This window comes from Anabrus simplex, chromosome 1 (assembly GCF_040414725.1).
Source record: "Anabrus simplex isolate iqAnaSimp1 chromosome 1, ASM4041472v1, whole genome shotgun sequence".
NCBI lineage: Eukaryota > Metazoa > Arthropoda > Insecta > Orthoptera > Tettigoniidae > Anabrus > Anabrus simplex.
Genome location: NC_090265.1, coordinates 19578287 through 19650375, shown reverse-complemented (window position 1 = coordinate 19650375; position 72089 = coordinate 19578287).

Sequence of the window (72089 nt, the reverse complement as noted above, 5' to 3'; positions counted from 1 at the left end):
CCAATTGACATTTGGCAAATTCAGATCTGCCATAACAATCGCATTCCTTTTAATGGCGTTTCCCATATAGCTGATTATCTTATCAAATAAATCTGAATCCCTGTCAGCGCTACCCTTTTCCGGTCTGTACACTCCAAATATATCAAGTTGCTTATTATCTCTAGAAATGAGCCTTACACCTAGAATTTCATGTTTCTCCTCTTTAACTTTTTCATAGATTACAAATGCTTCTTTCACCAGAATGAATACTACCCCTTCCACCATTCCTATCCTATCTCTGCGATATAAACTCCAGTTCCGTGAGAAAATTTCTGCATCCATTATATCATTTCTCACCCATGATTAAACTCCTATTACAATATCTTGTTAATATGTATCTATTAAATTACTTAATTCTATTCCTTTCTTTACAACACTTCTACAGATCAACACTAACATTTTTATGTCATCCGTACTTGATTTCCAGTTCCCTGTTCCCTTATGGCGACTCTCTAGGCCACCACGTTTCCCTTAATGTGCCTCTCTATTACCATTCCTAACAAATTTCCTAACTTATACGTACCACTGCGTTTTAAGTGAATGCCATCTGAGTGCAGATCCCCTATCTCCTATCCACCCATTAGGATCTAGAAATTTCACTCTGAGTTTCCCACATACCCACTCAATAGTCTCATTTAAATCCCCAGTCACCCTCCAGCCAGTATCCCTCCACACAGTATTCCACTGATAACAATCTCCGCTTTCTTAAACTTCACCCGTGCTGCATTTACAAGATCCCACATATGTAGGTACATATATTAGCTTGCCTTACGTTGTTGCTACCAACGTGAAAAACTAGCACCTACTCCGTCCCCTCCTCCTTCTCTTCTACTTTCCTCATCATGTGCCTCAACCTAATTCCTCGATAACACTCTATCCTGGTTCCCTTTCCTCCGCATGCTTTCCCCACATGTCTAACGATGGAATCCACCCCACCCACCTCATTTCATCCCCTGCCCTCCTTGTCAGGGCTATCTTCCCTGACAGCAACAGGAGATACTTCCTCTTGCATTTTCTCCTTCACATGACCCTGTTCCACCTGTCTTTTCCTATCCACTACTCCACATTTCCCTTTCCTACCTTTTCCCTTCCTCCTACTTCAACACATCTCATGTCCCTCGTCTTCCCTCTCTTGTTCTACCTGCAGTGACTTGTACCGATTTCTCACAGACACCTGTCCTGATTTCTGAGTCTGAATAGGGCCCTTAGCCTGCAATCTCTACATGCTATCAATATAAATACGGCTTATGATAGAAAGAACAGGTGCGTCAGCAAGGAGGATACATCTGAACTTGATACGAGTTAATGATATTCAGGTAAGGGGAGACAAGAAGGAAGGGACAGGAAATTATTCAGTGTCCTTAACTGGTGCTAAAAACGGAGGGGCAGAGTGTGGGGTAGGACCGTTCATCAGGAATACTACTGTATGTAACATAGTTTATGTTATGTGTGTTAATAAGCAAATGATTTGGATATATTTAGCAGTTGGAGGAATTAGGATGAGAACTGCTGATGCAAGTGTGTAAGGGACTAATATAACTTGGAAACAATTTTATGAACCCATAGGTGAATAGTGAAATATCGATTAGCAGGTCTTCTTTTTATTTTTATTACTATTAATTGATGGCCGGTATAACTAATAGCTGGTTGCCAGCTATTAAGTATTTACGTAGGTAGCTTCCTTCCCTGCCCCTTCACTATCGTTTTTTGCTTCGGTGTTTTTCAAATTCGTACGTTCTTCATTGCCAGGTGTTTCATTCCAGACTTGCGTCACATGTGCGTTCGCCTGCTATGTTATGTGACCCTCTCAGAAAAATTCTGATTGTTCCGTCAACCTCCGCTTCGAACGCTACCGATGTAACGTGTCTGAGGAGCCATTTGATGACGAATGAACATACCATTTCCACTTCTAGTGGGTAACGTCTAAATAAATCTAGTTCATTGTTTTAGAAGCCTTTCTCGACTTTCATCCGATGACGCAGAGCGTAGTCTCTGGGAAACGTAAATAATTTCATTTTATTTTAATTGACACAGCATAAACCCAAAAGCCTGAATCATGTCTATAAGTACGGGCCGTGAAAGCATCAATGGTGGACAGTGGGAACGGGGCATACAGAGAGGCTATCGCGAGGCAGCGCTGACGGGTAACTGCTCACTGAAATCTAAACTGATGTCTTTGCAATCAGTCATAGCGGTGGCCCTTGAGGTCACATGACAGAAGAGTTAGCGTGGCCCATCTGTACAAACAGAGGATTGTGACGGCAGGTAGTTAATTCACAGAGGCTTCCAAAGTGAATGCTGAAAGGCATAACATTCTATGATTAAGACGTATGATAGTATGTTATTATAATTAGGGGTTTAGGAACCCAAGTAAAACATTTATATCTAAGTAGAAAGGTAACGCTTTTCAAATAATGTTTAACATCGAATCTGATCTGAAAATACCACTGTTATGAAATTAAGACGAATCAATCAATCAATCATCATTGATCTATATTTAGAGCTGTCGCACAGGTGGAAAATTCCCTTTCACTTGCTTACCAAGCCTTTTCAAATAACTTTGAAAGTTATTGAACATTTTCGTTGTTAAATGATTCCATTCCCTAATTCCTCTTCACTTCCAACCTTTAAAAGCTTCGACTGATACTGTGATGAACATGACCCCTGCGTTTTGTGACTTTCGAACAGACACATCCAGTCACTATTAGTAGTTTTGTCAAACACAAATTCTAACCATCATTATCAGCAATTTTGACACTCACTGTATGTCCTTGCCAAACTCTAACCCAGGGCCTCTCATGGCGCAAGGTAAGATGACCAGAGTGCAGACGCGCAATCCTCTTTCCCTAAACCTGCCTCACCCGTTCAGCCTGTGCCCGCCTTCTTCAACTTTCCCGCTAAACTCCCCTCACTGCGAAATGTTTATTTGCGGTGAGCGGAGACACTCTCTTGTATGGAACAATGTTACCGGTGTTATAACTCTTTTTTCAAATTGGTTTGAGTAGACCATTTGTCTTCTCTAGCACTTCTTTTCCGTTTTCTTAGCAACTATATCACTAATATCTGGAACAAGGGATCGGCTGACAGCAATTCTGAGAGCGTTGTTTAAATTACAAACAGAAATACTCGCACGCAACTTTTTTCGTACGATTCAAAACAGCAAAAGAAGCTTTCACCTATGCATGTAAAACCAGACATATGAATAAACTTAGCTGCTTCTCGATGAAGTTTAGGAACATCTTCCTTCAACAAATTCTGGTAGAATTCGAGCAAAGCCTTTGTATTCAAGAATACGTAGATCTTTTTGATGATCACATAATTACTGTCCCGCAGCTTAAGGATCTGGCTTTATCGTCATAATAGAGAAAAATACGGAAGTTCAGTGTTCGATTGAAATGGACTTCCGGAAGTCTTTGCTTTCTCTGAAACAGGTTGCTCCATTATTATATTGTTGTCCTGCGTCTGTTCGATAGCGGCGATTATGGGGGTGAGCGGGGCAGTCGTCACCCCCACTTTTGGAGAACACATTGTATTTATATTCGCATTTTTGCCGACTGAAAACCGGGATTATTAAAAAAAAGCCATGTATAAAAGCCCTGTTGTCTTATCAGCTAATTCTTCCCTTGATTTTCTTAGGTTATTTACAAAATTGGTTGCGGAAATATGCATAAAATATCGTTCGTCCCGTCTAACCAATATGTATATCGCCACAGCAAGTAGCGTGCTATGAGCAAGGGTAGCAGGGGTGTATGTATTTATTTTTTGCCAAGGTCATGGGCTTTGAGGCCGCGCGCATTCGTCAGTCTGGCATTCTCTCCAGTGTTTGTTAGCTTCTTAGTGTGTACTCAAATACTGCATGATCTTAATTGTATAATCTCGCCGTACAGCTACTTAAATGTAATAAGTACGTAGCATTGTTTGTTTTTTGGTGTAGTTTTGTTTTGTAGTGTTGGATCAAACTCTTTTAAAAATACTATTATCACTGCACTTAAATTGGTAAACTCTCAACCTTTACCTCTCTGTCGAAATTCGCTCGGAGAGCATATGTAGTATATGTATATAACCCCCGTCCGCTATATCCCACAAACTCTGGAACTCTTTGTTGTCTGTATGTCTTTGCACCCGCACTTCCAACCCCCAAACTCCTCCACTGCGCCTATCTATTTCATTGATAAACAAGCCGTCTATCACCGAACTCCTTGTTGCTCTGAGCACACTACACCATCCGAGTCAAGCCCAGTTGAGCCGAGTCAGATCGATGCAAAGTACACGGAGCCTCTGCGCCTCGTTTGCACGCGCGAGATTATTGGTGTTTGAGAGGCTTTTCTCTAACCTAACCCTGTCACTAATTGTAATCATCAATGGCAATTAAGAAGTCTTAATTAATAGTAATGTTCGTCCACAAGGAGATTAGTGCACTGTGCATTAATTATGTTGGCAGCGATGTAAGACTCTTTGCCTTCAGCAATCTAAGTGCAGAACGACAATGTGAAGAGGGGTGAGAAAGGAGATAGTGAAATGTTAATGTTGTTACAACAACTACAGTAGTACAGCAATGCATGTATAAGCCACCTCATCAGGATGTTTCGTGCTGAATCAGTACCTGAGGTTCTTCACCACCGCCAAGGTCATTGACCCCATGACATCATGACCATCACGTCACGGCCACGTGCTATTGTTTATCAAAGGAGCACCTGTTCTTGACAGCTGTCGAGATAACAGCTGCCACCTTAACAGACCCTAACCTCACTTTTTTGGACAAGAGAACGTCACTAACCTCACTGCTGCCATCCTGACAAGTCCTAACCTCACTGCTGCTACCTTAACCACATGGGCGCGGAATTTGAGTAAGTGACAGCTGTCAAGATGTCAGCTGCCATCTTGACAGGTCCTAACTTTCCTTCGGTCACCTTGGCGCGGAATTTGAACAAGTGAAAGTGGCTAACCTCACGGCTGCCATCTTCAGAGGTCTTATATTTTGATCACGTGGGCTCTGAATTTGAAAAAGTAAACGTGGCTAACCCGACAGCCGTCATCTTGACAGGTCCTGAACTCGTGCACTTGTTTTGGCGCAGATTTGGATTTAGTGTGCATTGCTAACCTCACTGCTGTCATCTTGACAAGTCCTAAACACGTTCACTTGTTTGGTGCGGAATTTGAACAAGTGAACATGGCTAACCTCACTGTTTTACAAGTCCTATTTTATGGTTACGGGGCTCGGAATTTGACAAGTGAACGTGGCTAACCACACTGCTGCCTTCTTTACAAGTCCTATATTATGGTTACGGGCTCGGAATTTGAAAGAGTGAACGTCATCCTGACAGGTACTATCCTCGTGCACGTGTTTTGGCGCCGATTTTTAAAAGAAGAACCTCAGGTGATGATTCAGCACGAAACATCCTGATGAGGTGGCTTATACATGCATTGCTGTCACCTTGTCAGGTCCTTACAACGAACACTTGTTTGGTGCGGAATTTGAACAAGTGAATGTGGCTAACTTGACAACTGCCATCGTGACAGGTCCTAAACCCGTGCGGTGCGGAATTTTGAATTAGTGTGCATTGCTAACCCTACTGCTGTCATCTAGATAGGTCCTAACCACGTGCTCGTCATGGGCGCGAAATTTTGAACGATCCCTAACATGACAGCTGTTATCTTAACTGTGAGGCGCAGAATTTTGAACGACCCTACCCTCACAGCTGTCATCTTGAAAGGACTTAGCCATATCGACTAACGGCCCAAATACACAGAACCTAGTTTTTTGGTTAGATGCTCTTCCCAACGCCATATTCTCTTGGAAGGTGCGTAACCTTTCAGTATCCTAGTTTTAAGGCTAGATGCCCTTCTTGAGGAGGAGCCTAACCTCAGAGGACCCTGGTTTTACAGCTAGTTGCCCTTCTCGACATACCGTTTCCGACACCATCTTGGAGGATTCTAACATTACAGTTCCATAGCTTTAAGGCAAGGTACCCTTCTCTACATACCCATTCCGACAACATCTTGGAGCGGTCTAAAGACCCTACTTTTAAGCCTAGCTGCCCTTCCCGACATACGCTTAACTGACACTATCTTAGAGTGGGCCTAAGATCTGTAGTTTTAAGACTATCTGTTCTTCTCGACGGCGAAACCTCCCGGAGGTCTTCCCGTCACCATCTTGGAGGGGCCTAAGGGCCATAGTTTAAGGCTAGCTGCCCTCCTCGACATGCCCTTTCCAAAAACCATCTGAGAGTGGGACTAAGGACTTTAGTATTAAGGCCAGCTGCCTTTTTCGACAGCGTAACGTTACGGAGGTCAGCTCATTTCCTCCTCCTCCTCCTCCTCCTCACAGTTTTACGGACAGATTCACTATCCTTCTACTATTTTTGGAGTATGCCTAACTACACTGTCGCAAGGCTTTTTCTCTCCATCCGATATATAGCCTTAGCGACGGTGTGGTTAGGCATACTCCAAAAAGAGTAGAAGTGGTGGGCATCTGCTCGTAAAACTGTGAGGAGGATGAGGAGGGTTTGAGCTGACCTCCGTAACGTTACGCTGTCGAGAAGGGTAGCTAGCCTTAGTACTACGCTCATGCTCATAAATTAAGGATAATTGCATATTGTGGTGCCACACAACGTGGCACTAAACAAAACTGGCGCTAAGAGCATAGGCACAAAGCTAACACAAAAGAAACATAGCCGTAAGTCCACCGTATTGGTGATAAGTTGAGAAAACCGTCCCAAAACACATGTGCTACAAAACGCCACTGCTTCCTGCGCATGTACCCCGACAACAGTATGGGATATGATCACCATGCACACGTAAACAGGCCGCACAAAAGGTTGGCATACTCTGGATCAGGTGGTCGAGCACCTGCTGGGGTATAGCCTCCCATTCTTGCACCAGTGCCTGTCGGATCTCCTGAAGTGTCCTAGGGGTTTGAAGACATGCAGCGATACGTCGACGAAGAGCATCCCAGACGTGCTCGATTGATTTTAGGTCTGGAGAACAAGCAGGCTACTCCATTCGCCGGATATCTTCTGTTTCACGATTGCAGCTCGGTGGGGCCGTGCGTTATCATCCATCAGGTGGAAGGTGGGACCCCACTGCACCCATGAAAAGGCGGACATACTGGTGAAAAATGACGTCCCGATACACCTGACCTGTTACAGTTCCTCTGTCAAAGACTTGCAGAGATGTACGTGCATCAATCATAATCCCACCCCACACCGTACAGGTCCCTTTGAAGGACATTACGGGGTTGGTATCTGGTTCCTGGTTCACGCCAGATGAGAACCCGGCGAGAATCACTGTTCAGGACTCGTCCGTGAACATAACCTGGGACTACTGTTCAAATGACCATGTACTGTGTTCTTGACACCAGGCTTTACGGGCTCTCCTGTAAACAGGGTTCAGTCGAATGCAACTTGCAGGTCTCTGGGCGAATAAACCATGTCTGTTCAATCGTCTGTAGACTATGTATCTGGAGACAAGCGTTCCAGTGGCTGTGGCAAGGTCCCGAGCAAGGCTACCCACAGTACTCCGTGGCCGTCTGCGGGCACTGATGGTGAGATATCGGACTTCTTGTAGCGTTGTACACTGCGGACGTCCCGTACTGTAGCGCCTGGACACGTTTCCTGTCTGCTGGAATCGTTGCCATAATCTTAAGATCACACTTTGTGGAACACGGAGGGCCCGTGCTACGAACTGCTGTGTTTGACCAGCCTCCAGTCGCCCTATTATTGTTCCCCTCATAACGTCATCAATATGTGCCCGTTCAGCCATTTTCACACCACACAGTCACCATTAGCACGTCTGAAAACATCTGTACACTTACTCGCTGCATCGTACTCTGACATGCACCAACACACCTCTGCGTATTTGGACTACTGCCAGCGCTACCGTGCGACGACCGCAGGTCAAATGCACCACATGGTCATACTCCGAGGTGATTTAAAACCGAAAACCGCCCACCATAGCGTTGTTTCACCTTGTATCAGCATTATATTTAATTTCTGAGCATGAGTGTAGATTCCTTAGGCATTGGAAAAGGGCATGTCCAGAAAGGCAGCTAGCCTTAACCTATGGTCCTCAGGCGTCTCCAGGATGGTGACGGGCTGACCTCCACGACGTTACGCTGTCGAGAAGGCAGGTAGGCTTAAAAGTAGAGTCCTTTAGGAAAGGACATGTGGTGAGGGGCAGCTAGCCTTAAAACGAGTACTTTGCTCGCCACTAAGATGGTGTCGGGAAGGTTGATGTCGAGAAGGGCAGCTAGCCTTAAAACTAGAGTCCTTAGCTCACCTCCAAGATGGTGTCGAGAAAGGGACGTGTCGAGAAGGACAGCTAATCTTAAAACTAGGGTCCTTAATCCGCTTCAACATGGTCTCGCGAAGGGGCATATCGAATAGGGCATCTTGACTTAAAACTATGGCCCAGAAAGGTCAGACTAATCCTAGATTTTGTCAGAAAGGAGCATGTCGAGATGGGCAGCTAGCTTTAAAACTAGTATCCTCTGAGTTTAGTCCCCCGTCGAGAAGGGCATCTAGCCTTAAAACGTGGAACCGGTAATGTTACGCCCCCTCCAAGAGAAGATGTTGTTGGGAAGGGCATCTTACCGTAAAACTAGGTTCTGTGTACTTAGGCCCCGAGCCGACATGGCTCAATCCCAATCAAGATAACAGCTGTCAGGTTGGGGATCTTCAAAATTCCACACCAAACAAGTGCACGTGGTTAGGACCTGCCAAGATTACAGCAGTGAGGTTAGCCATGCACACTAATTCAAAATTCCGCGCCGCACGAGGTTAGGACCTGTCAACATGACGGCTGTCAGGTCAACCACGTTCACTTGTTAAAATTGCGAGCCCACGTGGTGGAAAAGTAGGACCTGTCAAGATGGCTACAGTGAGGTTAGCCCATGTTCACTTATTCGAAAATCCGCACCAAACAGGTGTCAACATGGCAGGAGTGAGGTTAGCCATGCATACTAATTCAAAAATTCGCGCCAAAACAAGTGCATGATGTTAGGACCTGTCAAGACGACAGTTATTCAAATTCCGCGCCCACGTTGTTAAGATTGCAGCAGTGAGATTAGCCACGTTCACTTGTTCGAAAAATGAGATTAGGGTCTGTTAGGAGCACATGGCTTTGTCTACAAACAATGGCACGTGGTCGTGACGTCACGTTCACGTCGTCATGACGCAATGGGTTCATTGACCTTGACCGAGGTCAATGACCTCGCGTGCAGACTCAGCACAAAAATGCTGACGAGGTTGCTTAGAACATACATTGCTGCACTACTAGCTACCATTTCTATTATTTTCATGGCGTTACATAAGTCAATCGAGTTTTCTGACCCACTCAGGGACAACTGCCAGTTTTCCACAACCTCCTCCAAGCGTGTAGCTGAATCTTTCAGAGTATGGCAGTGATTTCTTACCTGCTATTGATTACTGCGCGCTCTTGAATGACGTTGTTCGAGCCAATTTGCACAGGCCCCGCATGAGCATGGATGGTTGCCTTCGCATGAATTATATTATTGTCGCCAATGAAAACAACACCACTGTCAAGCCTGAAACTAGTAACAAAACAAAATTCCATAAAGTAGCGGATATAATTATAAAAGAATGTTGCTTTCATATATTGCTAAAACACAGAAAACATATACAGTCACTTTAAGAAAATGAGCACTTGTTTCCAAGACATATTCTCGTATATGGGGTGTTTTATATAAAACGGTCTTATCATTCTGTATACCAATCATTAAGGTTGATTTTTTACGTCGCACCGACACCCATAGGTCTTACGGCAAAGTGGAATAGGAAAGGCGAGGAAGCGGCCGTGGCCCTAATTAAGCTACAGCCCAAGCATTTGCCTGGGGTGGAAATGGGAAATCACAAAAAAAGATCTTTATTGCTGCCGACAGTGGAGTTCGAACCCTCTATCTCCCAGATGCAAGCTTACAGCTGCTCGCACCTAATCCCACAGCCAACTCTCCCGGTCGTCAAGTTGCAACGCTATACTGCTGGTGCCAAGACGGTTGTTTTATATATTACCACGATGTGCAGATAAAAAACATGACAGTTCGTGGAGGACAAGTGTGACACCAGATGGCATCATACCACATGAAATACAAACTATCAATATTAATACGGCTTAGCAAGGAGGATGCATCTGAACGTGAGACAGGAAATTATACAGTGTCTTTAACTGGTGCTTAAAAAGGAAGGGCAGAGTGTGGGGTAAGACCGTTCATCAGGAATACTAATGCATGCAACATTGTTTCAGTTATGCGTGTAAAGAAGGAAATGGTTTGGTTATATTTAATAGTTGGAGGAATTAGGATGAGAACTGCTTATGAAAGTGTGTAAGGGACTATTATAACTTGGAAACAATTCTATAAATCCAGGGGTGTATAGTGAAATATCGAGCTCGATTAGCAGGACTTATTATTATTATTATTATTATTATTATTATTATTATTATTATTATTATTATTATTATTATTATCTATTTAGGGAAGAATGGAGAGATTCCGCGCATGCATGGAACAGATGAGCACCTCCGCTATTATGTTTTCTACTTTAGTGCGTCTCTGAGTAATCAGTCTGCCAACTTTCGTCATCGTTGTATTTACAAAACAGAACTCTTATCCCAGAATGAGCCCGCCCGTGCTAACAAGCGAACGATATCATCGCGCCTGGTTATTGTTGCTTAGATGAAGCGATTATTTCCCGAGGAGATGAGGAAGTGAAATTCATTCATCTTGTCTTACTGATAACATTAATAAAGGATTAATTTGTAGCCGGAAAAGGTAGGTAGGCTGTATTTAGTATTTGCGGAACATCGTTAAATACACCCATGTATAGCTAACCTGGGCAAACTATAAGTTCTTCTCTTATGTTACGATATTTAATAGTGTGACAAGATGGGTGATTCTTTCAAAAATGGCGCCTGAAACCTAGTCCACTAAAGACGTTCCATCTAAATAACAGGCTGGGAAACTATCAACCAACTATCAGGTACGGAAACCACACGCTGCAGTGTAATACCAACCAAAAATATCTTGGTGTAACTTTAGACAGGTCCTTAACCTCCCGACGCCATCTTGAGAAACTGGCTGCTAAACTTAAAAGCCGTAACACACTTGCTGGGTAGACTAGCTGGTACATAATGGGGCGCAGATGCATGCACACTACGAACAACTGCTCTAGCTATAGTATATTCACCAGCTGAATATTGCTCCTCTGTATGGCTCAATAGCTCCCACATTAGTTTGGCTGATGTCAAACTGCACCACACCATGAGAATTATATCTGGTACATTGCGCTCTACTCCTATTCAATGGTTACCATTACTGAGCAACATTCAGTCTCCTCCCATCAGGCGGCAAAGCGCCCTTGTTAGACTGTGGATCAGGATAGCGAAGAACAGTTACTCCCAATACATCCGGTTACAGATGAAAATGCCATAATGAGACTCAAGTCACAGAAACCTTCCTGGAAGACGGCAAAGGAATTAGTTTAATTCGCATGTCAAGCCGGATGAAGTATGGAGACACGAATGGTCTCAATTACACCCTCATGGCATTGTCAACACCAGGGATCCAACTACAAAGTTGCCTGGGTTCAACCTTCCTCGCTTCACCTGGACCACACTCAACAGGATACGCTGCGGAGTAGGAAGAAGTGCTTCTGCTCAGCATCAGTGGGGCTGGAAAGACTCTCCAGCTTTTGACTGTGGTGCTGAAGTGCAAACCATCCTGCACATTCTGAAGGACTGCCCTCTGCGAGCTTTTGCTGGTTCCATCGAGGACATTCATCGAATGACACCTGAGGCACTCTCTTGGCTGGTAGAGCTGGACATTCGTCTCTAAGAGACTGAAATCCCCCACGTTAATCTTTCTAATGTGGAGTTTGTATTGTATATAATTTATGTACTTAGTGTCTTTTTTTTTTTTGTTTTGTTTTGGTGCCTGTTAAGAACTTTACTTAGTCGATTGTCAACTGCAGCATCAATTGCTAAATAAATAGATAGTAAAGTGTGAGTAGTGTGGTCAATTAGTGTAGGTCCGGTAAATAGACTTAGTGACTGCGATATTAGTTATAAATAAGAGTGTGTTCACCTGTAAAATCATGAAAGTCAAATTCAAGAAGCTGCATGCACAACGGAGGTAGATAATGTATCCAGTGACTTAGTTCATGGGAAAGGAAGCAAATGCTGTCAGGCTGTAGCGAGAATTTCATAACATTAAAACTGGCAGACTCCTTGTTTCTCAGTTTATGTATATACTTTAAAACATTCGTTACGCTCGCAGTTTCGAATAAGTTGCACACAGTTTTTCTCTTGTGGGCGGTTATTCACATTTCGTGCTAGATTTTCTCTTCCACACTATGAGCAATGCGCTAATGTAAGGCTGATAGAACGAGGTCAGTTCTTAACCAATTTGAATCTTACGTTTGATGGCGTCGATATTTCATACAGCATTAAATTGTGCGTGTCAGGGGCTGTTTTGGTACGATTATTTCTTGTTTATTCATTCATTATTAAAATGTCCCAAATCACGTCCGACAATTAACTCGCCTTCCGGGATAACATAAATATAAATGAAATGGCGTATGGCTTTTAGTGCCGGGAGTGTCCGAGGACATGTTCGGCTCGCCAGATGCAGGTCTTTTGATCTGACACACGTAGGCGACCTGCGCGTCGTGATGAGGATGAAATGATGATGAAGACGACACATACACCCAGCCCCCGTGCCAGAGAAATTAACCAATTAAGTTTAAAATTCCCGACCCTGCCGGGAATCGAACCCGGGACCCCTGTGACCAAAGGCCAGCGCGCTAACCATTTAGCCATGGAGCCGGACAACATAAATATAGACAGCCGTCTGTGGTGGACAGTGAGAACGGAACATACAGAGAGGCTATCGCGAGGCAAGATGGCAGCCGGCCGTGATTGCTGACGGGTACCTGCTCGCTGAAATCTAAACTGATATTTTTGCAATCAGTCATAACGGTGGCCTATGGTGTCGCACGATTGAAGAGGTACCGTGGCCCCTTTCTACAAACAGAGGATTGTGACGGCAGTTAGTAAATCCACATAGGCTTCCAAAGTGAATGCTGAAGGGCATAACAGTGTATGATGAAGATGTATGATTGTATGTTATTGTTATTATTATTACTATTATTACTAATACATTAGGGGTTAGGAACCCAAGTAAAACAATTATATCTAAGGAGAAAGGTAAGGTTTTTCAAAATAATGTTTAACCTCCAAGCTGATCTGAAAATATCACTGTTATGAAATTAAGATGAATCAATCATCACTGATCTACATTTAGAGCTGTCGCACAGGTGGCAAATTCCCTTTCGCTTACCAAGCCTTTTCAAATAACTTTGAAAGTTATTGAACATTTTCGTTGTTAAATGATTCCATTCCCTAATTCCTCTTCACTTCCTACCTTTAAAAGCTTCGACTGATACTGCGATGAACATGACCCCTGCGTTTTGTGATTTTCGAACATACATATCCAGTCACTATTAGTAATTTTGTAAAACACCAATTCTAACCATCATTATCAGCAATTTTGACACAGCCAGTAATAATTATAACACTCACTGTATGTCCTTGCCAAACTCTAACCCAGGGCCTCTCAGGATGCACGCGCCAGTGCACTGCACGGCGCAAGGTGCAGGAGACGACTTCTCTAAGTTGACCAGAGTGCAGACGCGCAATCCTCTTTCCCTAAACCTGTCTCACCCGTTCAGCCTTTCTCCGCCTTCTTCAACTTCCCCGCTAAACTCCCCTCACTGCGACATGTTTATTTGTGGTGAGCGGAGACACTCTCTTGTATGGGACAATGTTACCGGTGCTAAAACTCTTCTTTCAATTTGGTTTGAGTAGACCATTTATCTTCTCTAGCTCTTCTTTTCCGTTTTCTTTGCAACTATACCAGTAATATCTGGAGCAAGGGATCGGCTGACAGCAATTCTGAGAGCGTTGTTTAAATTACAAACAGAAATACTCGCACGCAATTTAATTTTCGTACCATTCAAAACAAGAAAAGGAGCCTTAACCTATGCATGTGGAACCAGACATAGAAATAAACTTAGCTGCTTCTCGATGCAGCTTAGGAAAATCTTCCTTCAACAAATTCTGGTAGAATTCGAGCAAAGCCTTTGTATTGAAGAATACGTAGATCATTTTGATGATCACGTAATTACTGTCCCATAGCTTAAGGATTTGGCTTTATCGTCATAACAGAAAAAAAAAATACGGAAGTTCAAAGTTCGATTGAAATGGACTTCCGGTCGTCTTTGCTTTCTCTGAAACAGGTTGCTCCATAATTATGTTGTTGTCTTGCGCCTGTTCATTGGCGGCGATTATGGGGGTGAGCGGGGCAGTCGTCACCCCCACTTTTGGAGATGATATGATATTTATATTCGCATTTTTGCCGACTGAAACTCGGAATTATTTTTTAAAAATTGACATGTATACAAGCCTGTTGTCTTTTCAGCTAATTCTTTCCTTGATTGTCTTAGGTTATTAACAAACTTAGTAGCGGAAATATGCATAAAATATCGTTCGTCCCGCCTAACCAATTTGTATAGCGCCACAGCAAGTAGTGGAGACCAAGCGCGTGCTATGAGCAAGGGTAGCCGTGGTGTATGTACTGTTTTTTTGCCGAGGTCATGGGCTTTGAGGCATGATCACCGGCTTGCCGCGCGCATTCGTCAGTCTGGCAGTCTCTTCAGTGTGTGTTAGCTTCATAGTGTGTAGTCAAATACTGCATGATTTTAATTGTATAATCTCGCCGTACTTCCGTTCAATTCTAATAAATACGTAATATTGTGTTTGTTGAAGTTTTATTTTGTAGTGTTATCACTTAAGTTGGTAAACCCTCAACCTTTATCTCTCTGTCGAAATTCGCTCAGAGAGCATATGTAGCTTGTTTCTTCACCACATACTCGGGTACTCTTTGTCGTCTGTATGTCTTTGCGCCCGCACTTTCATTCTCCAAACTTCGCCACTGCACCTATCTATTTCACTGATAAACAAGCCGTCTATCAACGAACTCCTTGTTGCTCTGAGCACACTACACCATCCGAGTCAAGCCCAGTTGAGCCGAGTCAAAACGATGCACAGTGCACGGAGCCTCTGCGCCTCGTTTGGACGCGAGAGATTTTGGGTGTTTGAGAAGCTCTGCTCTAATCTAACCTTGTCACTAATAGTAATCATCAATGACAATTAAGAAGTAGTAATTAATAGTAGTGTTCGTCCACAAGGAGATTAGTGCACCATGAACCAATTACACTGGCAGCGATATAAAACTCTTTGCCTTCAGCAGAACGTCAATGTGAAGAGGGGTGAGAAAGGAGATAGTGAAATTTTAATGTTGTTAAAACAACAACTGCCATTCGTATATTTTCGTGGCATTACTTAAATCAATCGAGTCTTCTGACCCAGCACTCAGGGACAACTGCCACTTTTCCATAACGTTCTCTAAGCGTGTAGCTGAATCTTTCATATTATGGCCCTAGTTTCTTACCTGCTCATTATAACTGCTCCCTCTTTAATGATGTTGTCACTGCCAATTACGATTCGCGCGGTCTCAGCAATGATGGTTGCCTCCGGGTGAATCATATTATTCTCGCCAATGGTAACATTACCTTGGATATCAGCAGCACCAGGGGCAATCTTCACACTAGTAACAAAATAAAATCCATAAGTAAGACATATTATTAGAACATAATGTTGCTTTCATATAATGCTGAAATACGGAAAGCACGTACAGTCACTTTAAAAAATGAGCACATGTAGCCAAGACAGGTTCTCATATATGGGGTGTTAACATTCTGTATACCGATCTACCCAGTGTATTATGATTGCATCAATCATGAAGGGTTTTCTTACGTCGCAGCTACTCCGATAGATCTTACGGCAATCATGGGATAGGAGAGGCCTAGGAATGGGAAGGAAGCGGCCGTGGCCTTAATTAAGGTACAGCCCCAACATTATCCTGGTGTGAAAATGGGAAAGCACGAAAAACCATCTGCAGAACTGCCGACAGTGGGGTTCAAACCCTCTATCTCCCAGATGCAAGCTTACAGCTGCACGCACCTAACCGCACAGCCGACTCGCCAGGTCGTCAAGTAGCAACACTACTGTATACTGCTGATGCCAAAACAGTTGTTTTTTGGTACTACCATGGTTTACAGGTAAAAAACATGACCGCTCATGGAGGACGAGTGCGGCACCATATAGGGTCACACCATATGAAATACATACCTACTATAAATATGAATACGATTTATTGCACCCATCATGCTGAGCCTGTCGGCAAATTACATTAATTTTATTCAAAACCAGATGTGAGGTACTCATAATTGGATTTAAATTGTATAATTATAGTATATTCATAAGACCTCTTAAAGAGAACAAAAAATTACATGAGTTTTTGTTGAAGCCACGTTTGTTTTCATGACAAAAGTTTTCTTTTCAAAGTAAGCGAGGAAAACCCGGTGATGACGTCAGAATAGGAGTAGGGGTATTACGCAGTAACAGGGGAAAGTTCCACTGGGTTAAACAAGGATATTTTGGTGCAAGAGCGACAGAAAACCGTGAAGAAGATACCCGAAACCCCTTGATTTGTGATGGACCCGTCTGAGAAAGTGACGAGCCTAAACCACTCAACCAATCAAAATTCGCCCTTCCTGTATTTTGAAAGAAGCTTACAGAAGATTCAAGTCATCTGCGATCTCTAAAAGATTCTGTAAGAGCAGAATATTGCAGTTTATTAGAAATATTTAGATCGAGTAATTGCATTAAATAAATAACAATTAATTACGCACTAAGCTGTGAGACGATACCAGGTGTGAGTAGTTCCCGCCATAACGTAGCTAGGAGTAACAGTGCGTGAGAATAAGTAGTGCAGCCCACGCCGTCAGTGCTGTATAAAAGATTACAAACGCTTCTGTAATCACACCACAGAAATGGTATGGCAGGGACTTTCTGTAATTAATCAAGAGGGACTATTAATTAACAGAACACTTATTGTGATTGAGAGACGTTCCTCTAATCAGGATTCCCCGCCTACTAAGTTCGTATCACTCCGCCAAATTGTGAGAAGTCAACAGATAGCCCGCTTTGGACAAGACAGACAGGTTCAGAATTTTCTCCGGTACGGACGTGTATTAAAATCGCTCCGCGATGTGAACAAGTACACTACAAGCCAGTACATTTTCTAAGTGTAAATGTGGAACTCAGTCGGAGTATGATCCAGTTAAGACAGTATCGTATGTGAAATAAGATCAACTAAACAGTATATATTTAATTTCGTTGAAAAAGTAAATGATTATATTAAATGGAATTACTATTTTGAAGTCATACTACGGTCTTTGTTATATTAAACAGTAGTGCCAGATATTCCCACAGGCAAGAGCAGTTGATGAACAATTTTTTCTTAGTGGTTGGAGATAACTTGGAGTCCAATAAATATTCACTTCTAGCATTCTTTGAAAGATAGTCGGGAGTTCTATTCTGAAGGGCAACGGCCGAATAGCGGACAACAAGGGGTGAGTTTGTCGAGAGGCTGAGAGCAAATATAAACTATACGTGAGGGGTTAAAGTCGACTGCAGGTACCAGTAACTATCACCAGTCACAATTCGCGACGATAGATAGGGTTTTCAACGTGGATAAAGGTATGAATATTCTAGCGTGTGTTCGTAAAATTACGATGTCTCTGCGTATGAAAAATTTAAGATGTCAAACTCGAAAGCGTGTGTTTAGGTCATGTATAAGCAAAAATGGACACCTCAAGATATATGGTAACATGTAATCTTCCTGGTATAATGTTCTAAATTCATCCATCACGGAAGCCCTTTGGCTGGGGCTGTAGAGAGTTGCGACAATGTAAGCATATTATATAATCTTGTTAGAATCTAAGATATGTCTTTCTTGTTTGTACATATTATCTACGCTAGTCGGTAGTGTTGATGTTTAGATATTGGTGTAAATTGTAAGAGAGTGCAGTCAAATTATTTATGGTAGTTTTTATGTTGTTGTCTACGCATCATGAAGATTATTATTAATATGATTGCAATTCAGGTAGCTAGTGCATTTTTCTACGTTCTTGTAGGATGTTGTTTTGATTTCGGGTGGTGCCGTGAGCACATATTTTACAAATTATTTTAGTGGAGAACTGTTAAATTCATTTTGTCATTATAGTTTTTTGACATTTTATAGTAAACGGCAAGTCGAGCCTGGATTGCGAGATGTGTAATTCCTTTTGTATGAAACAATTATGTTATGAAGAGACTTTTAATTTTTGCAAATGTATTTCGTTAATTGAAGTTGGCACTTTCCAAGCCTATTACCGATTGGTCGGATGATTTTGTATTGTTAATAATTGCTACGCATGCAACAGTCGTGTCCGTCATCAAATTGTGATATCGCATCATTAGGACATATTAAATGCAATAAAGTATAGAAGGCACCAATTTCCTTTACTTCAAAATCAAAAACAAACATTGGCACCCAACAGCACGGCTCTCAATAACCTGAGATGTTCAATACAAACAAGATCGAAATGTAAAATGCAGAAGTGAAAACAATGTGTCGCAATTGAGGATAAGCACCGGAGTAAAAACACAACACATCTCGAATTCGTGGAATCTTTCACGGATATTGCATTCTCGTTCATAACGAAAATCAGACCGCTGAGGCCAACAACTTCAACGGAGTGCAGCATAAATCAGTAATCAGGCAAATACGATTCGATGTTACGTACATACAAAGAAGTAAAGACAAGATTTCAAGATTTACATTCTTCTCACTTCTCACTGCTAGAATCTCCGTGAGACCGTGAGTCTCTTTGACATATACACCATCCTTGCTATATATACGCTACTCTTAGATTCTAACCTCGTTCTCTCAGCGCATGTTTTCGTAACATAAACATGCAGTGATCAACATAATAATAATAATAATAATAATTGAAGTCCTTTGATCCTTCTGTTGTCATAAATAAAAAAGATCCAAATTCCTTTGTCATATAACCTCTATTCAGCAACACGATTCCTTTGAAATTATACATAACCTTCACGCAATCCATTCGACCTTTCACAACAAAACCTCAATTTCAATATGTCGCAACTAACGAAATTGAAACAATCGCGTTGTCGAGTAAAAGGTACGTTAATAAGAATAATAAAGTCGATTACAGCTGACACGTCAGAATCAGAGGCGAAGGTTAGAATTAAAAAATATGAAGTGCTATGGAATTCTTTTGAAGAAGTACAAATTAAAATTGTGGAAACAGACATCACTGATGAAACAGCTGCACTACAGTTTCAAGAGGAATGTGAGGGAGAGCGAGAGCTTTTTGAATCTATTTATTTCCCCGCAGTTACGCAACTGCAAACGATAATAGATGAAGCAGAGGATGTTCAAAATATTTTACTAGCTCAAATGAACACGACAGTAAACAACGCCGTTCATCAACAGGAAGTTCCACATCATAACAGAAGAATACATAAATTACCAGAAATTAAATTACCGGAATTCAACGGCGAATTCACAAAATGGTTGTTTTTTAAGAACAGTTTCGAGTCGACGATTCATAATGATATTCAACTAACAAATATCAAAAAATATCAGTATCTGATCGGTCTTCTGCAGGGCGAGGCACGCAAAGTCATTCAAGGTTTTACCATTTCAGAAGAAAACTACACAAGTGCGTGGAACTTGCTTGTACATACATATGATAATCAAATGATGATAATCGAGAAACATCTAGACGAACTTTTCAAGTTTCCTACAGTTTTTAAAGAGAACAAATCTGATTCACTCAGGCAATTACAATTTCATATTCAAACTCACATGGCTTCATTAAAAGCAATGAAGAAACCGGTACAATATTGGGACACGTTGGTTATTCATCTAGCAAAGAAGCAGCTGGATTTCGTTGAGCAAAGTGACTGGCAGGAAAAGGTGAAAGGCAACACTCCAGAGAAGATGCCAACATTGGATGATTTCTTGAAATTTTTAACTGAGCGTTCCCAATCATATATGCTTTTAAATAACAAAACCAAGGCATTGAACACGAAGGCAAATCCGAAGGACAAACAACCTACCAAGAAAGTTGTTATGACGACGACTCAGGCAAGCTGTAATCTGTGTGGTGGAGGTCACCCGATTTTTACACGTGAAGAATTAATTAAACGATCAGTTGAAGACAGAAGAAAACTGCTTCGAGAAAAAGGACAGTGTCATAACTGTTTGAAACCAGGACATATTGCAAGAAATTGCAGTGGATCAAAATATAAGAAATGTGGACTTCTTCACAACACACTTTTACATGCTGAGGAAGATGACAAACAGAAACAAAATGTTAAAGAAAATCAAGTGCCCATAAACCTGTGTGTCGAATCTCAGCATTCACCAGCTTCACTCAATGTGAGCTTCGGAAAGGAATAACATCACAAAGACTTTTGTCAACAGCTTTAATTGATGTGAAAGATGTTCACGGAAGAAGAATGACATGCCGAGCCTTACTGGATCCGGGATCTCAGTCGAATCTAATAAAGGAAGGTCTGTATAAGAAACTTGGTTTACCGAATGTCAAGACAAACACACAGATCATTGGAGTAGATTGTTCCAAAGTGGAAACAAAAAGGATTACGAGAGTACACCTCGCTTCAAGGAAAGACGGACTTGAGGTGGAAGCAGAATTTCTAGTTTTGTCAACTGTAACAGGACGACTGCCACAGTTGGAGATCAAGAAGGACAAGATTATTATTCCAAAGGACATTCGCTTGGCAGGTCCCTTATTGAACAAGCCTGGAGACATAGACATGTTAATTGGTGCAGGACTTTATTGGAAGATAGTCATAGGTCCACCCAAGAATGAAGCTGAAAGACAACCAGCTCTGCAAAAACACCCGATTAGGCTGGATTATAGGCGGTGAAGGTTTTGAGAACAAACAAGGATCAACAACAACATGCATGGAGAATAGCAATCAACAATTATCAGATCAGATGGAGAAATTTTGGAAACAAGAAGCATCCGGAGATTCAACATTACACATCAGAAGAGAGAAGATGTGAAAGACAGTTCACGGACACCGTTTCGAGGGATGCAAAAGGTATATTCATCGTAAGGGTCCCTATTAAGCCAGATGTCATCCTCGGAGAATCAAGGTAAAAGGCGCCCCAGGGGCTCTGAACTTTGGAGCGTGGGTTGGCGACCACGGGGCCCTTAGCCGAGTCCTGGCATTGCTTCCACTTACTTGTGCCAGGCTTCTCACTTTCACCTATCCTCTCCGACCTCTCTTGGTCAACACTTGTTCTTTTCCGACCCCGACGCTATTAGGTTTGCGAGGGCTACGGAGTCTTTCATCTTCACGCCCTTCGTGGCCCTTGTCTTCCTTTGGCCGATACCTTCATTTTTCGAAGTGTTGGACCCCTTCCATTTTTCTCTCTGATTAGTGTTATATAGAGGATGGTTGCCCAGTTGTACTTCCTCTTAAAACAATAATCACCACCACCACCACCACCTCGGAGAATCAAGAATACACGCACTAAACAGACAAGAATCATTAGTCAAGAGATTAAGCAGACACCCCGAACTCAAGAGAGCTTATGCAGATTTCATGGATGAATATGAAAAACTAGGACATATGAGCTTGATTGAAACAAACCAAAATCAAGATGTACCCAATTCATTCTTCATACCCCATCAACCAGTGGTACGTCCAGATAGTGACACCCCAAAAGTCAGAGTGGTATTTGATGCCCCGGCAAAAAAAGACACTCGGGACATCACTCAATGACAAGCTCATGACAGGACCTAATTTACAGCGAGATCTTTTTCACATTGTACTAAGATTTCGCAGCCATAAGTACGTCATGACGGCAGATGTGGAAAATATGTTTCGGCAAAACCTCATCCATCCTGAAGATCGAGCATTACAGCAGATTTTGTGAAAAGAGGAATCTTCAGCCCCTGTGAGGATTTATCAGCTGAATACTGTAACATACGGAACAGCATCGGCAACTTACCATGCCATGAGATGCCTAAATGCATTGGCTACTCTTCATGAAAATGAATTTCCAGCAGCAGCAAAGGCTATTCGTGATGATTTTTATATGGATGACTGCTTAAGTGGAGGAGACATTCTAGAAGACGTGATCGGGCTACGGCGGCAAATACAAAATATACTCAAGAGTGGTGGAATGCATTTGAGGAAATGGAGGTCCAACAACAAAGATTCTTGCAGGATTTGGAGAGCAAAAGCAACGAAGGGACTTTACAGGTTTTAGACAAAGGTGAAGCTAGTAAGACTCTTGGACTCCTCTGGGACTCAGCACAAGATTGCCTTCAGTTTCGAGTTGAGCTGGCAAAGCAGTCACCAAGATCCAAAAGAGAAGTCGCCTCCAAAATCGCACAGATTTTTGATCCACTAAGACTCGTGGGTCCAGTACTCATCAAAGGGAAGTTGTTGATGCAGCACTTACGGGTAGATGGATTTGAATTGGATCAGCCATTGTCTCGAGAGCATCTTCAGATTTGGAACGAGTACTATACGTCATTAGAAAGACTGAACAACATCAGAACTATGAGAAACGTAAATCCTGGGAATTGCTCTGGCTCCTTTGATTTGTTTGGATTTAGTGTTGCTTCAGAGAAGGCTTTTGGAGCATGCATTTATGCAATTTTTCAAACGCAAAGTGGTCTCTACATTTCCAATTTACTTTGTGTGAAGACGAAAGTAGCTCCTTTAAAAACCATTTCGTTGCCAAGACTCGAATTAGAGGCAGCCCTTCTTCTTGCACAACTTGTCAAAACAACAGTGAGTGCTTTGAAAGAAAAAATTGGTCAGATCAGATTATGGAGTGACAGTACAATTGTTTTTGGATGGATCAACACTGAGCCAAGGCTGCTGAAGACATTTGTGGCAAACAGGATTGCAAAGATTCAAGAAGCCACTGATGCAACCACCTGGAAGCATGTCCCTTCGACTGAAAATCCAGCTGATCTTCTCTCAAGAGGAATTACTTCAGCAGAACTCGAAGATAAAAAGCTGTGGTGGAGTGGACCACCTTGGCTTCGCACACAACGTCAACAACCAGAGCATTCAGAAGAATTCGAAACAGAACTACCAGAGCTGAAGGTCACAACAGTTACGTTGACAGCAACATCAACCAGCATTCTACTGAATAAATTCTCGTCATTTCCGAAATTATGCCGTATATTGTCAAAGATTCATTTATAACTGCCAACTCAAACCATCAGAAAGGAAAAAAAGGTTCACTAGAAATACAAGAAACTTGTAAAGGAGAGAAACAGGTAGTCAAATGGACACAATTAGAAGCATTCCCTCAAGTACTACATTGCTTAATTAATAATCAAGACCTCCCAAAGAAGAGTTCTCTTAAGTCACTCAGTCCGTTTCTGGATAGTGACGGATTGATTAAGGTTGGAGGAAGGCTTCGTTTTTCGGAGCTAACATCAGAACAGAGACATCCTGTGCTTCTACCAGCAAATCATCACATCACCAGAATGATCATGGAAAATGAACATCGTCGTCTGAAGCATTGTCCCTCAGAGCAACTGCCACATGCAACTCGACAACGATATTGGCCTATCAGTGGCAGAAGAGAATCGAAAAGTATTGTCAAGAGGTGTCTGAAGTGCTTTTGTTGCCATCCTACAGTTCCACAGGTACGCATGGCAGATTTACCAAAAGAAAGGGTTACATTAGTTGTTCGACCCTTTGTTACCACAGGAGTGGACTATGCAGGTCCAATATCTGTAAGAGAAAGCCACAGAAGAGGCCGCATTCATACTTACAAGAGTTACGTAGCTGTAATTACATGCTTCAGTACCAAGGCAGAGCATTTGTAGTTGGTGCCGGAGCTAACGACCGAAGCGTTCTTAGCTGCACTGCAACGCTTTACGGCGAGAAGAGGTTTGTGCAAGCAGCTTTTCTCTGATAATGGGAAGAATTTCATTGGAGCAGCCAACGCATTACAAGATATCCAGTCCTTTTTGGAAAAGAGGTCAATGACCATTACCTCCTCACTCGCTCAGCAGCAGATATGAGTGGAGTTTCATTCCTCCCCGGTCACCCCACTTTGGGGGATTGTGGGAAGCAGCTGTAAAGATGACGGAAAGACATTTGCTGACTGAAACACAGGGACGCGTGCTAAGTTTCGAAGAAACCTACACTATTCTTTGCGATATAGAGGCTGTATTAAATTCACGTCCCCTTACTCCCTTGCCAAATGATCCAAATGATTTAGAAGTATTAACACCAGCACATTTTCTTCTAAGTGACTCGATCGTGCAACCCGTGCAAGGGGATTTGTTGAGAGAACCCGATAACTGCTTGTCACGTTGGCAGCACTTGCAGAAAATTCGGCAGCGGTTGTGGCAGAGATGACAGCGAGAATACTTGCAGGAATTGCAAAAACGCGTCAAGTGGCATGATACCAGTCGACGTATTGATGTTGATTCTTTGCTGCTATTAACTGAGGACAACATTCCTCCTCTAGAGTGGCCCAGAGGTAGGATAGTTCAAGTTCACCAAGGACGAGATGGTGAGGTGAGGGTTGCCACCGTTCGGACGGCTGGTGGAACTTTCACCCGAAGCATCAAGAAAATATGTCCTCTTCCTATTGAAGGGGATGACAAGGGAAACTGAATTCATGATTTCCTGTGATATATTTAACTTTGTGTTATTTTTCTTCAAAGATATATTTTCAATATTATTTTCTTTTAATGATAAAAATATGTATGTATAGAGTTTTGTATTAATGCATATGCAGAATAAGTGTTTTTACAATAGGTATAAGATTACTATGTTACAATGTTACAATAGTTTAGTTGAAAGAACTCCTTTTCGGGCAAGATGTTATGAAGAGACTTTTAATTTTTGCAAATGTATTTCATTAATTGAAGTTGGCACTTTCCAAGCCTATTACCGATTGGTCAGATGATTTTGTATTGTTAACAATTGTTACGCATGCAACAGTCATGTCCGTCATCAAATTGTGATATCGCATCATTAAGACATATTAAATGCAATAAAGTATAGAAGGCACAAAATTCCTTTACTTCAAAATAAAAAACAAATTAGCAATTTCACTTATCTCAAGTGAGGATGGCAAATATGTTATTATTTACTCTTACAGGTAACAATTTATAAGAAACAATTGGGATCTTATTCAAAAACTTGTCGGGATTATTTTAGGTTGCAAATACGATGTTGAGTGACGTTAGAGTGCCACGCATTTCAAATAAGGTCCAGATTATGGAAAATATATGATGTTATATTAAAGTATTCCAAATAAATAGAAGAGGAATTTCGTAGACCAGCCTAGGAGTTGATGAAATTGAGGCCAACAGAAAAAAGCTGACAAAGAGATAGAGATTATGGTAAGAGAGGACATGGTGTTAATAAATCAGCCGATTGAGCGGAGGAATACATGTGGAAAATATATGGTGCCAATGAATATTTAGGACCTAATGAAGGACTATGAGTGAGGTAATAGGTGTATGATTAAATTAGTTTGGACTGTAACGATAATGAATAGTGAAGCTAGGGACTACCCAATTGACTTATTTTGAAATATTATGGATAATATTATTAATTTTATTACAATTTCTAGGTAGTGTTTAACTTGTTTAAATGGTTCTCAGGCGCTTATTTCATTTCATTCAGTATATAATTAAAACTTTTATAGTCAAAGTGAATAACCACGAGATTAATATCATTTATAGTCGTGGTGAGGTCAGCCAGCATCATAAATACTCAGATTACGTAGCCTGAGATTGATTTCTTTCGTACAGCTCCTTGTGTGGAGTATTTAGTAAAATATAGTTGTATATAGGCTAGTGCTAGGCTGTTATTTATTTTTCAGTAGTGTGATTTTATTTGATTTTATAATAGGCTATTTCATTTGACTGAGACCCGGTCTGTAAATACAGTAGAAGTTTAAGTCTTCCGGAACTTTATTAAATGGAGAGTTATTATCCCTTGTTTGGTTTAATTTAAATTAGGAAGGGACTCGCGTAGAACATAGAAAGAAATATCTTTGATTCAATTTATGTCCGTAACAACAACAACAACGAGAAATTATATAAGTTACTGGACTATGGCTGTAAAATTCATTTTGTTAAAATTGTGAAACTTTCCAGTAATTAATCAAATTGTATTCTGGCAGTTCAGTAATCTCTAGATACGAATTAATTGAACTTCCAACGTTTATAGAATGGTTTTCATTTATATATTTTACACACTAATAATAGGATGGTTGATATTAGAAATTATTCTATTACTATTATTACATAATAATTTTCTTGTATATTATTATAATTATTAGTCCTATTATCATTATTATTATTATTATTATTATTATTATTATTATTATTATTATTATTATTATTATTACTATTACGGAGTTCTCCGTGGTAGTTAGAGTTGAAAGAAGGTGCGGGCGGGAATATGTCTCAACTTACGAAATTAAAGTTAATTTAAAACTTTAACAAAGGTTATATTTTCTTTTCAAAATCAACAAATGACAACAAATAACAAAGATGTAACAGGTACCAAGTAGCAGGTTAACAATTTAAGAATTTACAGAGCCCCAAGAATAATTTCTGAGCTCTCAGATCACCACCACAATGGTTACAGGGCAGAAAACCCCTAAGTACAAGGAGCACTTGCTCCTAATTACAATGTTAAGATGAAAAGAGCAGACCCGCTTTCAATTTTACCAGCCTATCAAAGGCTACAACAACCTTCATTTCTAACTGCCCTTAAGGCACACATACAGTGAAACGGGGGTATCTTGTATCCAACCTACAGGGCCTGCACATGAAGAAAACAAACACTGGGTTAATTAAATGGCCCAACAATCCAACTTGACTGGAGGCGTAGCTTGCACTCCTACATGAAACTTCTTAAAACCTAGGTGGCACTCGACCAGATATACAGGGGCTAATCCCATACTATGGAGGTGACACGAGAAGAAAACTTTATTACATTACGAAGAGAAGAAAAACGGTTATGAAAACGTAGTCAAAACAATATGAGTGGGAGCTCGAGAGGTTTAGGCACTCTCTATCCCAATTTGTAGTCAAAGAGACGATATTTTACCAAATGTCTATTACATTTTAAAGATAGGTTACATGAGAAAAGTTTCGAACCTGCCCCGAGGGTTAAACTGCTGAGCTAGCAAGAAAGAAAGTTATTAAACGGCCATTACCTTGTGGATGAACTGCTGCTTGGAGAAAGAGGCGCTTGCCGCCCCCTGCTATATATGTTCACACACTACGAAAGATGTTACTGAAGTGGCCCAGAGACCAGAAAATCAGCAGTTTTTATACCCTCGTGGAAAATTCGAGACCTTTCAAGAATGAAAAAGACACACCCCTTCAACTTTATTGGTAGACAAGGAATTACACATGAAAACCTGAGGAAGAAAGCTATGATTGGAGGAAAATTAATTACAGAAAATACCGATTGGTTAAATTCAAAACTGGCGGAAAGAGAAGGGTTATACTGCCAACCCAACAAATGACTGAAAGAAATTTAACAAAGAACAAACTTATGAATACCAAATTTCTTCAAAAAACAGTTCCTTCACTTCGCACTAGGGTGCACAATTATCGTTCTTAAGTAGTGCCATCTAGAGGAGAATGTCTACACTTCTTGCTACAGAGCAAACAAATACAAATCGAAATAGACATAGTTCAAAACACTTCAAAATTTACAGTAGACACATCTTCAGTGAAACCTTTGATTTAATACAGATTTTAAAGTTCAGAGTTTCTCCTGTAGAGAGGTTTCAACTGGTGCAATATTTGAATTAGCGGCGTGGAGGTGTACCGCCCGGTACAGACCTCCCCCCCCAAAAGTCCTTCCAAGGGGGTGACACAAGAGAAAACAAAAAATTTGTTTAAAAAAGGTCCAAGTTTTTGTTGAGGAGTTGAAGAATTTAGAAGAGAAAATCAGAAGTTAGTATGATATGAGTGGGATTAAATAAAATCTAGTTGTTAAACTTTGTCGTAGATTTGATGAAAAGGTCTCTATGGTTGTAATAGTTGAATTCCAAAGGAAAACTTTAATTCTTGGAAGAAGAGAAGAATTTTTTTCTAAGTCCACCAGATGTTGATGTTTAATCCAAAAACGTAGTAATTGTGGATATGGCATGTCCCCGTAGCTGCATAAGTACATTAGTTGCAGATTACTTTGACGGCCAGACCAGCCGCCGCTGCTTGTGACCAGAGGAGGCCGCTCGGGCCCCTCAAGTACCCTGAGATACATCTCTCCCGCTACTATGAGAGGGGTAGTAATGGTGAAGCACGCCGCACACGCGACGATTGTTTACAGTCCGCGGGCAGTTTGCATGTGGTGCGGCGCACATCAGCCTTGGCCGGGAGGAGGGCTCCGGCTCGCCGTACACTGGTTGACCTCACTGGAGTAGAGCGGGCCCGTACTCCACCACAGTGGCGGTACGGCGCCGCACGGCTGCGGGGGCACTGAAACATTAAGGTCTCGGCGGCAGAATTTTGTTGGACCATAATGATTTTAGGCTACAGTCTTTGAGGTGAAGCTGAGGGGCCAGCGGCGTGGAAGTTTTTATTTCATTTTAATTAGCCACTGGTGTGTTTGAGCAGGAGACGGGAGATTGGTAATGGCCTAGGTGGACAGAACAGCAGTTCAACTGACGGGGGAGGTTGTGCAATGAATAATTAAATACAAAGAACATGATTCAAAGGGCAGAAGCCTCAACATGAAACCCAAAATATAATCTTCAGATTTCTTTCAAAAGGTAAAAAAACCAGCTAAGTTGGCGCGCAAATTACACAGGTTTCACCTGCGACAGGTGAACACTAAAGATCCTCTCGGTGGCTGGATTGCTTAATAATAAAGTAACGGGTGTGAGGAAATCGAGAATAATACACGGCCCATGAAATCTGGGGGCAAGCTTGCCCGCGGGAACAAAATTCTTGACCAAAACCTGGTCGCCTACATTCAAATGGGTGGGTCTCCGTCCACGATCATATCTTTCCCTAACCTTTTCATGAGACACTTTAAGATTGGCCTTAGCCTTCTTCCAAAGATCTTTAATGTTATCAGGGTCTATTGTCTCGGGTACAATATCACTAAGAGACCAAAGGTTAGAGAGCGGCGTGTTGGGAACAAACTTGAACATCAAGGAAGCTGGAGTAAACTTATGAGACTCATGAACCACCGAATTTAAAGCAAAAGCTAACCAATGCAGGGACGTGTTCCACCTAGAATGATCTTCATGATGATAGGCAATAAGGGCCGACCTGAGATTACGATTAACCCGTTCAGCCAGAGATGGTTGAGGATAGTAAGCAGAAGTTGTTGCATGAGAGATAGATAGATAGAAACAAAATTTACGAAAAAGATTGGAAGTGAAAGCTTTAGCATTGTCGGACACAATATATTGACAAGGACCAAAAGAAGTAAAGATAGAATTTTAACAGGAAATGGTGGACTGAGCGAGAGCCAGCTTAGTCGGAAATAACCATGAAAATCTAGTGAAGCCATCTACACACACAAGGATGAACTTGTTGGCATTCCCCTTTGACTGGGGGAAGGGTCCGACGTAGTCGATATACAGACGTTCCATTGGGCGCGATGCTTGATGAGAAGACAATAGGCCTACCTTGGTGGACATGGTGGGTTTACTAAGCAAGCAAGATTTACAAGCTTTTACTAGTTCATGAATTTCACCGTCCATACCTTTCCAAGTAAACATCTCCCTGATCTTTTCACGGGTTTTGAAGATACCTAAATGCCCCCCTAATGGGGTTTCATGATAGTATTTGAAGATCTTAGGTACAAGAACAGCTGGAACTACAACTTTAATCTTTTGATCATGCCTCGACGGGCAACATAAAACACCATTCCTCAGCACATACGCGACAACATGTTCCCCAGAAGAAAGGGTTTCCATAATAGGGGCCAGCGTCGGATCTTCACGTTGATATTTCTCAAGATCCCTAAACAACATGGGAGCATCTGTGAGAATAGCATAAACCTCAGGTAGTATGGACTCGGGAGGTGAAGAACTATCAACCAGTTCATGGGTCTCTACATCATTGGAAAACATGCGGCTTAGTCCGTCGGCAACCACGTTTTCAGTACCACGAATATGCCTCACGTCAAACTGGAATGCAGAAATTCTAATGGCCCAGCGGGCTATACGACCCGTACGACGAGGCCTAGCTAAGGCCCAGCTTAAGGCTTGGTTATCTGTCTCCAAGTCGAATTTGACATGTTCCAGATAGAGACGGAACTTTTCTAAAGCAATAAGAATGCCAAACCTTCGAGCTCATAGAGGGAATACTTGGCTTCTTGAGCCGATAGAGTCCTAGAGGCATAGGCGATGGGACGCCTCCCTAGTTCAGTCTTTTGAAGAAGGACTGCCGCTACTTCGGAGGACGACGCGTCCGTTTGGACGATGAATTTCTTCGAAAAATCAGGCATAGCAAGAACAGGGCCATTACAGAGAGCTAATTTGACGTCTTCGAAAGCGGCTTGTTGAGAAGGTCCCCACTCAAATTTGACGCCTTTCCTACGAAGAAGTTCAAGGGCGCCGCTCTGTTAGCGAAGTTAGGAATAAATTTCCTGAAGAAATTCACCATGCCAATGAACCTAGCAATACCTTTGATGTCCTTGGGAGGCTTGAAATCACGGATGGCCTGTGTTCTAGAGTGATCGACTGCAACACCGTCGGGCGACACAATATGCCCTAGAAATGACATGGAAGGCTTAGCGAAGGCGACCTTGGACAACTTCACAGTTAACCCAGCTTTACGAAGGCCATTAAGAACTTCTCTCAGATGATCTAGGTGTTCTTCGAAGGTCTCCGAAAATACGATGACATCATCAAGATAATGGTACAAGTACACAAACTTGATGTCGGAGAAGACCCTATCTAGCAGTCTTGTAAGCACAGCTGCTCCCGTGGGGAGCCCGAAAGGCACGCGGTTGTATTCATACAAATTCCAATGAGTGGCGAAAGCAGTCAGGTGTTTAGATTCCTCTGCTAACTGTATCTGATTATAAGCCTGGTTAAGATCTAAGATGGTAAAGAATTTAGCCTTACGAAACCATGAAAAACAAGAGTGAAGGTCTGGAAGGGGCACAGATTGTAACACCACCTTCCGATTGAGAGCCCTATAATCAATCACAGGCCTGAAGCCACCTTGAGGTTTCGGAACAAGGAAAATAGGCGATGAATACGCCGACTTAGGGGGCCGAATAATGCCATCCTTCAACATCTGATCAATGATCTCCGTCAAAGCCTTCATTTTAGGTGGAGATAGCCTATTGTATTCAATAAGGTCAGTAACACCAAGAGTATCCGAGAAAACCTCTGGAAACGACTGACACAGCTTACGAATACTATCAGCCTGCTCCTCAGGTAGAAGTCTAAGATCTAACAATATCTCATCCTGGGTAGGTGAAACAGATGAGCATGACACAGAACTACATTTAAGTAAAGGGATTTTACAATTAGAAGTAAATTTGAATGTGCACGACTTGCTCTGAAGATCGAGCACTAGACCAGTACGGGACATGAAGTCGGCTCCCAATATAATGGGGCAAGACAAGTGATTAGCCAAAACAATTTTATTTTCCAAGTGAATTTCAAAATGCGGATCCCAGCATACAGAGAACCTAAAATTTCTAATGGAGATGAGTTGGCTGAAACATATTGAACCGAAGACGAACAAAAATCAGGGAGTTTACAAATAGAATTTAATTTGGAATACCACTCAGCCGAAATAATTGAACAAACACTGCCTGAATCTAAAAGAGCAGTTACGGGCTCATTATTCAATTCAATTTTGAGAAAAGGAACAGGTGCGGGGGTATCCGCCGCAATCCTAAGACATTCTTTGGGACCTTCAAAAGATAAATTTGAAGACTGAGCTTTCCCTGAAATTTCGACCTATTTACTTGGGGCTGAGCCTCGGGAAGATGGGTTCGCCGACTCAGCCGAAGCCACTAGTCACCTATTATTATTGGCATTGGTGGAAGTTGCACCGGAAGTTGAGCAGGAGGGGGTGCTATTCGAATTTGGGCAGTTCTTGGCGATATGGGAAAACGCGCCGCATTTAAAACTGCCCTGAGATGACCCTGCTCCATTCCTTGTCCCACTAGATTTAATCAATGGACATTTATGCGAAGATGTTCAGGTGACCCGCAAGCGTAACATTTACGGGGTGTGATGGGTCGGCGAGTTGGAGGCCGAAAACTACTAGAGGATGGAGGGGGCTCTTTCGCAACACGCAAGGTATAGGCGTATCTAACTTCTTCGGCTGAGACAGCCAATCAATCAATCAATCAATCAATCAATCAATCAATACCGATCTGCATTTAGGGCAGTCGCCCAGGTGGCAGATTCCCTATCTGTTGCTTTCCTAGCCTTTTCCTAAATGATTTCAAAGAAATTGGAAATTTATTGAACATCTCCCTTGGTAAATTTTTACAATCCCTAATTCCCCTTCTTATAAATGAATATTTGCCCCAGTTGAATTCCAACTTTATCTTCATATTGTGATCTTTCCTACTTTTATAAACGCAATTCAAACTTATTCGCCTACTAATGTCATTCCACGCCATCTCTCCGCTGACAGCTCGGAACATACCACTTAGTCGAGCAGCTCTTCTTCTTTCTCTCAATTCTTCCCAACCCAAACATTGCAACATTTTTGTAACGCTACTCTTTTGTCGGAAATCACCCAGAATAAATCGAGCTGCTTTTCTTTGGATTTTTCCAGTTCTTGAATCAGGTAATCCTGGTGAGGGTCCCACACACTGGAACCATACTCTAGTTGGGGTCTTACCAGAGACTTACATGCCCTCTCCTTTACATCCTTACTATATCCCCTAAACACCCTCATAACCATGTGCAGAGATCTGTACCCTTTATTTACAATCCAATTTATGTGATTACCCCAATGAAGATGCTTCCTTATATTAACACCTAGATACTTACAATGATCCCCAAAAGGAACTTTCACCCCATCAACGCAGTAATTAAAACTGAGAGGACTTTTCCTATTTGTGAAACTCACAACCTGACTTTTAACCCCGTTTATCAACATACCGTTGACTGCTGTCAATCTCACAACCTCTTCAGGTCACGTTGCAGTTGCTCACAATCTTGTAATTTATTCATCACTCTATAGAGAATAACATCATCCGCAAAAAGCCTTACCTCCGATTCCACTCATTTACTCATATTATTTATATATACAAGAAAACATAAAGGTCCCATAATACTGCCTTGAGGAATTACCCTCTTAATTATTACAGGGTCAGATAAAGCCTCACCTACTCTAATTCTCTGAGATCTATTTTCTAGAAATATAGCAACCCATTCAGTCACTCTTTTGTCTAGTCCAATTGCACTCATTTTTGCCAGTAGTCTCGCACGATCCACCCTATCAAATGCTTTAGACAGGTCAATCGCGATACAGTCCATTTGAACTCCAGAATCCAAGATATCTGCAATATCTTGCTGGAATCCTACAAGTTGAGCTTCAGTGGAATAACCTTTCCTAAAACCGAATTGCCTTCTATCGATCCAGTTATTAATTTCACAAACATGTCTAATATAATCAGAAAGAATGCCTTCCCAAAGCTTACATACAATGCATGTCAAACTTACTGGCCTGTAATTTTCAGCTTTGTGTCTATCACCCTTTCCTTTATACACAGGGGCTACTATAGCAACTCTCCATTCATCTGGTATAGCTCCTCCGAACAAACAATAAACAAATAAGTACTTCAGATATGGTACTATAAACCAACCCATTGTCTTTAGTATATCCCCAGAAATCTGATCTATTCCAGCCGCTTTTCTAGTTTTCAACTTTTGTATCTTATTGTAAATGTCGTTGTTATCATATGTAAGTTTTATTACATCTTTGGCCTTAGTCTCCTCCTCTATCTCGACATTATCCTTGTAACCAACAATCTTTACATACTGCTGACTGAATACTTCTGCTTTTTGAAGATCCTCACGTACACACTCCCCTTGTCCATTAATTATTCCTGGAGTGTCCTTCTTGGAACCTGTTTCTGCCTTAAAATACCTATACATACCATTCCATTCTTCACTAAAATTCGTATGACTGCCAATTATGCTTGCCATCATGTTATCCTTAGCTGCCTTCTTTGCTAGATTCAATTTTCTAGTAAGTTCCTTCAATTTCTCCTTACTTCCACAGCCATTTCTAACTCTATTTCCTTCCAGTCTGCACCTCCTTTTTAGTCTCTTTACTTCTCTATCGATCTCTTCTATCGATCCAGTTATTAATTTCACAAACATGTCTAATATAATCCGAAAGAATGCCTTCCCAAAGCTTACATACAATGCATGTCAAGGTGGGTCTTTATCATTCCTTACCATCCTTAATGGTACAAACCTGTTCTCGCATTCCTCAACAATTTCTTTAAACCCATCCCAGAGTCTGTTTACATTTTTATTTCCGTTTTCCACCGATCATAGTTACTTTTTAGAAACTGCCTCATGCCTGTTTTATCAGCCATATGGTACTGCCTAACAGTCCTACTTTTAAGACCTTCCTTTCTATCACATTTATTTTTCACTACCAAAAAACAGCTTCATGATCACTAATACCATCTATAACTTCAGTTTCCCTATAGAGCTCACCTGGTTTTATCAGCACGACATCCAGGATATTTTTCCCTCTGGTTGGTTCCATCACTTTCTGAATCAGCTGTCCTTTCCATATTAACTTATTTGCCATTTGTTGGTCATGCTTCCTGTCGTTCGCATTTCTTTCACAATTGACGTCTGGAAAATTCAGATCTCCCGCTACAATCACATTTCTTTCCATGTCGCTTCCCACATAGCTGCCTATCCTATCAAATAATTCCGAATCCGCTTCAGTGCTACCCTTTCCCGATCTGTACACTCCAAATATATCAAGTTGCCTATTATCTTTAGAAATGAGCCTTACACCTAGAATTTCATGTGTCTCATCTTTAACTTTATCGTAGCTTACAAATTCTTCTTTCACCAGAATGAACACTCCCCCTCCCACCCTTCCTATACCATCGCTACGATACACAATCCAGTGCCGTGAGAAAATTTCTGCATCCATTATATCATTTCTTAGCCATGATTCAACTCCTATTACAATATCTGGTATTTATATATCTATTAAATTACTTAATTCTATTCCTTTCCTTACAATACTTCTACAGTTCAACACCAACAATTTTATGTCATCCCTACTTGATTTCCAGTTCCCTGTTCCTTATCACCGCTAACTAGGCCATCCCGTTTCCCTGAATGTACCTTCCTATTACCCTTCCAAACAAATTTCCTAACTTATACGTACCACTGCGGTTTAAATGAAGGCCATCTGAGCGCAGATCCCTATCTCCTACCCACCCATTAGGATCTAGAAATTTCACTCCCAGTTTCCCACATACACACTCCATAGTCTCATTTAAATCCCCAATCACCCTCCAGTCAGTATCCCTTCTACACAGTTTTCCACTAATAACAATCTCCGCTTTCTTAAACTTCACCCGTGCTGCATTTACCAGATCCCACACATCTCCAACCCTGTTGGTACTTATATCAGCTTGCCTTACGTTGTTGGTACCAACGTGAAACACTACCACCTTCTCCTTCCGCTCCTCCCTCTCTTCTACTTTCCTCAACATCTGCCTCAACCTAATTCCTGGATAACACTCTACCCTGGTACCCTTCCCTCCACACACTTTCCCCACGTGTCTAACGATGGAATCCCCCATGACCAGAGCCTCAACCCTACCCACCTCATTTGATCCCCTCGCCTCCTGGTCAGCCCAATCTTTCCTGATAGCTGCAGAAGCTACTTCCTCCTCCCTTTTCTCCTACCCATGACCCTGTTCCACCTGTCTTTTCTTATCCTCTAAACTACTTTTCCCTTTCCTACCTTTCCCCTTCCTCCTACTTCCACACATCTCAGCAACAGTTCCCTGTCCCTCATCTTCCCTCTGTTGTTCTACCTGAAGTGACTCGTACCGATTTCACACAGACACCTGTCCTGAATTCTGATCCTGAATAGAGCCCTTAGCCTGCAATCTCCTTCCCCTTAGAACATTAGACCACCTGTCTTCTACAACTCCTCCCTTTCCTTCCCCTCCCTCTTGTACACCTACTGTAACCTGTACATTGTTTGAGGGAATCCTATCTTCCTTCCTGTCTTCTGTGAGAATCCTAATTATCTCCCTCAAACTTTCCAACTCCTCCCTCATACCCCTCAATGCTTCGCCACACCGACAGTAAGTACACTCGCACTCCTTAGCCATTCTTTACGGGGGAAAAAATGAAATTAAAAATAAAACTTATTTGCAAAAAATAAATGAACGGAGGGATATATTGTCTGCGATAGTATTCAACAATAAGGTAATTAATATACGACTACACTACAATACTACTTAGTCGTGCTCTATTATTTTTTATCCTACAACCCCTAACAGGATAAAAGCTGCTGTTAATTACTGAATGTCGAAAGTAATATACAAGAACTACACAATTCCAAACTGTAATTAAGCCTACCCTAATTTCAACAATATTTTAGTAAGAGTTTCTACGGATACCTCTACCACACCAGTACTACACAAATATTTTACAATAATAAAATAAGCACACTAAATTCTAATAGGATATTACTCGTATACTACTGTACAGTACACTACAGTAATTCTTAAACTACTTTCAGACGTATCCTAATTACGATACCGGTACCGTACCGTATGTCACTACTAAGCACAACAGAAATGGAATTTGCAAGAACTACTGTACTCAAAGATTACCAACGAAGCTAAATGCTTAGACAAATTATTATTAGTATTACGGTCTAATAGATATACACGAAAGATAACACACGAATATAGCACGCAAGATACGGCACTATCTAAATGTACTGTATCTTTACTACAATGTATCTACACTACACTACACTGCGTTTGGTTAAATGCTTAAGTATCAAAAGGATTGCCGTACACGAAGAAAAACACGAATATGACTGGCAAGATACTATCTAATATATTATACCTTATCTTCACTACAATTCTACTGAAATGTGGTTATGTGATTATTACAGCTGGTGGATTACTATTATTTTCCCTCCTCCACGGGACGGAGAAAAAAAAGTGTCCTTAATTAGGCCTACTGAAAAATACGAGATTGTCTACAATAATTTCTCAAATATTTCCATCAAAACTACTACTACTACTACTCCAGGGACTTGAACTGCAATTACTGGGATATATGAACTTTATTATTATTAGCTAACCGCTCATAAATACTGAAAGATCGAGGGAGCGAAATATAAATTACGGATACTAACTACCTACTCAGAAGTACAAATGAATGGAATACAAGGTCAGCTGATTTTTATTTATATTTACTTGACTACACTACACCCTTTGTTCACGACTGTAGCCAACAATGCAATATTTGAATATGAGGAGCGACAATAATCAATAACAATACGACTGTTAACTATTACCGTGTAATCTGTTTAACTTCTTTTTAAACGGAAGTTTACAGGCGTCTCGTGTTTTTTAATGTAGTAAGTTATTACCTTCGCGATAGTTTGAACGTATATCTACACGAAATGCCGGAGAAGTTGCTGCAGAAGTTACGGTACTATTCCTTATGATAATCTGCATTTGTAAGTACAACCAACGAATCTACAGATATTTACAAATATTTTTAAAGTTAATATTATTACCTAAAGTATTTCCTAAACCTAAATTCGAAACAAGGTACACCTAGCTAGCCTACTTAACCTAGAAAACGTAATTTACTGAAGACCAACTGAATTACTTGTTACAAAATTTAAATAAATATCACTACTCCCAATGTCTACCAACAAGCACTAAACACCACTATATAAACAGCACTAAATGAATCAGATATACACAAAATTTAGCTATTTCAATAGGTTTTCACTACTTTATCGCTACAATAATGCAAGAGCTCTCTCAACAGCCAACCGTTCTCAAGCGCATCCAACAATGCAGGCCATAGCCTCTAACTCGGCGAAAGTTTGCGGACGCGACGCAAAACACAAGTATGATTTGTAAGGTGGTGAAATCCCTTCCACAATGGCCTGTACAATCTGATCTTCGGGGAAGTGAAGAGCAAACACCCTGGAATAGAATTTAATGTCTTGTATGAAATCAGCAAGATTTTCATCCAGTCTCTGTACTCGATAATAGTACTTTTGAATTAGAGATGACCTAGCTCGAGCAGGAATAAAATTAGCTAACAGATGGGCGTGGAAGTCTTCTATTGATGACTGTTAAGCAATTGCCCTAACTATCTTGTCTGAGAGAACACCAGTTGCATAGGGATAAATGATCTGCAAAATTTGACACGGAGAAAGAGAAAAAACCAGGGCATGATCCTGAAACTCAACTAAAAACCTTAAGATTGAAATTACGTCACTGGTAGAGTTAACAGAAAACTTAGAGATACCTCTGAGCAACATTGCTAACGGATGGGGAAAACTGCTGAAACCCGGGGACGTAGTAGGAAGGGGCCTAAGTGGCGGAGAAGCAGATTCAGAAGGAGCGTTATTTAACACGAAGGGTGGAATGGACGTGCGACGATCGGACACAGTTTCTAATGGGGCAGATGTTTGTTGGGTAGCCTCCGCAGTACTACCTCCTTCCTCCTTAGAGGGGTCCTCCCCACTTACGATATTTACTACATAGGCTGGTCGGTTTTTGGAATAGCAGATCCAGATAACAAATCGCTAACTTTACTAGACATTTTAGACAGGTTTTCAGCAACAGCACTAGCTTCCTTACCCTGAAGGTCATTTAACTTCAAGGACAATAGATCACATACCCTATTATAAAAGTGGTACAATCTGGCCTGTACTCTTTTGAGTTGATGAGGAGAAGGATCACTTACTTCAGAAAAACTAACTACAGATGCTAGCTCAGTAGCATTATCAGTGATCGTGGAGAGAGCGTCATCTATCTCTTTTTCTCCCAAAGTCGGGATGGTAATAGGCAAATCAAGGGAATCTTTAAACTTATTGGTGTCTATCGCAACCGTGCCTCCAGACTGAACATTCCTGATCGTTAATTCATAGATCAGTTCCTCCTTGCGCAAATAGCCGGGATGGAGGACGTCGCGAGAGCCGGACATGATGGCAGAAAACTTTTAGAAAAATGAAAAAATTCCAGCAACTGAGAAAATTGTTATTGTTCGAAACGAAAACAATGTTTAGCAATCAAAAGGGGCTAAATTTAGACCCATTCAACCACGCTCTGCTACCACTTGTTACGGAGTTATCCGTGGTAGTTAGAGTTGAAAGAAGGTGCGAGCGGGAATAGGTCTCAACTCACGAAATTAAAGTTAATTTAAAACTTTAACAAAGGTTATATTTTCTTTTCAAAATCAACAAATGACAACAAATAACAAAGATGTAACAGGTACCGAGTAGCAGGTTAACAATTTAAGAATTTACAGAGCCCCAAGATTAATTTCTGAGCTCTCAGCTCACCACCACAATAGTTACAGGGCAGAAAACCCCTAAGTTCAAGGAGCACTTGCTCCTAATTACAATGTTAAGATGAAAAGAGCAGACCCGCTTTCAATTTTACCAGCCTATCAAAGGCTACAACAACCTTCATTTCTAACTGCCCTTAAGGCACACATACAGTGAAACGGGGGTATCTTGTACCCAACCTACAGGGCCTTCACATGAAGAAAACAAACACTGGGTTAATTAAATGGCCCAACAATCCAACTTGACTGGAGGCGTAGCTTGCACTCCTACATGAAACTTCTTAAAACCTAGGTGGCACTCTGCCAGATATACAGGGGCTAATCCCATACTATGGAGGTGACACGATAAGAAAACTTTATTACATTACGAAGAGAAGAAAAACGGTTATGAAAACGTAGTCAGAACAATATGAGTGGGAGCTCGAGAGGTTTAGGCACTCTCTATCCCAATTTGTAGTCAAAGAGACGATATTTTACCAAATGTCTATTACATTTTAAAGATAGGTTACATGAGAAAAGTTTCGAACCTGCCCCGAGGGTTAAACTGCTGAGCTAGCAAGAAATAAAGTTATTAAACGGCATCGAAACCGACTTTCAAACTATTAGGTCGTGTTACGTACATTTAGTACGTGTTGAAGAGATGTTAAATACAGAACAAAAATGGCCAACCACACAGCATTGGGATCCGAACCCACAACCTCCCGATTTCGCGTCGGGTGCTCTACCAATTGAGCTATGGTGGCCTAGGTCATCTTTGTTCTGTTGGAAAGGATCTGAGCTAGAGGTCTGGTACTACTACCATCACACTGTAGAGTGCGTATAAGTTGCCCGTTGAGGGCCAAGTCAATGAATATTGAATTTTCACGAACGCATCGTAATCGAAACCGACTTTCAACCTATTAGGTCGTGTTACGAACATATAGTACGTGTTGAAGAGATATTAAGTACAGAACAAAAATGGCCAACCAGACACCAGACACCAGCAGTTTAAATACCCTCGTGGAGCATTCGAGACCTTTCAAGAATGAGTACCCACACCCCTCTCAACTTTATTGGATAGCTTAAAGCAACATCTCCATATCGGAGAAGACATATGTTATTGGTCAAAAATTAATTAGAGAAATTCGGGATTGGCTAAATTCAAAACAAGCGGAAAGAGAAGGGTTATACTGCCAACCCAAAATATGACTGAAAGATTTTTAACAAAGAACAAACTTATGAATACCAAATTTCTTCAAGAAAAAAAGTTCCTTCACTTCGCACAAGGGTGCACAATTATCGTTCTTAAGTAGTGCCATCTAGAAGAGAATGTCCACACTTCTTGCTAAAGAGCAAACAAATACAAATCGAAATAGACATAGTTCAAAACACTTCAAAATTTACAGTAGAGACATCTTCCGTGAAACCTTTGATATAATACAGATTTTAAAGTTGAGAGTTTCTCCTGTAAAGAGGTTTCAACTGGCGCAATATTTGAATTAGCTGCGTGGAGGTGTACCGCCCGGTACTATTATTATTATTATTATTATTATTATTATTATTATTATTATTATTATTATTATTATTATTATTATTATTATTATTATTATTATTATTATTACCGTGGTTGGTGGATCAGCAGAGGTGAAAGAATGTGACGGGGTGAATGGGTCTAACTACCGGTACCAAATCAAAGTTAATTTAAAACTATAACAAAGGTTATATTTTCTGAGTTTCAACAATCAATAACAACAAAATTTAACAACTTTTCACTAGTTGAAATTACAATAACACACCAGGTACCATGACAAGTTTTATACAAGGCAAGTACACACGAGATTTAGTGACAGTTTAGTAATCCGGGCTTCCAGCCCCTCTCATTACATTTCCTGAGCTCTCAGCTCGACCTTACAACGGATTACAATTTCACACAAGGGCAGAACACCCCCCAATATATGGAGCACTTGCTCCAAATTTTTAACGTCAGGCCTCCCGGAGGCACCTTTACAACACTAGAAAAGAGCTGACACGCTCTCAGTTTTTCAAGCCTATTCAAGGCAATATCAGACCTTATAATTACTTGCCATCAAGGCACAACTTACAAAATGAAACAGGGGTATCTCGTACCCTACCTAAAGGACCTTCGTGTAAAAGAAATAACAGTTAAATAAACGACCCGAAAACAAAATGAAAGGAGGCGAATACTTGCACTCCTCTATGTAGCTTCTTAAAACATAACGGGCACTAGGCCGATGAAACAGGGGCTATTCCCAAACTATGGAGGTGACCCCCATAAGAAAGAAATTTAAAACATTAAGGAAGAGAAGAAAATAAGTTAGCAAAACGTAGTTACCTCAAACCAAAATGAAGGGCAGCTCGAGAGGTTGCATCACTCTCTATCCCCGATTTACGGTTACAGATTTTATGAAGTTTTTACATAAGCCGGCAGAAATTTACATTTTTTAAAAAGTAGGTTACATGGTAAAAGTTTCGGAGGTTTCCCGCGGGTTAAACTGCTGAGCTAACCGGAAATAAAGATGTTAAACGGCAATTACCTTGCTGAAGAGCAGCTGCCTGATGAAAGAGGCACCTCCCGCCTCGTGCTTCACATACACACACTTAGTTAGATGTAGATCAAGTGGCCGAGAGACGTGAAAATCCAACAGTTTATAAACCTGCGGGGAAAGTTCGAGACTATTCACGAATAATTCAGCCACACCCTCTCAATTTTATTGGTAGATGAAAAAGTTATTCACGAAATCGAAGAAGAAGCCTGTGTTAGGATGAAAATTAATTACAGAAATTAGGTATTGGTTGAATTCAAAACTGGCGGAAAGAAACCATCAATATTGCCAACCCAAAATTGACTGAACATAATTTAGTAAGGAACAAACTTATGCATAAAAAACTTCTCAAAATTTTCTTTCACTTCGCACCAGGGTGCATGATCATAGGTTTTGTAGTGACATCTGTTGAAGAAAGTCCAAACTTCTTGATAAATGGAAAACAAAACACGTAGAATTTTATACAGTACTGGAAACTCCTCAATCACAAAATTAAGGAGGTGACATCTTCTGAGGAAAAGGTTTAAGTAGGTCTGGTTCCAAGTTCAGTGTTTCTCCTGTAGAGGAGTTCTTAATTGGCACAAGATTGAAATGTTCGGCGTATGGGTGTACCTCCCGGTACAATTATTATTATTATTATTATTATTATTATTATTATTATTATTATTATTATTATTATTATTATTATTATTATTATTATTATTATTATTATTATTATTATTATTATTATTATTATTATTATTATTATTATTGTTACCGTGTTTTGGTGGTAGGTAGAGGTGGAAGAAGGTGCGGGCGTGAATGGGTCTCAAACTACGGAATCAAAGTTAATGTAAAATTTAACAAGGTTATATTTTCTTTTCAAGATTAAGTAATAACAAAGAACAGGTACTTAGTAGCCGAAACACAATTTGAAATGTACAATTACAGGGATTACAGAATTTGGGCTTCGAGCCCTGAGTTCACAATTCTTGAGCAACTAGCCCAACTTTCCGATATACAAATTTTAACAAAGGGGCAGAAGACCCCAATCAAACCCTGGAGCACTTGCTCCAAATTACACAGTAAAGCCTCCTCGAGGCATACAACACTCCGTTTCCAAAAGAGCCACTCGCTCTTTAATTTAAGCCTCTCCCAGGCCACACCAAACTCCACCTTCAAGCTGTCCTCAACGGACATAAACACAGGGGTAAAATACCCAATCTACTGAGGTCTATTAAATGAAAAGCAGGTTAATTAAATGACCTCTAAAAACAATTTGAGAGGAGGCGAACTTGCACTCCTAATACACTTTGATTAAGACCTACTTGGCCCTAGGCCGTTAATACAAGGGCTAATCCCATACTAAAGAGGTGACTTAAGAAGAGAACAATTTGTTTTACGTTAACGAAGAATAGATTGAGAAAACTAAGTTCACCTCACAACAATATGAGTGGGAGCTCGAGAGGGTTAGCACTCTCTATCCCAGTATGAAGCTTTAAAAGAGAATATATGAAAAGAGTAGTTGCATTTTAGGAAAAGGTTACATGGTTGAACGCTTAGAACCCGCCCCGAAAGTTAAACTGCTGAGCTAGCAAAGAAAGAAGTTATTAATCGGCCATTACCTTGTTGTTGACCGCTGCCGAAGAAAGAGGCGCTTCCCGCCCCCTGCTATGTACTTAACACACTGAAAGATGGAACAGAAGTGGCGCTGAGACCCACAAATCAGCAGTTTATATCCTCTCGCGGAAGGTTCTAGGCGTTAGGGGAATGAAAACACCCGCCCACAATAATTTTATTGGGTAGGACCCCGCAACCGATACAAGTTGGGGGAAGATACACCAGATTGGTCAGAAATTAATAGAAGAATTTCGGGATTGGATACATCCATAACAAGGGGAAGAAAGGGGTAAATATTGCCAACTTAAACAATGACAGAAAGAAATTTAACAAAGAACAAACTCTTGAAATTAAATTTTCTCCAAAAAAGTAGTTCTTTGACTCCTCACTAGGTTGCACTATTGTTGATCTTCAGTAGTGTCCTCTAGAAGAGAAAGTTCACACTTCTTACTTCAAGTGAAACAAAACCACATCAAAAATGACACAGTTCAAAAACTCAAATTTTTCCACATGGTGACATCTTCTGAGAAAGTAGAGAATTAATAGCGTAGATAAAGTTCAGACTTCCTCCAGCAGAGGAGTTTCAACTGGCGCACATTTTAAATTAGCGGAGTGGAGGTGTACCGCCCGGTACAATTATTATTATTATTATTATTATTATTATTATTATTATTATTATTATTATTATTATTATTATTATTATTATTATTATTATTATTGTACCGGGCGGTACACCTCCACGCCGCTTATTTAAAATTTGCGCCAGTTGAAACTCCTCTGCTGGAGGAAGTCTGAACTTTATCTACGGTATTAAGTTTCAACTTTCTCAGAAGATGTCACTACTTGGAAATTTTGGAGTTTTTGAACTGTGTCATTTTCGACGTATTTTCGTTTTGCTTGTAGTAAGAAGTGTGAACTTTCTCTTCTAGAGGACACTACTGAAGATCAACAATAGTGCACCCTAGTGCGGAGTGAAAGAACTGGTTTTTTGGAGAAAATTTAATTTCAAAAGTTTGTTCTTTGCTAAATTTCTTTCAGTCATTGTTTAAGTTGGCAATATTAACCCTTTCTTTCCCCTTGTTTTGAATTTAGCCAATCCCGAATTTCTTAAATTAATTTTCCACCAATAATGTGTTTCTTCTTCATCTTGTGTAGGGGTTTTCTTTATCTACCAATAAAAAGATTGTGGGCGGGTGTTTTCCTTCCTGAAACGCATCGAAATTTCCGCGAGAGTATATAAACTGCTGATTTTAGGGTCTCTGCGCCACTTCTGTTCCATCTTTTCGTGTGTAAAGTACATAGCAGGGGGCGGGAAGCGCCTCTTTCTTCGGCGGCAGTCAACAACCAGGTAATGGCCGATTAATTACTTCTGTTCTTGCTTGCTCAGCAGTTTAACTCTCGGGGCGGGTCCGAAGTTTTTCCATTATGTAACCTTCCTTAAAATGTAAAGAAACTTGTATCTATTCTATCTTTTAAACTACATATTGGGATAGAGAGTGCTTTACCCTCTCGAGCTCCCACTCATATTGTTTTGAGGTGAACTTATTTTCACAACCTATTCTTCCGTAACATAATGTAAAATTGTTTCTTTCTAAAGTCACCTCTTTAGTATGGGATTAGCCCTTGCATTTGTGGCCTAGAGCCAGATTAGGTTTTAAAAACAAAATGTATTAGGAGTGCAGTTCGCCTCCTCTCAACTTGGTATTTTAGAGGTCATGTAATTATCGTTTTCTCGCTTAATAGACCTCAGTAGGTTGGGTATTTTACCCCTGTGTTTACGTCCTTAGAGGACAGCTTGAAAGTAGAGTTTGGTGTGGCCTTGTGATAGGCTTAAAACTTTGAGAGCGGATCGCTCTTTTGTGTTTTGTTTCTGCGTACCTCTAGGAGGTCGTACTGTATAATTTGGAGCAAGTGCTCCTGGGCATGGTTGGGGTTGTCTGCCCCTTTGTTAAACCTTAAGTACATGTAAACTTGGGCTAATTGCTGAAGAAGTGTGAGTTCGGGGCTCGAAGCCCAAAACCTGTAAATACTGTTGTTGCTTTTGGTTGCCTTGCTACTCTGTACCTGCCATTCTTGTTGTTCCGAATTTTGAAAAGAGAATATAACCTTGTTAAATTTTAAATGCACTTTAATTTCGTAGCCTGAGACCTGTTCACCACCCCGCACCTTCTTTCACCACTAACTACCACAAAAACACGGTAACAATTCTGTACCTGAGAACCAGACTATCTTAAGTCCATTTTTTGCCTTTTTGAGATAATCCGGAGTGTAGATGATGAAGGAGCGCTTTATTGAGCCAGACTATGTTAAGTCTTGTAAAACAATAATTTTACGAATTAGCAGTGTCAATATAATCTTTAGTCCTGAGAATCCTGTGAGCCAACTTATCCTAAGTCCACTTACGATACTTTGGTTCTAAGCAAATCATAACTTGCAATAGCCTAAGTCCGTTTAAGATAGTTTGGCATTAAGATTTTGTGTTACCATTGTAGTTTAAGTCACATTATTGACAAGGGTTTTGTTGATTTAGGCGGGAATATTACCATTGTTTTGCATTTTCTGCTCGGTTTCATTCATAAGAAGCAATGAGTCGTGGACGGATCTTGGTTGATCTTGCACTGCAGCTAAACCAGTGTCCAGGAGGTAAGAATAATATTGGTTATTACAATGTATTCATATTTCTATGCTCTACAGCTATTGAAAAGTAATTTGTTGACGTTTTAGAAAAGAGTCTTCCTCTTTATGAGCCTCGCAGTAATCAGCTTGTTAATCAATGAGCTTAAGGGAACAGAAACTGCCTTTCCTGCTATGAATCTACATGTAGATAAAAAAAGTGGAAGTAAGTATTAAGTTCATCGCACTTTATACTCATGAAAGGTTATACTGTATTTGAGAAAACATTGTTTTTAAGAGTCAATGCAATTTGTTCAAGAACTGTTATTCTTGCGTGGGCTTTTATCTGTTGGATAGTAGCTTAAAATATGTTTTGTCCACAGGCCCCTACTGTTACGATGTCCGATTTTGTGAAGAAGAAGAAGAAGAAGAAGAAGAAGAGGACGAAGAAAATAGTGGAGAATAGGTTTATACTCAATTAGAATGTGTTAAAGTAAATTCGCATTACACTGACGTAGGTTACAATGATCAAGTCTCCACGCCTATTTACCCGCTGCTTGTTGCTGAAGAGATTTCAGCTTGTGAGTAGTTCTGGTAAGAGATCACAGTCCCCACAAGAGCATTCGTTGCTGAATGACTCTAATGATACCCCATCCAGTGCCCTTTCTTCTGTTCGTGACATCAAGCAAACAGTGAGCGGAACATTTTTGCTCCCCTCTCGTACAACTGGTGCTAGATTGGTTCCGTACTCAAATTCCGAAGATGATTTTGAAAATAAAAAGAATGGTTGTAGGAAAAGGAAAAGAAATAATTTTATGTGGAAGAAGAATGTGAGGAAAGTAAAGTTATTAGGTGGAGAAGAATGTGTCTCTTCAGCTGGTAAGTTAGTTGGTAAGCGTGTCCTTCGTTCTGAATGTAGAAACTGCAGAATGAAATTTTCAAGAAAGGTAACTGAGGTTGAAAGACAGCAAATATTTAATGAATTTTGAAGCGCAGAGAAGAGTTGGGACCTTAAGAGACAGTACACTATTTCCCTTGTGAAAACTGCCTTGAAAAAGGCCAGTGGGTGTGGTATGATTGAAGTTGATGGAAGAGGAAAACACACGCCATCAAATAAAATCTCAGAAGAGCTTTGTCATGACATTAGAGCACATATTGACAGATATCCAGCCTATGAGAGTCATTACAGCAGGGAACGAACGAAGAAGAAGTACATAGGAAGTGTACTGAATCTATAAAAAATGTATTCTTTATACTGCCAAGAATGTACCAAGGAAGGAAAACTAGCAGCAAAAGAATGGTTGTTTCGAAAAATAATCAATGAAGAGTTTAACATCGCTTTTAAGTTGCCAGATAACGATACATGTGACAAGTGCGATAAATATAATATCCAGATAAACCAATCATCGTCCACACAACATGAGATATCTGAAATTATGGAAAGGAAGGAAGAGCACATGGAAGAAGCCACCCGCCGCTACAAAATGAAAGCAAATGACAAGGAAACTTGCGGCGAAAACGAGAAAGTCGTAACGGTGGACCCACAAAAGTGTTTACCGACACCATATCTAACAAATTCAGAGTGCTACTACCTCAGGAAGTTATGGACACTGAACTATACTGTATATGATTCCACACTAAGACAGTCCTATTGCATGATGCACTGTCTGGTCATATAACTGTTCAGGTCAGAACAGAAATCATCAAATGATTATCATGTACTCCTGGCTTATTTCAAAATGAAAAAATTTGCAAGTTATTAACCACAAGTACTTGTTGCGTGGGCACACCCACATGGAAGTGGGTACTGCACACAGCATTATTGAAAAGAATCACTTGTAATGATTGGATAAACTTAGTAGAAGAAAGTGGAAAAAATCTCGAAGTTGAAAGAATGTAATCACAGGAATAGAACCAGCTTTTGGGTGAAAGAATGTGTTTGGCAGAATTCAAAGATTTCTTGGGTATTTCAAGCAAAGCCACCAATATGATTTTTCTGAGGAAGAAAAACATCCTTGGGAGAAAACGCACATATTTCTGAAATAGTTTGGATCCAGGTGAGAAAAGACAAACCATACACCTATCAGTACAAAACCTCGTTCCAGGATGAAATGTTCCAAGAAGTCGATTTGAGGAGGAATACCAGAAGTGCCAGGACATCTTTCCCACAAACTCTTCCTGTGATTAGAACTGTTAAGAAGTCAATTAGTAAAGAAAAGTATAAGGATTTGTGCACCATTTTGAAGTGGGTTCCAGAAGAATATCACTTGTATTTCAGGAATCTCAAGACTGAAGAATCCGTCACAGAATACTACCCTGACTCGGAATAAAAATTGCCTGGTTAGCAGTTTTGGCTCATGATCTATAAACTTTAACAAAAGCGCAGTAGCTCTCAATGGTGTACTGAATTTTATTGATGTTTTCTTCCTTGTAATTTTGTGTATGTTCATAATAAAGTCAATGTGAAAGGAGTTAGAGCTGTAATTTTATAGTTTAACATGTCTTCTCCTATCCTAAGTCCTCTCCACATCCTGAAAAACAGATATCTTAAGTCCACAAAAGTATTTAAAAAATGAGAGAACAAAACCCCGTCATCACAGTATGAAGTACAAGTGCCTATGATTATATAAATGTAAGATAAAGTCTTTTGTTACGACCTTGTAGGGAAAGTTGCGAGTAAAAATTCGTTTTCTGGTTCTACTGTTAAACTTACTATTTGGACTTAAGATAGTCTGGTTCTCAGGTACAGAATTATTATTATTATTGGAGTATCACCATTGTAAAGCACATCCATTCAACTCATATTACAAGATGGGAAGGTTGGAAATACATTTGTAATCAATAATTTGAATAAATATTAATAAGGTCATAATAGTTTGTTTACGTAAAAATTTGGAATTTTATTTAATAATGTATGTGAGATTTATTTTGAGGACTGACAATTATGAAGCAATGGTATTCTATACCTATAGCCTTTACTTCTGTTAACTTCTGAATTTACGAAGGTTGTTTTTTATATTTCTATGATTTTAATTAATATTTTACATTCGCCGTTTTTAATTAATAACATTTTATACAAATATGTTAAGAATCAGTCTCTGTCAGAATCTTTATTTATTAGATAGCTATCGTTGGTCATATGATCCCTATATGCATCCATATTCGACGACAGGGACCGATCACCAATGAGATGAGTCTCCAGATTTGGGTGAGTGTACTTGTTAGGATCAGGCGTGGCAATAGTAAACTTCAAGTGAACATCGAAAGAGCTCTCCAAGGGTGCATTATGTAAGACAGAACAGCTGCGTCAGCAAGGAGGATACATCTGAACGTGATAAGACTAAATGATATTCAGGTAAGGGGAGACAACAAGGAAGAAACAGGAGTGTCCTTAACTGGTGGTAGAAGGGAAGGGCAGGGTGTGAGGTAGGACCGTCCATCAGAAATACTACTGCATGCAACATAGTTTCTGTTATGTATGTAAAGAAGCAAATGATTTGGGTATATTTAACAGTTGGGGGAATTAGGATGAGAACTGCAAATCATGTGAGGATGAAGATGAGAAGTTTTATGAAGCACTGTGTGACAATTTAGTCAGTATCAACAGCAAGGAGAGGACAGTGCTAATGGATGATTGGAATGCCAAAGCTGGAAATAGAACTGAAGGCTATGAGAAGGTGATATGTACATTTGGGGAAGATATGGAAGCTTATATGGACGGGAAGCAATTACTGGACTTCTGTGCTAGCATGAGATAAGCATTTACAAGTATGTTTTTCAAATATATGCCTATTCACCGCTACACATGGAAGTGTAGATCTATAATCGAATAACATAACAAGTTTGGATTCAGTTAATGTTCGGAATGTGGGTATTCTTCGAGGGGCCGACGATCTTAGATGTTAGGGCCCTTTAAACAACAAGCATCATCATCATCATCATCATCAGGTATTCTTCGATGATAAAGAGCACCAATGAGCCAAGTATCTCTGGAACAAGTGAGCCTTTATTGACGTGCTCATTTCATTAATCAGTCATTTATTTGAATATGCAGGGAATATTTCATTTTATTAAGACTTGGTAGCTTACAGGGCCCACCACATTCAACAGGAAGCTTGGAGCCGAGATCTATTTGTTCGCCAGCTATGTTTAGAAGGAAGAATTTCAACATGACCCACCCAACTTAGAAAAGGGAAATAATGTAACTCCAACGGCCTGGACCAACGAAAAATTTCGGAATCCTGGCGAGAGGCTAGGAAATCTTACGCGACACGTTTGAAGTAAGTGGTAGGTACGTGATGTTTTGAACCAATGAAATGGTAGTGTCACATTCAATTTGGCAGGGCGTTGGTTAAAGTGAGTGATGGCCCCAAACGGGCATACAACAGTGTCTGTGAGGACGAATTTAAAAAATCGAGTAGCGCGTGGGCTAGAGACCCTTATTTTCGGCAGGAGTCTGCGCAGGTATCATTGTAAGCATAAGTATATTTTCGTGAGTGGGGGTCAGGACTTATATATCTTGATCGTGTGCGGACTTGCAACTTTTGTTTAAGAAGCTCAGAACGCATATAACTATTCAAGATTTAACTTTGGGAGAATTGCATTCTTTATTTGCATTAGCAGAGGGAAAGAGCAGTTTCCGATAATAATTTCAATGCATAGTAGCCTGCCTGTTTAAGTAGATCTTTCGAGGAGACAAGCTCCACAATTTGCAATCCAGTATTTATGTATAGTTGCAGATGTAAGAGCTGTGACATAATGCAGACGAAGTATGGAGCAAGTGGGGAATATTTGACCTAGTTACGGGGTTAGATAAGCAGAGTTTTACCACGGCTGAATGAGAAATGATTTTAAGCAGTTAAAGGAAATTATCCCGGCAGAAGTATTATAGTAACTGGCAGGTTATCTTGACCCAGTTTTCTGCACCGTGAATGACGGGATGATTTAGACAACCTCCAGAAGCAGAAGCAGCAGCGAAGACGACGAGACCACATATCTACGCCAGGATGGGGACCCAAGGACTGGCCCAGTTCAATTCTGAAGGCATCACATTCTCTATGGCTGGCTGATAGGATGGGGAACCGGCAACCAAGGCAGGTGGCAAAGCCAACAAATAGATGAGTACTATATTTTCAGTGAACTTATATATGTGTGCACGTGTTTTAATGTAGAAAAGTGGGATGGGTTAGTTTTGATATTTAATTTCAGTAGGTTTAGCTGCTGTTTGGAAAGACTACGTCCTATTCCAGTAAATGTTAGGAAGTTTGTAAATGTATATAATTTATTGTAATGCACAGTGAGTAGTATAATGGGAGAGTTCGGTCGCCACCACCACCACCGGGCTCCCAGGGGCCTCCTCCTCAACCACCACCCGGGAGGCCCTCCCAGGGGACTACTCCACCACCACCACACTGGGAGCCCTCCCAGGGGCTTCCACCTCCGCAGCCAAGGGCCTCTTCCAGTGCTGCCAACTTACCCTTACTAGCGCGAAATTTGAATTGGTAAACAAAGCCACGTGCCTTGTTTTGACAGCCACGTGCTTTTTTTGACAGAGAACAACGCATCGCTAACCTCCGTACTGCCATCTTGACGGGCCTAAACCTTAGTGATACCAACTTAACCTAACTAGAGCGAGATTTGAATCGGTAGACAAATCCACGTGCTTTTTGACAGCCACGTGCTTTTTGACAGACAACAACGTATCGCAAACTTCAGTGCTGCCATCTTGACGGGGCTAAACTTTAGTGATGCCAACTTAACCTTACTAGCGAGAGATTTGAATCGGTAAACAAAGCCACGTGCTTTTTTGACAGCTGTCATCCGTCATCTTTAATCAAGAGAGCACCGTGCTACCCACTTGCAGGTAATTTCGTCAGCTGTCATCCGCCATTTTTAATCTAGAGAGCACCGTGCTGCCCTCTTTATGGCTACTACCTTAAGCACGTAGTAGCGGGCAATTTGAAAAGTTCCGTTAGCTGTCATCAACAATCTTTAATCAAGAGAGCACAGTGCTGCACTCTTTAGCTACTTACCTTTGAAATGTAGTGGTGGCAAATTCCACATCCTCTTGTTTGGAAATAAACTCACATGCTTTTTTGTCATCTACCAACTTTATTCAAGAAAGCACCGTGCTGCACTCTTAAGTTGAAATGTGGTGGCGGCAAATTCGAAGTGCTTTACAAACTCACGTGCTTTTCTGACAGCTACCATCCGCCATCTTTAATCAGTAGAAGACCGTGCTGCCCTCTTTAGCTTCATACATTTAACACGTGGTGGCGGCAAATTCGAAGTGCTTTACAAACTCACGTGCTTTTTTGACAGCTGCCATCCGCCATCTTTAATAAAGAGAGCACCGTGCTGCACTCTTTAGTTGAAATGTGGTGGTGGCAAATTCGAAGTGCTTTACAAACTCACGTGCTTTTTAGATAGCTGTCATCCGCCATCTTTAAACAAGAGAGAACAGTGCTGCACTCTTTAGCTACTTACCTTTGAGGCGCACAACTTGAAAAATTCTACAGCAGCCATCTTTTATCAAGAGGAGTGCTAGGTACCTTTGAAATGTGGTGGCGGACAGTTTGAAAAGCAGCCATCTTTAATCGACAGAGCACCATGCGGCACTCTTTATAGTAGTAGTGGACACTTTCTACGTCACAGCTGTCATCCGCCATCTTGCATCGCAAACCTTAGTGCTGCCCTATTTAGCTACTTACCTTTGAGGCGGACTATTTGAAAAATTCAATTTGACAAGCTGTTGCCCGCCATCTTGCATCGCAAACCTCAGTGCTGCACTCTATATTTGAAATGTGGTGGCGGACAATTTGACAGCAGACATCTTTAATCAATAGAGCATCGTGCTGCACTCTTTAGCTGAAATGTGGTGGCGGGCAATTCCACGTGACAGCTGTCATCCGCCATCCTGCATCGCTAACCTTAGTGCTGCCCTCTTTACGACACTGCTGGTAATTTAAAATCCACGTGACTTGTTTAACAGCTGTCATCCTCCTTCTTGCATCGCAAACCTCAGTGCTGCCCCCTTTAGGTGAAATGTAGTGGCGGATAATTTGAAAAATTATATTTGACAAGCTACCATCTTTTATCAACACAGTCTTACATCGCTTACCTCGGTGCTGCACTCTTTAGTTGAAATGTGGTGGCGGACAATTCTATTCGACAGCAGCCATCTTTATTCAACAGAGCACCGTGCTGCTATCTTTACGGCTACTACATCGCTAGTTAGCACTTAGGTGCCGACGACACAAGATGGCGGTGGCTGTTATATCCTCTTCCTCTGTTGAGGTATAGCTTTATCGAACAATTTTAAACATGCATCGGGAAAGCTCGAGTAAGCACGTGCTGCAGTGATGACGTCATTGTGCATGCTTAGACCTGATCGTTTTCTTAAGAGTAAGTAGGTGGAAGGAATGCAGTAAGTATACATCATAAAAGTAAGACTGTGCATGTGCTGCAGCGATGACGTTATTGTAGGTGTGCATGTTTAAACCTGTCCGTTGATTAAAAGCTTTAGTCTTCGAGAAACAGTGATAGAGAGTGGAGCGCAAACATGACGAAAACATTAATAGTTGATGTGCAAAGCTTTAAAGTAAACGGCAACAAATTTATCTTTAAAGAGGTGGCTGCTTTAGATTGCAGCGTGTTGTGGGCACCAAAACTTGTTAGTTTAGTATTTAGCCCGCCGTTTCCTTACTGTTTGCAAACAGATGAAGATAAAAAGCAGACTCAATGGATCGAAAAAATTTAGGTTTGAAGTGGGAAGAAAAAGGAATACCTTATCGTTTTCTACCTTTAATGGTGAATACACATTTGTCAAGAGCAGAACTTGTTCTTTTAAAGGGTTGTGAAAAGAAAGAATGGTTGCGTGATTATCTACCATCATCGTGGGAAATTATCGACATGCATGAATTGGGGTGTCCATCATTTAAAACTCTTCCGAAGGAGCATAGTAGAGAAACAAGTAAACAGTCTTTACAACATGTATCCATGCTCTTTGATTGGTTGTGTTGCAGTGCATGCCGGGAAGTGAACAACATATGTTAGCTGCAGTGTCGAAATAACGTTAGTATAAAAGAAACATTTGTAGAGTAAAGACATCATGTCATTTCTAACAGATACTAAGTGTAACGCAGTTGAAAAGGCGATCGTCAAGTTTTATGCATGAAAAAAGAGACTAAGCACTTTTACTGAAGAAGAGTTAAATACATTACCATAGGCATTTTTGGTTAATGTAGCTGCGAATGCTGTAAGGAAGATTTGGGATAAGGTGCCTCGTGAGTGGACTCAAGATCCTGTTTTGTCAGAGCTTCAAACGTGTAGTTTACATCATTAGGTAGAAGAATTTCTGTGAGACAGTGCCGTACATTTCAACTAATTAAACTGTATCACGGACCTAAAACTAACGAGTTGTCTTCGGTTATAAACACTTATCATGGCTGCGGACAAAGTAAACAAGGAAAAGGTGAAGAAACGTGCTGGGAAAAGATGAGGAAGCATGTTCGGCGTGGACTCATCAATAAAGTGATTGATCTTCTTTTCTTCGAGCTTCATCTCCCCTGCGGCCCTAGAACACGTTCGCCTCACACGTAGTTACATGCTGCCTGCACAGAGTATGTCGTGCAGCTGTTAAAATCTGCTTCGTAAAGTTATGCTGTGTGTGTGTTACTACCTAGTGCTTCAGCTGCTCAGAAGAAGATAGCAGCACTTGTCGTTGTTGGTGCAATAAAACGAAAACTGGGTGACAAAGACAGTAAAATAAACAAAGGATTACATTGTATATATATTCTAAAATAAAAATGAATTGTCAAAACATATTACAGGTGTTGTTTAATCCTACAGCAAGACCTAGCGACTTAGAAGAAAGGAGAGGTAGAGGATTAAAAGAAAACACACTTAAGATTTAAAGTACATCCTCTTTATTAATCCATGAATTAAATCTGTTATTAAAACCAAGCCATTTGACATACAGTTTATTACCACGACGTCGAATAACACGTTCAATTAAATAGTGATCAGGATATTTTGTTTTCTGCAGTTCTTCGATGTAGAATCCTCCTTCAATAGGCTGTCCTCTGAGATCGCAAAGTAAATACGTAACTGAATTAGTAAGCTTAACACTTCTGATTTGAAAAATTTCAGTGCTCCAGTTAGGTGTGTATCCTTTTGCAAAATTAGACTTGTTTTTACTGATGCGAACAAAATCACCTTCTTTAAAGCGATAGCGACGTGGACCAGCTGTTTTAATTACAAGATGAATAGCATCTAGATGGGGTGTATTTTTTGTAACAAGACGTGGCTTTGTTCCGATAGTGCGATGAGGTGTATCGTTGTAGGTAGATAAAAGTCTAGGTAGCAGATCAATCCAGCGATATGAACCTTGCGCTGTAAATTCTCGCCACATCATTGTTTTGAGTGTACGATTAAAGCGTTCTTCAATACTTGCCTTGAGATTGCTGAACGTAGATTAGTGCTGAATGCCAAGTAACTTGAGGTACCGGTAAGAAGAAAAATCCTTGTTGTAAAACTCTTTAACTTGATCAGTTTGAAGTAGCCTTGGGCAGCGTTTCGATTCTTCAACAATATGTTTAAATGCTTCTTTATCTTGAGCTGCTGTTTTAGAACGCACGGGTTGTGCAAAAGCAAACTTCGAGTACACATCGATAACAGTAAGTCGATACTTATACCCCTTATTCCTAGAGGCATATGGAATCATTTCCACTAAGTCTGCTTGCCAAAGATCATCTTTTCCTCGTGTAATAACGCGTCTGCGACAGTAGGTGCGACGTGCTGGTTTATGTAACTCATGTGCGATGTTTACCTTTACAGGCGAGATCTTCTCTTGACGAGCCATTACAAAATAATACCGGCATAACGTAGTTCTCTTTCTATTTATAGAATTTCTGATCCGTGACCTGTGTGACCAGCCTCTTGCGATGCTCTTAAAAGTTGTAATCGTTCAACTAGTAAGTTTGGGTCATTCCAGTATCTTACATCCACATACGACAACAAAGGCTTGTAGATAACATCAAGACTACGTGCAGTCGGAAACAGCTTAGAAATAAACTCACGATACTTGTAACTCTTATTTGCATTTAAAGCTTCTGTTCTCTCGTCATTACGTCGTGTTGCGTCAGTAGCATAAATGTATTGCTTTATATTTTTTAAGATCATCTTGTAAAAGTATATCCTTCTCAGGTATTCGTGAGAAAAGAAGTTCTAAGTGTCCTTTCGTAGATTTATAGGTAACACCTTTTACAATGAGTGTGTTGTTATTCACCTTAACATTTGAATTTCCTATCCAGAAACAGTCATCTTCGTAGCGAATACCGTAGGTAGTGTCAGTTTGTCCTGTAATATGTTTTTCTATATAAGGTGCAAAGAGAGATCCATAGGTATTTGAATAAAAGTTCTAAACTGATTGCGATACTCTGGTGTTATCATAACCTCAGACAAAGATGGTAGATTTTGCGTCGATGTAGTAGGTGTTTCAGCAATAACATCTGTAGTTACGCTTATATGGCGATGTATCATTCTTTCCCTTCTTGATCTACATCCTGCTTCTTCTCTTATCTTGTTCATGCTTTTCTTCTTCTTCATGCTTCTCTTTATGATACGATGTTTGAATAGAAGCAAAACTTGAAGTAGACTGCGGTAATGAAGTAGAATTAAAAATTTCTTTGAGTGGTGTACTTAGTTGTGTTTTTAAAAATAAATCCGTGTCTGCTTGAATACGTTTAAGCTCTTTAAATTTCCGTCGGATATTGTTTCTAGCTTGGATGATATGTTTTGTGATCTCCTTGCTAGATGTTAACATGATGATGGTTTTTACTCAAGTAGTTACTGTAATTCTGTGTTAATGCATATAAAATGATCGAAACCCATGCGATATCGTCCATGCTGTACATCACTTTCTTTATCAATAACTAAAAAGCTGTAACGGTTTAATAACCAACATTTAGCACACATACGTTTAAAGTCATCGAATGTCATATCAGTGTTAACATGATTGTTATACACATGTCGCATGTTGCGCTCATCTTGCCGAAAAAGCACAATAACATTTGCGTTGTCGCGTATCAACTGCTTAGGCACACGAGAATAGGTTTGACACAAATAGATGCAATCAACTTATTTATGCCGACCCATACTAAAGAATGCACGAATAACGTTTTGCTCTTCTGTTGCGACATCATCAAAGATCATAAGAGAATTAGGAAGCACATCGTCTGGTGATGGTACTTGCTCATGCGAATTAAATTTAAAATATCTTATTCCATCTTTAACTAGATCGTGCATTACAGTTTGTAGAATAGTATACAGCGGTTGATAGAGTGACTGTACAAAAACGTAAATATTCTCGAAGCGTACACAATTTACAGAAGTAATAAGTGTAAGTAAAAGATTTGTTTTACCGCTTCCCAACGGGCCTGATATAATACATCGAACAGTAAAAGGAAACAACGTTCCATGACTTTTTCTTGTAGTTGTACTAGAACTAGGTAAGAGATGTGGTACAATGTCGGTAACAGGCAGTGTGTCTTGCTGCTTTATAATCTTCATGATAACTGAATCATAAAGTACGTAATAGTAATATATATATTAAACGAAACAAGAGGTAATGGTTAGCTTATGATTTGCTCTTGACCAGTAAAGTCGTGTACAGCATGGTGAAACAACGATATCCAAAAGACATGAAGAAGAAGAAAGTAAAAACTGTTGGATGGAAAGGTGTTATAAAGGCTGCGCAAAAAGCTATTCGAGAGGAAGACAATCCTCGTGTAGCTATTACTAAGGCATTCCGCGCAGCAAGAACGAGAATTTCTCCAAAGTGCAGAGCAATATTTAGTAAACGTGCACGAATTATTCCTGTACCAAAACGAGGAGGATTTCTTCCTGCGCTGTTTGCTGGCCTAGCAGCTTTAGGATCATTGCTAGGTGGTGCTAGTGCTGTAGCGAGAACTGTCAAAGCTGTAGAAGAAGCGAAACAACAGTTAAAAAAGTGAACGGCGTAACAAGACGATGGAGGCAACTGCCTTACGAGGCAAATGTGTTAACATGAAGCTAGCGCTATACAAGAAAGTGCTTGGTATCTACATTTCTCCAAAAAACGTCTTGGTATTACAAGTGCAATGCAACTTTACCCTTCATTCTTTGATGAAGAAAGTAATCTGGATGGTGTCCAAAAGCTACTAACAACTGGATGATTAATGAGGATGGAACATTTACGGGTATGTTATCACTGAAACATATTTTTGGAATCGCAGAAGACTTTACACGTATTATAATCAACGCAAAACAAGAGCTTATTCTTATCCGTGATCGAAGTGATTACAATTAACTTAAACCAGTAGAATCGAAAATTACACTTCATCGCATACTGTGGAGGATTCCACATGTAACTTTATCTGATCGTGAAAAACTTCGATTGCTCAAGATTTTAGAAAATGATACACCATTTCCTATACGTTTTCGAAGTTGGGAACTGCATGAATATCCTGTGTTACCACCTACAAAGAAGCATAGCTGGGCAGTTAAAACATCACGTCTTACTGAGAAGGCCTTGTACATTATTTTTGGATTTCAAACTAATCGTAAATTCAATCACGAAAAAGATAGCTCACTGTTTGATCACTGTAAATTAAGACACGTGAGACTATATCTCAACGGAATTACGTATCCCTACGAAAACATAGACATTAACTTTGAGAAAAATAAGTTTGGGATGCTCTATGACATGTTTTGTAAATTTCAATCATCGTATTATCAGAAAGAAGATCGTCCGCTATTTACACCTCAAGAATTTAAAAATAAAGCACCGATTGTAGTTATAGACTGCTCTTATCATGACGAATCTATAAAAGAATCTCCAGTTGATATTCGTTTAGAATTTGAAACATCTGAAAACATTCCTGCTAACACAGCAGCCTATTGTCTTATTATTCATATGAGTGATGTTACTTACCATCCGCTAACGAATATTGTTACGAGACTATAAATAAAAATAGCTCTTTATCATTTACATTAGTGTGTGCTTCGACATCGTACGCTATGGAACAAAACTGTGGATGTGCATGATGTTTGCATGCTCATACGCAACATCTTATTTATCTTACACGAGTGAGTGAGGCTATTAAGATGTTCTATAAACATAGAACGTCGATACCGAAACATCTTATTCAATACTTACCGCTAGGATTTTCATCTACGTACGCTGCCTCTTACGTACATAATTTTTGGGATATCCTTCCTCTACACAGTAAGATGTCGATCGAAGTAGCTTTATGCAGAACTTGTCAATGACATTACAAGCATCGAGGAGAAAATGGTGATGATGATTGGGATGGACCAAATCCGAGGATTGAACACTGTACACAGTGCATGAATGAACTTTCCCTAGTACCTCCTGATGATGATGATGGTGATTTCAAAAAGGAATAACAACAAGGTAAGAAGTGTATGATCTTCTCTGTAAAGCATAACATACTTAGTATAATATATTTCTAAATGTTTTTGTTTAATTTGAATGTTGCAGGAGGCATACCGCAAAACGTTGTTAAGAAGCATACCAACCTTGTCAGCAGCAAAACGAACACTGTTGTAGTACATTGTAAATAAATATTTGATCACATTCAAAATGTTGTACTTATTGCATTCCTTCCACCTACTTACTCTTAAGAAAACGATCAGGTCTAAACATGCACAATAACGTCATCACTGCCGCACGTGCTTACTCTAGCTTTCCCGATGCATGTTTAAACTTGTTCGATAAAGCTATGCCTTAACAGAGGAAGAGGATATAACAGCCACCACCATCTTGTGTCGTAGGCACCTAAGTGCTAATTAGCGATGTAGTAGCCGTAAAGATAGCAGCACGGTGCTCTGTTGAATAAATGTGGCTGCTGTCGAATAGAATTGTCCGCCACCACACTTCAACTAAAGAGTGCAGCTCTGAGGTTTGCGATGCAATATGGCGGAAAACAGCTTGTCAAATTGAATTTTAAAAATAGACCGTCTCAAAGGTAAGTAGCTAAAGAGGGCAGCACTAAGGTTTGCGATGCAAGATGGCGGATGACAGCTGTCACGTAGAAATTGTCCACTACTACGATAAAGAATGCAGCACGGTTCTCTGCCGATTAAAGATGGCTGCTTTTCAAATTGTCCGCCACCACATTTCAACTAAAGAGTGCAGCACTGAGGTTTGCGATGCAAGATGGCGGATAACAGCTTGTCAAATTGAATTTTTCAAATAGCCCGCCTCAAAGGTAACTAGCTAAAGAGGGCAGAACTAAGGTTTGCGATGCAAGATGGCGGATGACAGCTGTGACGTAGAAATTGCCCGCTACTACGATAAAGAGTGCAGCACGGTGCTCTCTTGATTAAAGATGGCTGCTGTAGAATTTTTCTTATTGTGCGCCTCAAAGGTAAGTAGCTAAGAGAGCAGTACTGTGCTCTCTTGTTTAAAGATGGCGGATGGCAGCTGTCGAAAAAGCACGTGAGTTTGTAAAGCACTTCGAATTTGTCACCACCACATTTCAACTAAAGAGTGCAGCACGGTGCTCTCTTGATTAAAGATAGCGGATAACAGCTGTCAAAAAAGCATGTGAGTTTGTAAAGCACTTCGAATTTGCCGCCACCACATGTTAAAGGTATGTAGCTAAAGAGGGCAGCACGGTCCTCTCTTGATTAAAGATGGTAGATGACTAAAAGCATGTGAGCTTGTAAAGCACTTCGAATTTGCCGCCACCACATGTTAAAGGTTTGTAGCTAAAGAGGGCAGCACGGTCCTGTCTTGATTAACGATGGTAGCTGTCTAAAAAGCGCGTGAGTTTGTAAAGCACTTCGAATTTGCCGCCACCACCTTTCAACTAAAGAGTGCAGCACGGTGCTCTCTTGAATAAAGATGGTAGATGACAAAAAGCATGTGAGTTTGTTTCCAAACAAGAGAATGTGGAATTTGCCACCACCACATTTCAACTAAAGAGTGCAGCACTGTGCTCTCTTGATAAAAAATGGCGGATGACAGCTGTCAAAGAAGCACGTGGACTTGTTTCCAAACAAGAGCACGTGGAATTTTTCAAATTGCCGCCACCACATTTCATAGGTAAGTAGCTGAAGAGTGCAGCACGGTGCTCTCTTGACTAAAGATGGCGGATGACAGCTGTCAAAAAAGCATGTGGGTTTGTTTCCAAACAAGAGCACGTGGAATTTGCCACCACCACATTTCAAAGGTAAGTAGCTAAAGAGTGCAGCACTGTGTTCTCTTGATTAAAGATGGTTGATGACAGCTAACGGAACTTTTCAAATTGCCCGCTACTGCGTGCTTAAGGTAGTAGCCATAAAGAGGGTAGCACGGTCTTCTCTTGATTAAAGATGGCGGATGACAGCTGTCAAAAAAGCACGTAGCTTTGTTTACCGATTCAAATCTCACGCTAGTAAGGTTAAGTTGGCATCACTAAGGTTTAGGGCCGTCAAGATGGCAGCACTGAGGTTAGCGATGCGTTGTTGTCTGTCAAAAAAGAGCACGTGGCTTTGTTTACCAATTCAAATTTCGCGCTAGTAAGGTTAAGATCGCAGCAATAGAAGAGGCCCCTGGCTGCAGTGGAGGAGGCCCCTGGGAGGGCCCCCAGTGAGGTGGTGGTAGTAGTGGAGGAGGCTCCTGGGAAAGCCTCCCGGGTGGTGGTGGTTGAGGAGGCCCCTGGGAAAGCCTCCTGGGTGTTGTTGGTGGAGGAGGCCACTGGGAAAGCCTCCCGGATGGTGGTGGAGGAGGCCCCTGGGAAAGCCTCCCGGGTGGTGGTGGTGGTGGAGGAGGCCACTGGGAGCCCGGCAGCGGTGGTGGCGCCCGAACACTCCCATGTGGACCGGTTGTATGAGGTTACTGCTTGCTTTTTCATTTTACTGAGATTTTAGAGCTGAGTGGTTACCGTCATTCTTTTTATAAGTCTGTTTCTTGTTTTAGCCTCGTATATTTTTTTGTTTTGTTTTTCTTTGATGTTTGGGACGCAATGTACGTCTCAGGGCTTAAATGTAGAGGTAATAAGTATTTAAATTAAAGTCAGGAAAGACTAGATAAAATAGTTAATGGGAGTTCAAAGTGTACGGAAATATGCCGCCAAGTTTTCTTGGAATTATCGCATGATGTGTGAATGAGAATATGTGAGTTGGTGGAGTTTGGATCCACACATTTTGGTAGCTTCATCTTCCTGATTATTTGAATATAAAGACGAGTGTAAATTAGTAATTGATTCAAGAGTTCCTCGAACGCAGTTTTGTATTCCAAGTTCCGAATTTAAGTCACTTTTCTTTGATATTATTATTATTATTATTATTATTATTATTATTATTATTATTATTATTATTATTATTATTTATTATGTGCATATGGACACAATGGATCACGCAAAGCTCTAACGATTCTGTTTCCTGAGTTGCCAAACTCTCTCATCCTTTCTCCGTGGATCCTTTTTCGTTCTTCTGTCCACTTTTCTCCTGTCTTCTTTTTCACTTCGTTGTCTGGTTGCACTTTCCATCCATTAATTTTTTCCTGTAGAGATTTCTCTCCACGGTGTCAGTTGATTCCATATGGCCTTTTTCCAGATCCTTCTTCACTTCCAGTACCCATGGAATATTTTTTAAATGTTCTATATAGGTGAGAATCTTGTGTGTCAATCTACTTGCCGGCAGTCTGCGAACGTGCGCATAAAATTTCAGACGTCTTTTGCGGATGTCTGCTGCAATGTTGGATAGCTCTTCTGTCACTTTGCGTGACCTCAGTCTATATCCATCTTCTGTTTTTCTGGGGCCGAGAATTTTCCTCAGGATTCTTCTTTCTTCTTTTAAAATGATTTCTAGGTTACCTTTCCCATTTAGTGTAAGGGTCTCACTGGCATATAAGACTTTGGCTTGTTTACTGTATTATAGTGCCTGATCTTTGCATGGCGGGACAAGCACTTTTTATTGTACATGTTGTGAACCCTACCGTAGGCTTTCCGAAATTTTGTAGGCTAATTTTCTGGGCAGCCTTCTCGCCTCCCGTTGGTTCAAGTATTTCTCCCAAGTACTTGAAGTGTGATACTCGGTGGATTTGCCCATATGTCGTGTTCAAATATTGAAAGTCAAGTTTTGAACAGAAGAACTTGGTCTTTTCGAAGGAAATTTGTAGACCAAACTTTCCAGCACATTCACTAAGGGTTTCAATTTGTTTAACGGCTGTGACTACATCATCTGTCAGTATGGCAAGGTCATCTGCAAAAGCGAGGCATGATATCTCAATACCGTCTTTGGGTCGTCCTAGTCGTATGGGTCGACAGTATCCCATGTCTTTCAGTGCCTTCTCCCACTCGCGGATGACTTTGTCTAGGACGAGGTTGAAAAGAAGCGGAGATAAGCCGTCACCTAGTCGGACGCCAGTTTTAATCGGGAATGGTCCAGAGATCTCCACCATGAATTAAATTTGGAGATAGTGTCAGTGAGTGTTGCCTTGATGAGGTTGAGGGTCTTGGAATCAAGCCCCAGTTCCTCAAGAATAACGAAGAGAGACTGTCGATCAGCCGAGTCGTACGCTTTCCTGAAATCAACAAAAGTGCAGATGACCGGTTTGTTCCTCAATGCTTTGTATTTAAGAGTTGCCTTCAAGTTGAATATTTGTTCTGCACACGAGCGACCAGGGCGGAAGTCTGTTTGATATTCACCAATACTTTTTTCAAGTTGTTCCTGCGTTTTCTTCAAAAGGCAAGCTGAAAGAATTTTGTATATCACTTGGAGAAGAGAAATGCCCCTGTAATTGTTCACGTCAGTCTTATCTTCCTTTTTGTGTAATGGGTGGATGAGGGCACACTTCCAATCCTGAGGTAATTTCTCCGATTGCCAGATAACTGTAACGATTTGAGTGAGTTCCTTGAGGGAGTTAGGTCCAAGATTTTTCAGGAGTTCCGCAAATATGCCATCTTCTCCGGAGGTCCTATTGTTTTTAAGTTTCAGGACGTGGCCGCGGATTTCTTCCTCTGTCGGTGGTGGAGATTCTGGGAAAGTGTGCCTTGGGGGTTCTTGATGGAATGTTGTAAGGGGCTCCGGACAGTTGAGGAGATCAGCTAAGTAAATTGCTAGTTCCTGACAATTTTCCTGATTACTGAATGCAAGTTTTCCATCTGATCTTTTGAAAGCCAGGTTTTGAGGAGCATAGCCACGGACTTGTCCTCCGAATTCCCTGTAGAAATCTCGTACGTTGTAGTTATGAAAGTTATCTTCAATCGAGTCCAGTTGTTGCTTCAAATGTTTTCTCTTGACCTGCCTGATGATTTTGACTACTCGTTTTCTGGTTTCATTGAAATATGTTTGGATTTCTGGTGATTTCTTGCTGTTATATTTCTGGAATGCTTCTTTTCGTTCGTTCAAGGCACGTTCACATTCAGAATTCCACCAAGGGTGTTTAGTATTTCTCTCGAGCTTTCTGGATGATTTCGTTGCGGAATTTCTCTCAGGTGTCTGCATGTTCCCTTTCCCACACTTTTTGCAGATTAGTGTTTCCAATCTGTGTCGTGTCAAACTTCGGTATGTGTGACCTCTTATGATGAATTTTCTTCGGGGTGAATTTTACCTTTATTCTCACTAGGTAGTGATCGGAATCGACGTTTTCTCCTCTGCGTACCTGTACATCGTGTACCTCTCCCTGCACGGGATGAGAGATGGCAATGTGATCGATGTGAAATTCACCGATCCCTGGAACGGGAGACCTCCAGGTCTTCTGTTTCCGTGGAGATTTTCTCGGAGAAGTTGACATGATTTTAAGATTGGTTTGTTGACACAGTTCAATGAGTCTCAACCCGTTTTTGTTAGTGAATTTTTGAGCAGGGAATTAGCCAACAGTTTTCTGGTGTTTTTTTCTTTGCCAATTTGTGCGTTAAAGTCGCCCAGCAAAATTTTTGTATCCTCTTTTGGAATATTCGCCATGATTTTCTCAAGTTTAGCCCAGAATGCATCAGTTTTTTGCGGTTCTTTCTTATTGTCAGCGTTAGTGGGTGCATGTACGTTCACTATTGTATATGTCTTGTTAGCACATTGGATTCGCATTGTCATGAGCCGGTTGCTTATGGGAGTGACTTCTTTTATTGAGCCTACTATACTTTTATGTACCTTGAAGGCCATTCCTAGTAAGGGAGTTCCCTTACCAACTCTCCTGTCCATTTTACTCTTGAAGATCCGGTAGTTTCCATTATCATTTGTGTCCTCATCAGTGAATCTCGTTTCCTGCAGGCAAGTATCTGGATTTTCTGTTGATCTAGTTCTGTCACAAGACTGTGCAATTTACCAGGTTGGATTAAAGTATTTACATTGAACATGCCAATGTATGTGAAGGTTTTGGGTGTTAGTTTGCCAGAGAACTCCGACTTTCTCTATGTTCGTGATTGCCTGGGTTCCCCAGAATCCGAATACCGAGTAGCCGTCTCATGACGGGTGGATTGGTTACCACCTGGGGTAATGCTGATTTTACTCTCACGAATCATCATAGCTTGTAATCAAAGATTGGTCCAGTGTTCCCACTGAGGAATTAGGACCAGGGATTGCTAGTTCCTGGAACGTAACTATACAGCCATACCTACTAGGTAAACAGACGCTGACCACTTCGCCGCTCGATCCGAGTCAGACGCGAGGTGGATTATACTTTTGGTTCTTCCGCCCTCTCAGCCATTGATACATATGTCCGTTTCTGCCATCGAAGCCGTTGACCACAGTTATAGTTTCCTCAGTTGATCCGCGACTGCTTATTTGACTACGTCTTATTCACACTTGCCCTGTATACCTACAGGAGACTTGCCCTATTAGCCATTGGGACGCGCCGTGTCGGGGTTGAGGGCCCTATCCTAGTGTCTCATGCAGAGTTATGCTTAGTTCGTACTCAGTTCGGAACTAAACCCCCACGTGAGCTGACCAGGTAATAATGTATTATGCTGTCCAATACATATGCGTCACATTGCCAGTCTTAAAAATGGCTGACAATAGTGGCCGGCAGTGTGACCTTGGCAACGCTGATAGTAAAAGGAATATAGCATATCTTATTCGTGGTTTCTATGGAACTGATGACAAAAGAAACAAACTGAGTGCAGTTATATCAACTCTAGATCATGTTATCTATGGAATAATTGTCGTATTTTCCAAGATGGCGGACATTTACGGCATGAAATTCATATTAAATATTAATCAAAAACCCTGTTATACAACAACAAAATCACAAGATATCACTCACTCACTTATAACACCACAAGTACGACCACTATTATTCCTCGGAAGCCATAAAAGAAGTACAGTTCTTCTGTATAAGCCGACAAATGACACAGCAACATTACACATGATCTTACCCACTGGGCACGGATTATTATTATTATTATTATTATTATTATTATTATTATTATTATTATTATTATTATTATTATTATTATTATTATTATTATTATTATTATTATTATTATTAATGCAAGTTTCTTGAGTTTTAAGGATAAGATACTACAGTAACTTTCAGATTTTCGGACATGATCGATTGTCTATGTGGTATTCCTAAGTTTATAGCTATGTTGTTATTATAGTGTTGGCCACTTTATTTTCAAGTTTAAGTTTACGAACCTGAGTGCTTCGTTTGTGACTAGCGCGGTGTTATTTCTTTTCATGAGAACGAATGTTAGACGAAGTCATTTATATTGTCATCAGTTTTTTGTAACTTCGGACATGTGATATTTTGTGTGGTTATGAGTAAGAGGACGCGTTCCTTATTTGAAAGGCCTGCATATTCATGACTGTGTAACGTGCCTCGGGTAGACTTGTGAGCAGGATGTGTTAAGGGCTGGACGCCGGATAATTTTGATATTTGCTGCATTATTTTGGGAGACTGAATCTCCGCCTTTGAGTCTTTCCGCCGTGTGGTTGACAAGGGTGAGAAGTGTGTCTACCGAGGAGAGTTTAATTTTAGCGGCCTACACTTCGTGATGATTATATTGTTTTTTGTCCATATCACTACGGTTGTTGCAGTACATGAGATTTTTATATCGCGACGTTTAGTTTTCATTTTTCTTTTATGATATGACCGCGCTGAGGAATATTTTTGTCATGAAATCTTTTTCAGAGAGCAACGTTGAATTATGTGTTGAAAGTTAAAGCCTTTTCTGTTATTTTCATGTTTATGTGTCATGTAATTTATTTCAGGAACCTATGTTGAACCGAAAGTGTTGCTTAAAGCGTAAATTTATTTCATTTTACTTCCATTGAGACTTTGAGTGTGTAAGAGTTGCGTAAATGCAGCATGCTTTTCCTTGGTGAGGCCTGGAAAATATGACATCATATTTTCGTGTCTTTGACTGTGTATATTTCCCATTATAGTGATTTTATTTTGTGTGGTTTCGATCAACAGTGTTTTGTTGTGCTCATGATGTCGCACATGATTGCGGCGTATATTTTTGTAGGATGTTTTACCACTCAGCGTGTTTCTATTGTACAGTTAGATTAGGTATTTTCTCTCTCCTATGTGCATTAAATCACGCCATTCCTTAAGTTTTCGGACCCCCACAGCAATGCAAAGTGTGCAGGAAAGGGGAAATATACTCATCTAAAGTTGAAAGAGTTAACAACACGCCAGAAGCGCTAGTCAAAGTGTTAAATTTTAGAAAAACCTCGATTTTTCCTAGAAGTGTTAAGTATGTGTGTCGGCATACACTTGTAAATTTCTATTATATTTTATTCTCAAGATGGACTCTATTAAGCTGAGAGAATAATCTGAGTCTTGTAACTTTTGATTACTTTGATATATTCTTTTTATTACTTTTCTTATTTTCTTGCTTATTTTTAATAAAGATATTTTTCCTCCATGGTTCATGTTTGTGGTTTACTGTAGTCACGTCCTAGTTCGTGAACCACGGGCAACGGCTGAGTGGCCTAGTAAGTGGTCTTGAGAGTCGGGATACCAGTTGCTACGGAATGGGAGTGGGCATCTCGGACATATTCTGAGTCATAGCTCTCCTTGTGCTCAGGTGGCTAGGACTATACAATCCACCGGTGGTCCATAACCCGTTAGAGGAGAGATCCTCACTTCGACTATGTGCAAGTAGGGTAGCATCCTGCTTCATGAATTTACCGAGCTCAGAACATTTTAACCAAGCCTCGGACCTATGGGAGTAACGGAGTCCCACTCCCATTTGACAGGCGAGGGACTCCTTGGAAACAACTTGGCGAACGAAATGGAATTCGATGGGAGGCTATCAATATTAACGGGGCTTATGGAAGAAAGGAAGTAGAACTGGCTGAGTCAGCAAAGAGGATGCATCTGGATGTGCTAGGAGTAAGTGATATTCGGGTAAGAGGAGATAACCAGGAAGAGATAGGAGATTATAAAGTGTACTTGACGGGTGTTAGGGAGGGAAGGGAAGAGTCTGGGGTAGGGCTCTTTATCAAGAATACCATTGCACGCAACATAGTTTCTGTTAGGCACGAAAATGAGCGAATGATGTGGGTAGATTCGTCAGTTGGAGGAATTGGGACTAGAATTGATTCCGTGTATTCACCATGTGAGGGTGCAGATGAGGATGAAGTTGACAAGTTTTATGAAGCATTGAGTGACATCTTGGTCAGGGTCAACAGCAAGGATAGAATAGTGCCAATGGGCGATTTCAATGCGAGATTTGGTATTTTTTAATGATTAACACACGTGATCCATCTCTTTTAAAATGAGGAACAGAGAGAGGCGATTCACTTTCGTCGGTGACCGATACACTATACAATTACATCGTTAACTTAAATTAATAAATAGAGAAACACATAGATGCATATAGAAACAAAGTAGTATTTACACAATCTGTATCATCACAAGGTAAGAACATGAAGTTCATGGAATTTCTCCTGCCCTCCAGAAGCACTATACACTCTCAGTTTTTGTCTTGCAGTCTTGAGAAACTGCCTAAAACATTGTACAGAGCATTTTCTGTGAATATTTTTAATAAATTATATCAAAAAATTTACATCTATTATTCGCCCTGCGATACTATCCGTCTCTGTACTTGCTCCAATAATAAACCGAACACTACCTGAGATCCTTCCCATGCTCTGGCCCCACAATCATTTTCTGGTACATTAAGGACTTAGAAAAAAATCCGTTGTGTACTAAGACGATACGTATAAAATTTCTGCAGTGCTACGGGCTTAGAAAAATCCGGCGTGTATTAAGTTGAACTCTATTATTCTCCGTAACTCGTAAAATTTCTGCAGTGCTACGGACTTACAAAAGATCCGGCGTGTAATATTTCCAATAACTTATAAAATTTTTGCAGAGCTATGGACTTGAAAAAATACAGTGTGTGCTAAGTCGAACTCCAATATTTTCAGTGAGATCTCCGAACTTAGTAAAATTTCAGCGCGTGCTAGAACGAGTGTTTGACAGTGGACAGTGATTTATCAGAATTTAAAGTATTTCGAGAACTCGGAACTTTTTATTTGTCGTAGCCGAGTGGGGACAATTTTCCCAAATAGTACTTGTGTTTGAACAGTGATAGCAAATAACTTATTAACCTTAAGGACATTTTATGGCATTTCTATGAAATATTAATCCAAGTGAAATAAGATAACACTTAATATCCCTTTAATACTTGTGTTAGTAATAACGTGAAACAGTTAAATACATCTTGCGTATGTAGGACATGGACTGAACTTATACTTGACATTCCGATAAGCTTTGAATTTCAAGTTTCATTTTGAACCCTGTAAAGCTTGTTCTGAATGCCAGAAACATTATTCTCTTGTGTAAATAGTCTTAATTATATGAATTGTGTTTTGAAAAACTTGTATTAATTGAACTATGCTTAAGTGTGACTACTTAAAACTGTGGAAACTTCGAACTGTGATGTGTGTTTCAAAATCATAAGTGTTTCCGACTGTGCTTTAATTAATTCAAAAGCCATAATTATATCTAAGAGTGAACACTGCTTTGAAGTTACGTAACAGACTGTGATTCAAAGTGCACGTAACAAATTGTGATTCAAAGTTCATGTAATTGACTCTGACTCAAAGTGCAATTCTGAGTACTGTTTACCAGTGACTCGCTAGTATTCACTTAATCAGATAGTGCTATTTTTAACACTCATAATCAGTCGTCAATTGAACTTTCTCGTGTCTTCCCAATTATACGACACCAGAAATCTTGACCGAGTGTTTAATCCACATATCAACTTTACACCTGTCTCGACGTGGGATGTGATACGTGGTACTAAGTGGGAGATGCTACGTGGTTCGACGTGGGATATGGTACGTGGTAGAGCGACGGAAATGGAACGTGGTACAACGTGGGATATGGTACGTGGTACAACGTGGTGCTGACAACATCGATGAAGTTCCAGATGCTGTTCGTACAATCACATTCACCCGTTCAAGCGTCATAAACATTCAGGTGATATGAGTGCATTTAGCACTAAACTTTCAAACTATAAAAGAAAGCAAAGTCATCTCCGTACAGGCCATGAATTCCCTTGGAGGGGTGGAAGGTAAAGGCTTCCACTATCCGAAACCTTGGTACATGATGGGGTAGAGTGGTTAGCTCTACACCCGGCCGCCTTTGCCCGCAGGAATTAATCTGGTACTCATTTTGGTGTAGGCTGAGTGAACCACAGGGCCATATGCACTTTCGGAAGTGGAAATCTCGTTTCTTAAATTTTACGACTTCCTGACGGGGATTCAAACCCACGTCCTTCCAGGCGAACCGAGCACGCCTTTACCGCCTCAGCCAGGCAGCCCCTTTCAGACTATTAAAAGAAATAATTATTTTGAATCCATTCATAGCACAAGACATTTTCGAACATCCTGAACAGGCACTTTATTATTTTAAAGTAATTATTTTCAAGTGCAACTTTAACTACAAGTGTTAATCTAATTAAAAGTGCCGATTTACTTTCAAATGAATTTCAAGTGAAAATTAATTTCATGTGATGATTTAAACGGACATGAGGTGCTTTAAAGTATTTTCATCTTAAAGTTATTAAAATAATATTGTGAAGTGCATAACTTAGGAAAGACTGTAGGCATTATCAGTGGATGATTTAAAAAGACTGTAGGTCTTACATGGGAATAATCTATAAAAACTGCAAGTGTTTATTCCAGAAAATTCTAGAGACTCATTAAACAATATTTAAATTACGAATTTCATGAAAAAATAAGCTCATTTCAAAATTCCATTTATGGCAAGAATTTTCAGAATTCAAATATTGGTTGAAATTTTCAAGAATAAATTTGACAGGAGATATTCACAATTAATTTCTCAGTTTAAATGCGAGATAATAAGGGAGTTATTTAAGCGCCTAGTCATTTGAATAAATTTTAATTTTGCAAAATAACATCTATTATTTCGCTCTGCCAACTCCTTCCTCTGTACCGGCTCCTAAGAATCGATCACTACCTGAGACCTTTCCCATGCTCTTTATCCCAACAACTTTTCCTGGTACATTATAGCTGTACAGTATTCTTTACGGGGTATGGGTAGTGCTGAGTAATGACATTCGGAGCATGACTAGTGCATCTGAGTGTTATGAATGGTGCTGCTCATAGGGTCAGTCTAACCCAGTGAGGAAAGCAATGGCAAACTACCTCACTCCTCATCTTGCCTAGTACGCCTCATTTTGGTGCTGCCATTGGTTTTGGGGATTTCCTTATAACCGCATACCCATTGGTGGTGC